This window comes from Melanerpes formicivorus, unplaced genomic scaffold (assembly GCF_026170545.1).
Source record: "Melanerpes formicivorus ecotype bairdi unplaced genomic scaffold, bMelFor1.0.p_v2 SCAF_85, whole genome shotgun sequence".
NCBI lineage: Eukaryota > Metazoa > Chordata > Aves > Piciformes > Picidae > Melanerpes > Melanerpes formicivorus.
The window spans coordinates 2,295,812-2,365,137 of record NW_027142437.1 but is presented as its reverse complement, the minus strand read 5'-3'; the positions used below and the strand labels follow the sequence as shown (position 1 = coordinate 2,365,137).

The 69,326-nt window shown below is 54.1% G+C and overlaps 3 protein-coding genes across 3 annotated transcripts in view; all 3 read right to left on the bottom strand.

Annotated features, from left to right (window-relative positions):
• The window catches only part of COL12A1 (collagen type XII alpha 1 chain), a 152,796-nt gene extending 142,749 nt beyond the window's left edge, over positions 1–10,047 (bottom strand). Inside the window, 2 exon segments of the mRNA XM_068165187.1 lie at positions 6,930–7,037; positions 9,675–10,047. Of these exon segments, the coding sequence (XP_068021288.1) occupies positions 6,930–7,002 (73 nt within the window). The 5' untranslated portion in view covers positions 7,003–7,037; positions 9,675–10,047.
• Positions 10,048–29,189: 19,142 nt separating this feature from the next.
• Positions 29,190–35,752, bottom strand: COX7A2 (cytochrome c oxidase subunit 7A2). Its single transcript, XM_068165150.1, has 4 exons — positions 35,642–35,752; positions 33,215–33,304; positions 32,220–32,304; positions 29,190–29,397 (listed from the first exon to the last, which is right to left on the bottom strand). Exons 1-4 carry the CDS (start codon positions 35,657–35,659, stop codon positions 29,339–29,341), a joined length of 252 nt encoding a protein of 83 aa, XP_068021251.1. The 5' UTR covers positions 35,660–35,752; the 3' UTR covers positions 29,190–29,338.
• Positions 35,753–41,712: 5,960 nt separating this feature from the next.
• TMEM30A (transmembrane protein 30A) lies at positions 41,713–65,035 on the bottom strand. The gene is made up of 7 exons (XM_068165189.1): positions 64,672–65,035; positions 53,148–53,264; positions 51,207–51,314; positions 48,510–48,597; positions 47,186–47,329; positions 44,371–44,577; positions 41,713–43,427 (listed from the first exon to the last, which is right to left on the bottom strand). Exons 1-7 carry the CDS (start codon positions 64,951–64,953, stop codon positions 43,234–43,236), a joined length of 1,140 nt encoding a protein of 379 aa, XP_068021290.1. The 5' UTR covers positions 64,954–65,035; the 3' UTR covers positions 41,713–43,233.
• Between the last annotated feature and the right edge of the window lie 4,291 nt (positions 65,036–69,326).

The window sequence follows — 69,326 nt, the reverse complement described above, 5'->3', positions numbered from 1 at the left end:
GCTCCATGCTGGCTCATGCAGTAATTTGCTGACTCACTGTCAGTGCATGGTAGGTGTATTATATACTACCCTTTAAACAGCTCTACAGAGTAAGATTAGATTCAGCCATACTCATCACAGAATCCACCAGGTTGGAAAAGACCTCAGAGATCACCAAGTCCAACGTATTACCTAATACCTAACACCTCCTGACAACTCAACCATGGCTCCATGGGCCTCATCCAAGCCTTTTCTGAACACTTCCAGGGATGGGGACTCCGCCACCTCCCTGGGCAGCACATCCCAGTGGCCAACTGCTCTTTCTGGGAAGAACTTTTTCCTCACCTCCATCCTAAACTTCCCCTGGCACATCTTGAGACTGTGTCCTCTTGTTCTGGTGCTGGTTGCCTGGGAGAAGAGATCAACACCCACCTGGCTACAACCTCCCTTCAGGGAGTTGTAGACAGCAATAAGGTCTCCCCTGAGCCTCCTCTTCTCCAGGCTAAGCAACCCCAGCTCCCTCAGCCTCTCCTCACAGGGCTGTGCTCCAGACCCCTCCTCAGCTTTGTTGCCCTTCTCTGGACATGTTCAAGCATCTCAATGTCCTCTCCTTGCTATGCACTCTTCTTTAACTACTTGTGAGACCATTTTGCAGGCATTTGAAATAGAGAGGTCTTCCTTGTTTCGTGGAAGATCTCCATCAGAGGTCAGATATTTTATTATTTCATCTTCCCTTCCCACCCATCAACATAATTTGAAGAGTAGATAAAGAAATCAATGCTGGAATGTCAGGGTTGGACCTGATGATCTCTGGAGGTCCCTTCCAACCTCTAATGTGCTGTGATAATGTACATTTAGGTTAAAAAATAAAAGGAAGAAACCACTTGTCCAATTGCAGTAGGTAATATTGAGCTCAGAAACAACAGAAACAAAGCCAAACCTCTCAACCAATTGTGCAGGTTTGGGGTTTTCATTCCTTTGAATTTCCTGTCATTTGCAACCATAGGAAAATATGGCTCTGCAGTACTGATGCCACAGCTAACACTAGCGCTGGAGTGAATGTTATTTCTCCTACTGTCCATACACAGGCAGTGAGATTAGACCATTAACCTGCATGCACAGTTCCATCAACCATTCCATTCAGGAGTATCAAGGTGCCAGAGAGACAGCAGCCCCTTAGTAACCAACCTCATGCAGCAAACACCAGGTGAGGAGTAAACTACCCCGAGGGGGGTCAGAATATCATTATAAAATACTGGTTCGGTAGCAATGGCTCAGGACAAATTTAATGCAAAGGCAGAGACAACTGACCTGAGCATGCTTTCAATTAAAAAATAAATAAATAAATGAAAATTAAGTACATGGAAGGATAAAAAAAAAACAAAAACATAGCTCCACCAACCTTGGAAGTAAATTGGGGCATGTTGCAGCAGAGGCTTTAGGCTTTAGCTGCTGAAGGGCAGCAGCAGCCCAGCTTGTTGGTATCCAAATGATGGGATTCCAGATAAACTGAAAAAAACTGACTGTGAGGAAAAGTCTTGAGCATTTTCAAGGGACTCCAATCATCCACTTCAGCAAAATACAAGCGTGGGTCGTGGCAGGCAACCAGAGCAGCACGTCGATACTCGAGCGACGTCGCCTTGCGTCCAGGGGTTCTCAGCCTTCAAGGGTAAGCGCAGCGCTGCAGGGGACCTCAGAGAGTCCCCTCGGCCATCCCACGGCCAAAACTCGACCAGCCATCCCATGTCATACCTGACATGGTTGCTCAGATCATCCTCAAAGACTTCCACTGCTGGCAAGACAGCCAGCTGCCCACAGAAATTGCTCCAAAGCCTCACTCCCTGTATCATCACAAAGTTAATCCCAACCCTCGCCTTTGCTACTGCACTTTAAATCCATTCATTCACAGCCTGTGGCTGGCTTATCACAGAGTCACAGAACCATTCAGGTGAGAAAGGACCCTCAGCATCACCATCCCAAACATTAACCCTACTCTACAAGGGTCACCCCTAAACCACAGCCCCAAGCATCACAGCCAAACCACCTTCAAACACAGCCAGACTTCGGGACTCCACCACCTCCCTGCCCAGCACATCCCAAGCCCTGACCACTCTTTCCCTGGAAACATTTTTCCTAGTGTCCACTCTAAACCTACCCAGGGGCAGCTTGAGACTGATCCCTCTTGGTCTATCACTAATTCCCTGGGAGAAGAGGCCAACACCAATCTCTCCACAACCTTCTTTCAGGTAGCTGGAGACAGCCAGGAGGTCTCCCTGCAGCCTCCTCTCTTTCCCACTAACCATCCCCAGCTCCTTCAGCCTCTCTCCAGCAGATTGCTTCTCCAGGCCCTTCCCAGCTTCCTTGTCCTCCTTTGCCCTGGGGTTTTTGTCTGTCATCGAAGAGATTTGCAGTGCACTGTAAATCAGCTGTGGACAAGGACACCTTTCACTAGACCAGGTTGCTCAAGTCCTTCCTTGCCCTCTTCTGCCCTGGCTCCAGCACCTCCACAGCCTTTGGCTTTCTTGGCCCCCTGGGCACACTGCTGGCTCCTCTTCAGCTGCTTGTCCATCAGCACCCCCAGGTCCCTTTCTACCAGCAGTTTCCAGCCACACTGCCCCAAGACTGGAGCCTTGCTTGGGGTTGTTGTGCCCCAAGGGCAGGACCTGACACTTGGCCTTGTTGAAGCTCATCCTGGCAATGCTGACCATGGATCCAATCTAAGTCCCTCTGCAGAGCCTCCCTACCCTGGTGCAGATCAACATTGACACCTAACTTGGTGTCACCTATAAACTTATTGCTGACACACTCTGTGTCTTCATCAAGGTCATCAATAAAGATGTGAAACAGAAGCGATCCCAACACTGATCCCTGAGGAGCACCACTTGTGATCTCCCCCTGGCTCTTTGTGATCACAGATGGGGGAAAAAGATACGTGACAGAAAGAGATCTTGGTGTGAGGACACACAGGGAACACACTGGAGTGTGGCAGTGCTGGACTAAAAAGGCAAGAGACAGCCTGAAATGCAGAGCATTAAAGCACAGCATCACACATGAGAAGTCTCAGCTGAGAGAGAGCCACCAGAAGAGCTGCAAACTAAGGCAAGAAGAATTTCACTGTCAAAGAGCAAAAACGCCAAGCACGAGGGCAGATTTGCTTCCTTGTCCAGGGTAAACAAACAACTTCCCCAGTGAAATGCCATGAATGCATTTAGACTGCGTGTTGGTTTTACCCCCTCTGCTGCTGCAGAGAGCTGCCAGCTAGAAGCCCCTGCGCTGCCCAAGGGGAGGAAGCTCAGGCTCTGCAGGAAAGCTCAACCACCGTTACTGCGGCTCACTGCCCTGCCAACAGCAGCAGAGCACAGCTCTCACGGAGGACTCGCAGAGCAGCTGTGATGCTGGTGAAGAACCAGTTTCATCCTGGAAGATTCAAGAATCCATGAACAGCAGTACTGGATAAACAGCAGATCTGCTCCCAGGGGAGGCTGACAGAAATGAAAGCCAAAAGGAAGGCAGAAAAATAGAACTAAGCATTTCCTTCCCTCTGCTTTCACTCCATCTTACAGAAACACTCATTCAGGTTGGAAAAGACCCTCAGCATCACCATCCCAAACATTAACCCTACTCTACAAGGGTCACCCCTAAACCACAGCCCCAAGCATCACAGCCGAACCACCTTCAAACACAGCCAGCCCTGGACACTCCACCACCTCCCTGCCCAGCACATCCCAAGCCCTGAGCACTCTTGTGCCTAAGCTCCACTCTCAACCTCCCCAGGGGCAGCTTGAGGCTCTGCCCTCTTCTTCTCTCACTAATGCCCTGGGAGCAGAGAGCAGCAGCAGCCTCTGCACAGCCTCCTTGCAGGGAGCTGTAGACAGCCAGGAGCTCTCGCCTCAGCCTCCTCTCTTGCCCACTAACCATCCCCAGCTCCTTCAGTCTCTCTTCTTCAGACTTCTTCTCCAGGCCCTTCCCAGCTTCCTTGCCCTCCTCTGCCCTGGCTCCAGCACCTCCACAGCTCTCTGCCATTGAGCTGCCCAAAACTGGACACAGCATTCAAGGTGTGACCTCCCCAGAGCTGAGTGCCAGGGGACAATCACCTCTTCCCACCCTCTATCAACAATCTTTACCACATCAAGCTGCCCTCTCCCTTGCCCTCCTCTCATATTTTCATCCCATCAGGTGTCTACTCACACCTCAGGGAACACAAATTCAACTGCATCTCTTGTGAATCCTACAGGGAGAGCCAAAGGAAGAAACAAGAACCCAAAACCAAACCAAAGCCACAAACAAAATCAACAACAAAAGGGAGAGGACTGACCGGGGGGTGGTGGAGGGAGAGCTTTGCTACAATGTGATATGAAAGATGGGGAAAAACATAGGCTAAAGGACAGGAGAAATTCAGTTCAGCTGATAGGATTTAAGCTGCAGCCCTACCACAGCTAAAGCAAAGAAGATCCAACGTGCAGTTGTACCAGATTGAGTGACAAAATGGACACAGTGCAGAAGGGTGACCTGCAAACAGAGCAAAAACACCCTGCAAAGATAAAGAAACCCTGTGAAAGCAATTCCCACCAGGCACTGCTGGCTTTGGACCTTCCATCTTCAGCACCACTGTTTCTCACTTCTTTTTCAGCACCACTGTTTCTCTCTGCACTTCCTGCTCGAGACACCTCTCTTACTGCAAAACCCTGGAGCCATGAGGCATTTCTCATGGGAACCTGATCACTCCAAACCAGCTATTGAGTTTAATACACATCTCTGAATGTAGAGTAACACAGTTCTTGCCCAGGAGCACTCCTGAGATCAGGCTTTGTCTACTCTTTTGCTCAGGTTTGGTGCATCCTTCAACATGAGATCCAAACAAGCCCAGCCAGTTTGGCTGGCAACATGTCTGTTTTGTTCTAATCGCTGTGTGCTTCTCCCAGCACATCTTTCTAGCTTCCATTAACTCTTCTCAAGCCATGGCTGGTTTAGTCCACTCTACAGCTCAGTAAAACACCTTCACTCCCATTCTGAAAGAATGGAAGGGAATGGAAGGGAATGGAAGGGAATGGAAGGGAATGGAATTAACCAGTTTGGAAAAGACCTCAGAGATCATCCAGTCCAACCTATCACTCAACACCATCTAATCAACTAAACCATGGCACCAAATGCCTCATCCACTCTCCTCCTAAACACCTCCAGGGATGGTGACTCCACCACCTCCCTGAGCAGCACATTCCAATGGCCAATAACTCTTTCTGTGAAGAAGTTCTTCCAACATCCAGCCTAAACCTCCCCTGCTTGAGATCCTCCATGCATGCAGTAGCAGTGCAGGACAACTGCAACATGACTTCAAGTGAGCTCCCTCCCTCCTAAGACGGGGGAGAGCACACAAACAACATCCACTCCCTTCCTCCATCAGAACTTTCTCTGCTTTCTCTGGCATGGAGGTCCTGCATTTCAAATGCAGCTCTGAAACGACTTCAAATGACCTTCTTTGGTTCCTCAGCCAACAACAACGCAAAGCGAGGAGGCAGGAGGCTGATCCTCCCCTAGAGTGACCAGATGTTGCACTCCAGGCAGGAATGTCATCTTTTCCCAGGAAGCCTCTAGCATTTACATCTGTGGGCCCCAAGCAAGCACTGCTGTGGAGGGGGCAAACACACCCCAGAGACGTTTCTGATGCACTGTGCTTTTAGCAGCCGTCAGCCAAGGTGACGAGGTCCAGACACAGGGGCTTGCAGCAGGCCATGGTCAGAGAATTTGATTCAGTTCAATACAGAATGAGAAGGAAGAAGGGCTTTTAAAAAATGGACTACTGACACTGGCTTCTGGTTTCTTTCCAGTGAATCTGGAGGAGTTCACACTCAATGGCATCAGCTCCCAGAGGTCAGATGAAGTCATTTCAGCGCAGTACCTTCAACCAGGATGGTTACTGTGAGCAGAGCCATGCAGCTTGCACAGAAGGGTGACAGGGAAGCTTTGCCCCTAAACCTGCTGTTAATCCAACAGAGAGACAAATGTACCAGGGCCTGGCCATTTGGAGCCACGCTGTGGTGAGGGTGGCAAGCACTATGGGTCTGCCCAGGCTCTTATCCCTGCAGCTAGAGGCAGGGCACTGCCACTGGCTGACAGCGACCTCAGCCTTCAGAGAGACTGCTCCAGGGCCCTGCGAGGGGGAGGAGGAGAGGGGAAAAGAAGCCTCTTTGGGAATGACAGCACCACATGAATGTCAGAGCCTTGAATCCCTACGCACCACAGAAAGTCGCAGAATCCAGCAGCTTGGAAGAGACCTCCCAAGAGCATCTCCCTAGCTATATCCTCTATGTCAGATCCACCACGGCGGCCGAAGAGTTCCCAAGGGAGGGTGCAGCCACCCCAGAGCTCAGCCGGGGGTCGCCCCGCCGAGCAGGGGAGGCTGGAATGCCACAGGCTGGCGGGGCAGAGGCGAGGGGGTCCGGCCGGCACAAAACACACAGGCGCAGGGAGCCAAACTCTGTTGGAGCATTTTATTTCAGACCTGCGGGTTGTCGGTTTGCTTTCTCAACACAGCTAAACGAGACTCCACGGCACGGAGCCAAGCCATTCCTGGTGGGTCAGCGGGGCGGCAGCAGCGCAGGTCCCGGCCGCGCCGGGCTGGCCGCCAGCCGCGGCGGTGGCCGTGGGCTCCTCGGGGCGCTGTGCCCGGGCGGCCACGCCAGGCAGCCTGCATCCTGTCTGTGGGGCGGTGTGGACAGCACACCAGAGAGACAGAGAGAGGGAGCTACGGGCCGGCTGCCTAGCCGGGAGAAACAGAGCACAGAAGGAGCTGGGCAAGGAAGGAGAGGCGTTTCTCTGAAGGAGAGAAAGAGAGAAGGTGAAGTAGTCACACTCAAAAACGGAGAGGGAGAGAGCCAGTAGCTCAAGGCTGGTTGGGAGGTTTGCTGGTGTGTGGGGCGCTGGGAGGAAGGCGGCAGGGAGGGGAAGGTTACCTTCAGCCTCGATGGAAGAGAGGAGGGCGGCTGCACACAGAGCAGCAACTGCCGAGCACAGCGCTGTCTTCATTTCTGCCCTTTCAGATCACAACAACATGAATGAATCTGCAGTGATGGAGAGGGGAGGGGGGAGAAGGGAGACAGGAGAAGGAAACGATACGCGTGGATTAGAGGATTGCGTGGGTGCATTCATGAAACACACACACACACCAAAAAAAAAAGAGGCACCGTGGAATTCACTTTGTTCCCTTATCCCCAGCCCCCACCCGCGGGACCAGGTTGAAATCTCTAGACTTGAAATCCACCCAAGACCCTGACAGATCTGCAATGACTAACTGGAGAGTCTCGTCTCGAAATAATGTGCCTTTTGTTGCTGAACCCTTTCCAAGCACGGTAAGCACACGTGGCTTTAACCTGGCCGGGGTTAATTCGATCGGGGAAGGGGCGGCGAAGGTCCTTGCCTCCTCCGCACAGGCGGGAGCCAGGAGGGAGCTCCATGACTTCATCGCGGAGCGTGGTGATGGCTAATTCAGAGGTCATTCCTGCCTTGGATTAACTAAATGTCTCTTTCAGATGGGGGGGCGGATTTTATTCGGCTCCTTTTTCATAACTGTTGAAGCACTTAGTTAGCTATGTTTTAGTGGTCCCAGGGCAGTTTGGAAACTGTAATAAAACCTTGGGTTTTTTTTTTTTTCCCCCTGCCTACAACTATGCTATTCTTCATTGCTGGAAGTTCTGAAATAGATTCTACAGCAGTGTATGTAAGACACAGCTGAAACCTGACACGTCTGTCTAGCCACGATGTTTCAACATCTGATAATTCATTTACACGTCCTGAGAGAAAATAGATTTAAAGCACACCGTAAAAAGCAGACAGGGCAAGGGGGAAAAAAAAAGGGCTCTCACAATTGCTGCAGGCTGTCTAGCAAAATAGGTGGGATTAGACCAAGTTAGTGGTTCCTAATTGCAGGCAGCTCTGCCTTCATAACTGTGTGCTCTAGGTCACATCAAACCATTCCTCCAGCAAAACTTCCACGTTATGTCCTTGGCCAAGCAAAAGGCTAAATATGAGCAGTGCTCATTGCCCAGGCTCCTAAGAGTTTCCAAAGCCTGAATTTTTCTGTCTTGGGAAGTAGGGGAGGGGTAATTCATTTGAATACAGTCACAAATGCACCATATATCATACTTAGGCTGGAGGGAAGAGAATTCCAAAGAGCAATTAGGCAACAGATTTGAATGGGGAAGATGCCAAGAGCAAACCAAAAGAACAATACATCAATCACCAGCCTGCAGAAACAGCTTGAAGAGGAAAATGATATTCTTTTGCCATCTGGAGAACTAGCCAGCAAGGTACATTTAGTGGGTAGATGCTAGGGAGATCCAGGAATTTCCTAGTTACTGGTACCGAAGGCTTCTCTCTGGGCAGCTGTGTATCCAAGTGCCCCTCACTGCACACAGAATTACCAAGAGCTTGAAGGAAAACTCAGCAACGGTTTCAGTCCCAACAGTTCCTCCAGCACAATGGTATTGACCATAACGACTCCCTGACGCTACCACGAGAAGACCAAGGTTAACATTAAACAGTCCTGAAAGCTCCGAAGCCATACGGCTGCTCTGCGTGGGAAATGGCTCTCCCCAGACACATCTACCACATTCTGCAGGAGTTTAAGGGTCGCCTAAAAATCAGCGCGAATTGACTTTTCTCCTGGAAATGCTGTGTGGGCTTGGAGTGCCATCTTTTGATCCTCTGGAAGAGCAAGATAAACGAATCCCCTCTCAAAGGCATCTCTCGAGTTCACTACTGCTCCAGGTCTACCATTCCTGACACACATTTTTCTTTCACGGAACAAAACGTCTCGGGCAAAGCATTCGTTTGCCCGCCTAGAAACACTTTGCTTCCTTCTTGCAAACGCGGGGGTGTGAAGGAAAACCTGGAAGGTCCTCTGGCTCGCTCAGCAGGGACACAAGCAGGCTTTGTGTCCAGACTAAAGGTTTTCCCATTGATCTTTAGAGACCACACAAAAAAAAACCCAACGCAACCCTGCTCTTACACCAGTGCCGAGCCCACCTCATGCTAATTCAACCTACACGCACCTAGCCAAAGCATTTCCAAGCCACACTCGTGCATGACATTTACCGCTTTCGAGAAGAAACAAGCTAAACGGAAAAGCAAATAAATAAACCACAGGGGAAACCCAGTATCAAAGGCTGGGGGGGAAAAAAAGCAACCCAGAAACAAGAGCAAGCATCACCGGCAGCTGCACGCCCAAGGGAGGGAAGAGAGAACTCCTGCCAAAGCCTCAGCGGTAGCGTGCCCGCAGGCGTCCTGAGCGCTGACAGCGGGATCCTCTGGCCGGGACACCGCCAGCGGGGCCGGGACACCGCCGCCTGCCCCTGCACATCTGCCCAGGCAGTGTCCTCTGGCAGCGCACAAGGCCGGCAGCCCGCCGGGCTCCGCCGTGCCTTCCCCGGGCAGCCGGCAGCCCCTCGGGGCGCGCTGCCCTGCGCCTCTCTCTCCTCCGCCCTTTCGGCCTCACGGCTGCGAGCCGGCTCCGACATGCCCAACGCACCCACTGACACACACAAGCTCCTTCTCCTTCCCCGTGTCAGCCTTCAGCCAAGCGCTGCTAATCTCAGCCTCGAGTGCATCGGAAGGGGCTGCGTGCGCGGTGCCTGCGGACAGGCACCGGGGGGACGTCCGAGGGAAGGGCAGGGGATCCCCGCTCCTGCGCGGACACAGACCTTCAGGGGTGGCTGCAGAGCGCAGGGGTCGGTGACAGAGCAGCTCCTGCGGCAGCTCCTCCAGCTGCAGCCGTCGGACCTGGATAAAGGGAGGAGGAGGAGAAAGGATGAAGCTCCGGGGGCACCTTGTGGAGGGAGCGGCAAGTAGCAGCGCTGGCGAAGGAGCAGCAGAAGCAGCGGCAATAGCTGAGCGCAGAGGAGGCGCTTCGGTTCCTGTAGCTCCCGGTGCGAGGGGTCCGTCTGGGAAGACTTGCCTTCTCCAAGTGGGAAGAGCCTCTTCTCAATCTGCTACTTAATAGAGGGCTGTTCCCAGCTCTCAATTTACCCTCGTAAGCGGTTACGAAACTGCAGGGAAGGTGGACTGCTGCCACCGGGTGATATATGCGCTACTCTGCTCCAGCAAGGAAGGGGATCCACTTCTGGAAACTGGCGCATACCTCCGCGCATTCCTGCTGCATGAGGCGGGCGGCCGCCGCGGCAGCGAGCCCAGGGGCAGGGGCCCGGCCCGCCGCCCCCTCCCTCCCCTCGGCTTCCCAAACCGGGGAGGGGACACGGGAGGGCAGTGGAAAAACTGAATCCCAGGGAACGCCGGCGCGGAGGGTGTCCCCATGCGAGGGTTTCCACTCAGTCACCTTCCCCCTCCCTTCGAGGGCCCTCGACGGGGTCGCGGCTGACCCGCGGGGCAGCCTTGCAGAGAAGCGCTGGCAGCCTCAGTGCGGTGGATGGGAGCCTCGGGGCAAAGAGATTAGAGTCATTTTGACACGGTTCAGGTGTGCCTGGTCTCCACCCAAAGCAGCCTACATACATCAAACCATTCCCCTCCCCGCAGAGGTGTTTTGCTTCGAGCACAAAGCGCCGCCGGTGCCCGCAGCGGGGCTGGCGCAGCTTCCCGGGCAGAGGGGACGGGGCGCACGGCCCCGGCAGCCTTCTCCTTTAACCCTGCAGGCAAGCTCCTTCCCGTGGCCCCTATCTGAAGCCGTGTGCCTTCAAAAGAAGTGCACCTTCCAAAACCGGGTAGCCCACCGGGAGGGAGGCTTCGTGAGGGTCTCTCGTCGCTTGCTTCTGGGAGCTCGCCCCTGGTACCCGGCGTGTCCCGGCCTCTGCAGCGCGCCGTGCCTAGAGACTGACACGGTGGGACAGGGTCCCAGGGGAGGCGGGTGGCCCAGATGTGGCCATGCAGAGTTTACAGGGGTTCCGCTCTTGCCCCAGAGCCGCTGACGGCCCCGCGGTGCAGCGGTGTCTACTCCCGCGACCGTGGGGAGATGCCACCTCCAGTAACGCTCTCGGCACAGTCCTTCAGGCTAACGTACAGGTGTTACCGTCCCCACGGAGCGCGTTGTTTCCCGCCCCCTCGGAACGAGTCCGTAAGCTCGGGCCGGGGAAGAGAGCAAGGCGAGAAGCGGGGGCGGGCAGACAGGGTGGGCGGCAAGCCACGGGTGCCCGACGGCTGCGGTCCCGCTCGTCCCGGCTCAGCAGCGCCACCGCGGCGCCATTCGCGGGACACGAGCGCCCCCAGGTGGCCGAGAGAGGACAGCAGCGGCCGAGCGACCGTCACCCAGCCGAGACTTACCGTGGGAAAGCGACGAGAAGGAAATGTAGGATCACAGAATCAGCCAGGTTGGAAGAGACCTCCAAGATCATCAAGTCCAACTGATCACCTAACCCTAGCTAATCAGCCAGACCATGGCACTGAGTGCCTCATCCAGGCTTTTAAACACCTCCAGGGATGTCGACCCCAGTCCCTCCCTGGGCAGCCCATTCCAAGGGGCAACCTCTCTCTCTCTCTGAAGAATTCTTCCTAACATCCAGCCTGAACCAGCCCTGGCACAACTTGAAACTGAGTCCCTTCATTCTGTTGCTCATTGCCTGTGGAAGAGCCCAACCCCCACCTGGCTACAACCTCCCTTCAGGGAGCTGTAGACAGCAATGAGGTCTCCCCTGAGCCTCCTCTTCTCCAGGCTAAACAACCCCAGCTCCCTTAGCTGCTCCTCATAGGTCAGGTTGGTTTGGGCTCTGACCAAATTGTTCTAGTTGAAGATGCCCCTGCTCATTGCAGGGAGGGCTTGGAAGAAATGACCTTTTAAGGTCCCTCCCAACCCAAACCATTCTATGACTCTGCAACATGGCGATGGAAGGAATTGTCTCTCCTGAACCAAGTGGAGGTTGCCTTTCTTTCTGTACCAGATCAGCTGTCTTCATGAGACCCCAAATGCTGAAAACAAAGTGACAGCCAAAAGACTGTCCCCCTCTACTCCACTCTGGTGTGACCCCCACCTGGAGCACTGTGTCCAGTTCTGGAGCCTCTGTGCCAGGAAGGATCTGGAGGTGCTGGAAGGTGTCCAGAGAAGGGCCAGGAGGAGGAGCAGAGGGCTGGAGCTGCTCTGCTGTGAGGACAGACTGAGGGAGTTGGGGTTGTGCAGGCTGGAGAAGACAAGGCTCCAAGGAGACCTCATTGTGGCCTTCCAGGATCTGAAGGGGACTCCAAGAAAGCTGGGGAGGGACTTGTGAGGGTGTCAGGGAGGGATAGGACTGGGGGGAATGGAACAAAAGTATAAATGGGTAGATTCAGATTGGATGTGAGGAAGTTGTTCCCCATGAGGGTGGTGAGAGCCTGGCACAGGCTGCCCAGGGAGGTGGTGGCAGCCTCCTGCCTGGAGGTGTTTGCAGCCAGGCTGGATGTGGCTGTGAGCAACCTGCTGTGGTGTGAGGTGTCCCTGCCCATGGCAGGGGGCTTGGAACTGGCTGATCAGGTTGGACTCAATGATCTTTGAGGTCTCTTCCAACCTTGGTGATACTGTGATCCTTGAGGTCCCTTACAGCCCTGACAATCCTTTTATTCTAAGACAGGCACTGGCATTTCCAGACCCTGTGGAGGTGAGCCAGCCACTCTTCTGGAGAGGGCACAGCTTCAGCTGTCTGGTACTGATAAAGTGCACTTTCCAAAACCAACATCTCCTCTGCTGCTAAACTTGCAAATGCTCCTGACCTGTTAACCCCTTTGCCCAGCTGTGTGTTGGATTTTTTTTTCCTCTTAAGGCATTTTTTGACAGGAGAAAGTTCATTTCTTCCTGTCCATACCTGACATGTAAAAGGAGTGGTTTTAAAGGTACAAGGCTTCTTTTAAATTCTGAATGTAATTTCCCAGCTAAACTCACCAGGAACTGCAGCCTCAGGAGGCTGGACAGCAGGGATTACAATGGAATGCCCTTCCATAGGCAGGCAGTTGATGCAGGTGAGGTTTTGTTATCCCTTGTGCACTCTGATGGGAGTTTTCCACTCAGCAATTCACTGATGATACCAAACTGGGGGTGGGGGCTGACAGCCCTCAGGCTGTGCTGGCATCCAAGCAGAGCTGGACAGGCTGAGAGCTGCCTGCAGGCAAACATCAGGGAGTTCAACAGGGACAAGAGCAGGGTCCTGCATCTGGGGAGGAACAGCAGCAGGCACCAGGACAGGGTAGAGGCTGCCCTGCTGGAGAGCAGCTCCATGGAGAAAGACCTTGGGGTGCTGGGGGGCAGCAAGTTCTGCAGGGGACAGCAATGTGCCCTGGGGGCCAAGAGAGCCAAGGGGAGCCTGGGGGGCAGCAAGAGAAGTGTGGCCAGCAGGGCTGGGGAGGTTCTGCTGCCCCTCTGCTCTGCTCTGCCCTGCTGAGAGCACAGCTGCAATCCTGGGTCCAGTTTGGGGCTCCCCAGCTGAAGAGAGACAGAGAGCTGCTGGGGAGAGGCCAAGGCAGAGGCAGGAGGATGCTTAGGGGACTTGAGCATCTCCCCTGGGAAGAGAGCCTGAGAGCCCTGGGGCTGTTTAGCCTGGAGAGGAGAAGGCTGAGAGGGATCTGCTCAATGTCTCTCAAGAGCTGAGGGCTGGGGGTCAAGGGGAGGGGGCCAAGCTCTTGTGGGTGCTGCACAGCAAGAAGCCAAGGAGCACTGGAGACAAACTTGAGCAGAGAAGGTTTCAGCTGCCCAGGAGGAGAAAGTTCTTTGTTGTGAGGGTGAGGGAGGCCTGGAGCAGGCTGCCCAGAGAGGTTGTGGAGTCTCCTGCTCTGGAGCCTTTCCAACCCCCCCTGGCTGCATTGCTGTGTGGCCTGCCCTGGGTGCTGCTGCTCTGGCAGGGGGGCTGCACTGGATGACCTCTGGAGGTCCTTTCCATCCTCTAAGGTTCTGTGATACTGTGATTTGTTTCATCACAGGCTGAGATGTTTGTGTTAACAATCAAAAATCACTTAATGCAAATAATGAGGATGGGGGGAGGGAAATCCATATTACTGCATTTGAAGGTTCAATCACTCAGAAGAATGATTTTTAAGTACTTAGATGGTTTGGGGCTCTCTCTATAGCTGTGTTTGCAGGAGTGCAGAGTGAAAGCAGTGGGTGTCTCAGGGGTGCAGGGATCTCCTGGGCTGTCCCTCACAGCCCCAGGTGCTGCTGAGGGGACCCTCAGCTGGCCAGCTTTGCCTCATTTCTTGCTGTGAAACGAGACTCAGAGCTAGCAAGAGCAAACCACTCAGAGGCTCTAAGAGCAGCAGCACTGCATTCTTATCTTTGACTCTGTGCTCTAACCATCCTAACTATGTGCCTCCTGAGATCTCTTGCACGTCCAATACCCCGATGAACCCGGCGTGTAGGCTCCCATACCTCACAGGAATTGGGGTTGTTTTTGATCAGCTCTGTTGCTATGTACAGTCACAGGCTGAGTGCAGAGCAGTGTGATGCAGAAAGCATTTCTGAAATGCATAAACATTTACTAACACTCTCCTGTCTGCTTGTTTCTTAGGCAAGCAGTGAACATGTTAAGCCCATGCAAGCCACTTCTGCAACTGTCTTTGCTACCTGAGCTGGATCCATTGAGGCAGGAACAACTTAAAGATAGCAACAACAGCAGCAGCAAAATTCCAGTCTTCAAATTCACTTTTGTACTTGAAACCATAAGGCCAGTTTCTGGAGTAACACTATGGCCAGTTTCTGTCTGGATGGTCTGCACCAGGGGATTGAGGTCACCATCGGTAAGTTTGCAGATGACACCAAGCTGGGGGCAGGAGTTGAGCTGTTAGAGGGTCAGAGAGCTCTGCAGAGGGACCTTGCCAGGCTGGACAGATGGGCACAGTCCAACAGAGGATGGCATTTAACAAGTCCAAGTGCCAGGTTCTGCATTCTGGCCACACCAACCCCAGGCAGTGCTACAGGCTGGGGACAGAGTGGTTGAGAGCAGCCAGGCAGAGAGGGACCTGGGGGTGCTGGTGGACAGCAGCTGAACATGAGCCAGCAGTGTGCCCAGCTGGCCAAGAAGGCCAATGGCATCCTGGCCTGCATCAAGAAGAGTGTGGCCAGCAGGAGCAGGGAAGTCATTCTGCCCCTGTACTCAGCACTGGTTAGGCCACATCTGGAGTCCTGTGTCCAGTTCTGGGCTCCTCAGGTTAAGAAGGACATTGAGAGACTTGAAGGTGTCCAGAGAAGGGCAACGAGACTGGGGAGAAGAGGCTGAGGGAGCTGGGGTTGCTTAGCCTGGAGAAGAGGAGGCTCAGGGGAGACCTTGCTTCCTACAACTGCCTGAAGAGAGGTTGTAGCCAGCTGGGGGTTGGGCTCTTCTCCCAGGCAACCAGCACCAGAACAAGAGGACACAGTCTCAAGCTGTGCCAGGGGAGGTTTAGGCTGGAGGTGAGGAGAAAGTTCTTCCCAGCCAGAGAGATTGGCCATTGGGATGTGCTGCCCAGGGAGGTGGTGGAGTCCCCATCCCCAGTTTGGTATCATCAGTGAATTGCTGAGGGTACTCTCAGTGCCCTCAGCCAGGCCATTGAAGGTAAGTTGCTGGGCAGCAGCAGTTTCCCCTGCAAAACAACAACAACACTTACTGCTGAGTTTATTTATTGTTTAATGTTCAAAGAGCTGACACTTTGTTTTGATCCTCCCTGTGTGCAAAACATACACTCAGCTACATATAGAATCATAGGATTGTCAGGGCTGGAAGGGACCTCAAGGCTCAGCCAGTCCCAACCCCCTGCCATGGGCAGGGACACCTCATACCACAGCAGCTTGCTCACAGCCACATCCAGCCTGGCATTCACAACCTCCAGGCAGGAGGCTTCCACCACCTATATATAAATAGGAACAAGGCATTTACCACATTCTTGTGTAAGGCACAGGCACCCAACTGCCAGGAAGCCACAGAGGCCAACTCTAGAGTGATAGCCACATGGAAATGATATTCAAGGTTTGCAGTGCTGAAATGCAGAACATCCTGGTTTATTCTGCCCTGGCAATGCAGCCTGAGGAAACAACAGAAAGGTGAAAGGTTACTCTGGACCCAAAAGCAGTTCAGCATTTCTGAGCAATCCCTGGTTGTCTGCAGTATTGCCCTCACATAGTTAGAACCACAGAATCAACCAGGGTGGAAAAAAACCTCAGAGAGCATCAAGTGCAACCTATGACCTAACACCTAACACCTCCTGACAACTAAACCATGGCTCCAAGTGCCACATCCAAGCCTTTCTTGAACCCCCCCCCGGCTGCATTGCTGTGTGGCCTGCCCTGGGGGCTGCTGCTCTGGCAGGGGCTGCACTGGATGCTCTCTGCAGCTCCCTCCCAGCCTCTGATGTTCTGTGCTACTGTGATACCTACACCTAGCTGGGCTGCACTTGGCTGCCCAGTCTGTCCCTGCATTGGTCACTGCAGTGTATCTACATTAAACATTGTCTCAGCACAGTGATTTAGGAGGCTCATTTGTTCCTTACAACACAAAGCACAGCCTTGCCAGTGTGGTGGGGGTTTGTAATTCCCTGTTAAATCACTCTTAAAGCCATGATTGCCCAGTGGTTGTGTCTGCAGCCATAAAACACAGAGGGACAAAACACAGCAAACCTCTTCCCCTGGGCCCTGCCTTCTCTGAGAGGTTTCCAGTCGATGGCATGAGAGGAACTCAGCCTGGTGTTTATTTATATGGCTAATTTCATTTCAGAGCTGGTATTCAGAGAGCTGTGCCACTCATGACCTCTCTTAATGAGGAAAAGTTCCTTATATTGGCAGGGTTTAGAGCAGGTTGGATCTAGCTGAGATCCACTGGAACTAGGGAAGCAGCATCCCTGGGGAGTGGTGCAGCCATGAAACAATTATCTACCTCCCCAGGCCTGTTTTCCTTAGCAGCTATTTGTTGCTTTAATTTCCCTGACTGATTATTTTTTTCCCCCCATCATGTAATGCTCAGAAAAGAAATGACTGTGGCTCCAGATAAGTGGAACTGGGAAAGGAAATAAATTGTCCAAAAAGCAGAGGTATAAATAGAAAGGAGCTGGGGGTTAGTGAGGTCTGGGAGTCTTACTCTTGGTTTGTGGGTAGGGATTTTGGAGAGAGATCAGCATTTTAGCACAAAAATGGGGAGGGGGGGGATGAGATGCTGTGATCTTATAGTGCCTTCCACAAATACACTTTATGAATATGAATACAGAATTAACCAGGTTGGAAAAGCCCTCTGAGATCATCCAGGCCAACCTATCCCCCAGCACCATCTAATCAACCAAACCATGGCACCAAGGGCCTCATCCAGGCTCCTCTTAAACACCTCAGGTGATGGAGACCCCACCACCTCCCTGGGCAGCACATTCCCATGGCCAATCTCTCTGGCTGGGAAGAATTTCTTCCCCACATCCAGCCTAAACCTCCCCTGGTGCAGTTTGAGACTGTGCCCTCTCCTTTTGTCGCTGGGTGCCTGATAGAGACCAAGCCCCACCTGGCTACAACCTCCTTTCAGGTAGTTGTAGAAGGCAATAAGGTCTCCCCTGAGCCTCCTATAGTAAAACCTTCCCAAACTGAGTTGCTTTGTGATCCAGAAGCTGCTTCATTATTGCACAACAGCATCCTGATCTGGTCAGGAAGCATTCCCCAGTGAAGCCAGTACAAACCTTGCCTGATTAAAGAGGGCAAGAAAAGAAATGAAGTGGGGAGAGGGACTCTCTACATTTGTCAGGCATCACTTTATGGCTTAGTGCAACCATTCCTGTCACAGAGACTGGTGGCTACAAGCCTAAGCAGTCCTCTTCTCCATGTGGCTGAGGTGTCCCCAGTGAAGGAGTGATGATCCACAGGGGAAACACAGCACTGTGAAAAACCAAAGCACTTCTAGAAAGCACCAGCTACAGGCTGCTCCTTGCAGAACTTTAGTCTGCAGGGGAGCTGGGGAGGGACATTGTACCAGGGCTGGCAGTGAGAGGATGAGGGGAAATGGATTGAAGCTGGAAGAGGGGAGCCTTAGACTGGAGATTAAGAAGAAATTCTTTCCAGTGAGGGTGGGGAGACACTGGAACAGGTTGAACCTCACCTCTGGCTATACTGGAGCACCTCTCTTGTGAGGACAGGCTGAGGGAGTTGGGGTTGTGCAGTCTGGAGAAGAGAAGGTTCTGAGGAGACCTCATTGTGGCCTTCCAGGATCTGAAGGGGGCTCCAAGAAAGCTGGGGAGGGACTTTTGAGGGTGTCAGGGAGTGATAGGACTGGGGGGGATGGAACAAAACTAGACATGGTTAGATTCAGATTGGATGTCAGGAAATTCTTCCCCATGAGGGTGGTGAGAGCCTGGCACAGGCTGCCCAGGGAGGTGGTGGAAGCCTCCTGCCTGGAGGTGTTTGCAGCCAGGCTGGAGGTGGCTGTGAGCAACCTGCTGTGGTGTGAGGTGTCCCTGCCCATGGCAGGGGGCTTGGAACTGGCTGAGCCTTTGAGGTCCCTTCCAACCTAAGCTATTGTATGCATCTATGCAAAAGAGTCAGGCAAGAGCTTATCTTGCAGGCAGCAGAAGCACTGCCTGGGTAGGACCTGTCAGGTTATTTAGGAACTGCACAGGAGCTAACTTCAAACAAACAAACACACAAGGCAGTTTCTTTTGCACAGCTTGTGCCTAGCTACTGACCCAAGGGCTCATGACAGAGAGAGCAAAACAATGCAGGGCTGAATTGTCATTTCTTAATGCAGCCTTGGGGCTGCTGCTTCCCAGGACATTGAAGGCTGACAGCTCCACATACCACAGCCTGAGATTTATTTGGATTATAAATAGATGTGGCCTTGTGCTTCAGTGCACCAGGAGCACTCTGGTGTGTGAACAGAAAGCCACTGGGGTTCTCTTTCTGCTTTTAAAGGTTACTTGGAAGCTCCTACCCTCTCCTCTTTGCTGGCAGCCTTTTGCACCTGTTGGCAGTGCAGGGTCTCTCTCTCTCTCTTGTGTACCAACACTTCCACAGCCTACAGGGAGGCTCCAGAGGAAGCTGTTAAAATGCCTCCTCCTCACATGCTCTGTTTCTTCTGCTCTCTTGGATGCTTCCCAGCTGGCCTTGCTGCTCTGTTAGCTTTTAGCCACCCCAGTTTGTTGAACATGTCTTGGGTTTGGCATTGTCCTGACTCCTCTTATTCCTCCCTGGAGAAAGCTGTTTGCTACTGGCTCCAGTGAAATTTATTTGTTCTAAAAATAATAATAATAATAACAACTACTATTATTCTTACAAATACATAAAAAACCAACCAAACACAATGCCCTCCAAAAAGCACAAGAGAAAGAAAATACAGAGCAAAATAAATAGTAAAGATGTGGACAGTAGAAAATGGGAGAGAGGGGAGGAGAGGGAGAAGGGGAAGGGGAAGGGGAAGGGGAAGGGGAAGGGGAAGGGGAAGGGGAAGGGGAAGGGGAAGGGGAAGGGGAAGGGGAAGGGGAAGGGGAAGGGGAAGGGGAGTAAAAAGAAAAAGGAAAGATGAAGAAGGAAGAAAGAGGAGAAAGGGGAGAAAGAGGAGAAAGGGAAGAAAGAAGAAATGGAAGAAAGAAGAGAGGGAAGAAAGGGGAGAAGAAAGGGGAGAAGAAAGGGGAGAAGAAAGGGGAGAAGAAAGGGGAGAAGAAAGGGGAGAAGAAAGGGGAGAAGAAAGGGGAGAAGAAAGGGGAGAAGAAAGGGGAGAAGAAAGGGGAGAAGAAAGGGGAGAAGAAAGGGGAGAAGAAAGGAGAAAGGGGAGAAGAAAGAGGAGAAAGGAGAAAGGAGAAAGAGAAGAAAGAAGAAAGAGAAGAAAGAAGATAAGAAAGAGAAGAAAGAGGAGAAAGGAGAAAGAAGAAAGAAGAAAGAGAAGAAAGAAGAGAAGAAAGAAGAAAGAGAAAAAAGAAGAGAAGAAAGAGAAGAAGAAAGAGAAGAAAGAAGAAAGAGAAGAAAGAGAAGAAAGAGAAGAAAGAGAAGAAAGAGAAGAAAGAGAAGAAAGAGAAGAAAGAGAAGAAAGAGAAGAAAGAGAAGAAAGAGAAGAGAAGAAAGAGAAGAAGAAAGATAAGAAAGAGAAGAAGAAAGAAGAAAGAGAAGAAAGAGAAGAATGAGAAGAAAGAGAAAAAAGAAGAAAGAGAAGAAAGAGAAGAAAGAGAAGAAAGAAAAGAAGGAAGAAGGAAAGAAAGAAGAAAGAAGAAAAAAAAAAGAAAAAAATAAAGAAGAACAAAGAATGAAAAAGAAGGAAGAAGAAGAAAGAAGAAAGAAGAGAGAAGAGAGAAGCAAGAAAGAAGGAGGGAAAAACAGAGAAACCAGAAACTAAGAAAAAATAGGGAAAAAAATCTTACAAAATTAATCTTCTTAGGCTTTTGCAACCAGCAGGGAGGTTATGCACATTGCACTCTGAAACACCACTGTGGTTCCTCCCTTCTTTTGCTTATTACATTTTCTAGAGTGCAAATACTGAGCTGGTAACTCCAACCTGTTCCTCCTTTAGCCTCTACCCAGTGTTCTTCGAAATGCACTTAGTTGATGTGCTGCTTAAGGCACATCCCAGTATGGAGCATGATCATGGAATGGTCCAGGATGGAAGAGAGCTCCAAAGGCCACCCAGCCCAAGCCCTCTGCACCCAGCAGGGACAGCCCCAACTCCAGCAGCTTGCCCACAGCCCTCTCCAGCCTCCCCTTCAACAGCTCCAGGCAGGGAGCCTCAACCACCTCCCTGGGCAACCTGGGCCAGGCTTCCACCAGCCTCCTGCTGCACAACTTCTTCCTCACCTCCAAGCTCAAGCTGCTCTGCTCTGCTCTGCAGCCCTTGGCCCTGCTGCTGGCCCTGCAGGCCTTTGCCAACAGTCTCTCTGCAGCCTTCTTGCAGCCCCTTCAGCTCCTGGCAGGCTGCTCTGAGCTCTGCCTGCAGCCTTCTCTTCTCCAGGCTTGTGGTGGGTTGACAGTTCCCCCCTAACATTCAATTTGCCAGAGCAGCTCAGCTGGGAGTAAATGAAAGCTGTGCTTGAAGCAAAACTGCAATCTAAACAGGAATGCAATGGATGTGCACAAAACACACAGGATTCACAAATCTTCACAGGTGTCTACAAACAGCACAAGAGTGCTCAGGGCTTGGGATGTGCTGGGCAGGGAGGTGGTGGAGTGCCCAGGGCTGGCTGTGTTTGAAGGTGGTTTGGCTGTGGGGCTTGGGGCTGTGGTTTAGGGCTGAGCCTTGCAGAGCAGGGTTCATGGTTGGACCTGGTGATCCTGAGGGTCTCTTCCAGCCTGAATGTTGCTGTGGTTCAGAAAGCCTCAGGCAAAGGGAGAGGCCTCAGTGCTCCCAGGGCACTGCTCCACACACAGCAGGTAGTAGGACACTGCACTATATTTAGCAAGCTGTGCCCTGCTGCTCCTAAGAGATGACTGAATAAACCTTGATAATATATTTGGCCCTGGCTCCTCTGGGACTTGGAACTTCCCACTGAGCAATAGAGATCATGCAAAGGGTTTAATGATATCATTCCCTTTTGCATAGTGTTATGAGAGATAAGACTGCACATGTGTGTGTGTGTCAGCCTTTCCATGATGGATTTCAGGTCCCAGAGCATTAGTCATCCAGAGTAAGTGCTCATGGTAAGACAAAACAATGGTGGAACCATTTTGATATCAAATAAACCTGTGTATAACTCAGAATCACAGAATCATCAACCAGCTTGGAGAAGACTTCAGAGATCATCCAGTCCAAACTATCATCCAGCACCATCTAATCAACTAAACCATGGCACCAAGTGCCTCATCCAGGCTCTTCCTAAACATCTCCAGGGATGGGGACTCCACCACCTCCCTGGGCAGCACATCCCAATGGCCAATTACTCTCCCTGGGAAGAACTTTCTCCTCACCTCCAGCCTAAACCTCCCCTGGCACAGCTTGAGACTGTGTCCTCTTGTTCTGGAGCTGGTTGCCTGGGAGCAGAGAGCAACCCCCACCTGGCTCCAACCTCCCTTCAGGGAGTTGGAGAGAGCAAGAAGGTCTCCCCTGAGCCTCCTCTTCTCCAGGCTAAGCAACCCCAGCTCCCTCAGCCTCTCCTCACAGGGCTGTGCTCCATTACTTGACACTGACTCCATCAGTTAGAGAGCACATTGGTAGCTCAAAGGTCCTGATGGAATCACAAACTCCTGCAGGAACAGAAGCTGCTCCCAGTTACTTGGAACAAACTGTCTCTAGCAGCACCAAACCTCTCTCTGTCCCTCTGACTCCCCAAAGCATCTCTGAATATCTATGCATCAAGTTACAGCCACACTGATGAAAATGGTACCAGGAGATTTGCACAGCAGCTCCTAGAGGAATCTCAGCTTAGGAGTAAGAACATTTGAGGCAGAGCAGACACTTCAGGACCTGACACAGCCCAGAGTCCTTAGTTGAAAGGGAAAACCAGGCAGAGTGAAAGCCTGCCATCTACAAGTGTTCCACTGTTTTGCTGCTCTTTCACAGGCTCACAGGGTGCTAAGGGTATCTCAGCTGAGCATAGACTCACAGAATGGTCTGGCCTGGAAGGGAGCTCCAGAGCTCCTCCAGCCCAAGCCCCCTGCCCCAGCAGGGTCACCCACAGCAGCTCACACAGCAACACATCCAGCTGGCCTTGCAAGAGCTCCACACAGGGAGACTCCACAGCCCCCCTGGGCAGCCTCTGCCAGGCTTCTCTCACCCTCACAGCCAACAAATTCTTCCTCCTCTTCCCATGGCACTTCCTCTGCCTCAGCTTCCACCCCTGCCCCTTCTGCTGCCATTGGGCAGCCCCCAGCAGAGCCTGGCTCCAGCTTCTGGGCACTGCCCCTGCACAGCTTTAGCCCCAGCCAGGAGCTCACCTCTCAGGCTCCTCCAAGCCAAGCTCCAGAGCCCTCAGCTCCCTCAGCCTCTGCTCCTAAGGAAGAGCTTCCACTGCCTGCAGCATCTTTGTGCCTCTGCCATGGACTCTCTCCAGCACTTCCCTGAGCTTCTTCTTGCCCAGAACTGGACACAAGATTCGAGATGTGGCCTCAGCAGGGCAGAGCAGAGGGGGAGGAGAACCTCTCTGACCTCCTGACCACAGCCCTGCTGATCCCCCCCAGGCTGCCATTGACCTTCTTGGCCACCAGAGCACACTGCTGGCTCCTGGTCAACCTCCCACCCCCCAGCACCCCCAGGTCCTTTTCCCCTTCCCTGTTCCCCAGCAGCTCAGTCCCCAGCAAAGACCCAACAAGGTAAGGCAGAGGCAGCTTCACCAACAAAAATGCCAAGGCTGGGAACTGCCTGCTGGGAACACTGGGAAGGGAAAGGAAAGAGGATTCCATGCACCACAGAAACCAGGCAGAGGGGAGGCAAGATCCTTACCTTCCACAAAGTTCAGAGTGGTGGATTGGGAACTCAAAGGAAGGAAGATATCAGCCAAGGACAAGTTTATGCCTCTTTGGCAGCTGTCTCTAGGACACAGCAGGCTCTGTGCAATGGGAGGGAATATTTGGTCAGCAGAGTGAACTGTGTACAGACACTGCTAAGTCCCTCAGGAGCTGAACCCAGGACTGCCTGTCTGGGGTTCTCAGTGGGATAAGATCCCTCTCTCTCGAGGCTCTGGGAGGGGATTTGGCTTGCCACAAGGTTTGCAAACAGGACTCCTGGGCAATTAGAGTTTGAGATTAGACTTTTGCATGTGGCTGGGGGAAAGCCCAGGGTCAGCCACCCTGATAGAAACCTGTGGGTAAGAAATGCTGGTACAGGATCAAACCAGCTACCACAGCCTGGCTGTGCTGCCCACCCAGCTGGAGGGTTTGAATAGAATCATGGAATCATAGAGTCATGGAGTCATAGAATCATGGAATCACAGAATCATGGAATCATAGTCATAGAGTCATAGAATCATAGTCATAGAGTCATAGGATCATAGAGCCATAGAGTCATGGAGTCATAGAATCACAGAGTCATAGAATCATAGAATCATAGAATCATAGAGTCACAGAGTCATAGAATCACAGAATCTCAGAATCATGGAATCAGCAAGGCTGGAAAAGGCCTCAGAGATCATCAAGCCCAACCTATACTCACATCCCCCCCCAAAATACAGTATCAGAGATTCATAGAATAGTTTGGGTTGGAAGGGACCTCAAAGATCATCCAGCTCCAACCCCCCTGCCATAGGCAAGGACACTTCACACTACAGCAGGTTGCTCAAGGCTTCATCCAGCTTGGCCTTGAACACCTTCCAGGGAGGGAGCATCCACCACCTCCCTGGGCAGCCTGTGCCAGTCTCTCACCACCCTCACTGGAACGAATTTCTTCCTAATCTCCAGCCTCAATCTGCCCTCCTGAAGCTTCAATCCACTCTCTCTCTTCCTATCACTACTAACCCTTGTGTAAAAGCCCCTTCCTGGCTCTCTTGCAGTCCCCTTTCAGGCACTGGAAGGAATTCTCTGCAGGTGGTGTGTCTGGAGCAGCCAATATTTTTACAACAGACCTGACAGAGCACTGGAACAAAAAATAAGTGGGAAGACTGAGGCAGGTTAGCCTGGGGAAGGTGGTGTTGTTATTGAAAGGAGTCTCTTGAAACACACTCCCACAAGCATGCACATGAAAAGGTAAGTTGGTTCTGACTTAGTCATCACCTAAATACCTTCATCTAGGGTCATGTCAGGTTGATCAGAGTGACTTCTGCCTTTGAAAGTCTGATTCACTCCAGCAGCTATGAAGGTCAGCCTCCAACTCTTTGAAGTCTAACTGAATCAGGAAAGAATGGGGGAGTAGGGAAGGACAGGGTGATGTGAGAGAGGCCAAAACCAATGCACCCTGCTTTCTCACAGCTCACAGCAGTGCTGGCCAAGGTGAGCAGCAATACCTGGGGAGGGACTTGTGAGGGTGTCAGGGAGGAATGGGACTGGGGGGGATGGAGCAGAACTAGAAGTGGGGAGATTGAGATTGGATGTTAGGAAGAAGTTGTTCCCCAGGAGGGTGGTGAGAGCCTGACAGAGGTTGCCCAGGGAGGTGGTGGAAGCCTCCTGCCTGGAGGTGTTTGCAGCCAGGCTGGAGGTGGCTGTGAGCAACCTGCTGTGGTGTGAGGTGTCCCTGCCCATGGCAGGGGGTTGGGACTGGCTGAGCCTTGAGGTCCCTTCCAATTGTGTGATTCTATGATCCTAACAGAAGGCTCCAGATGGGGGATGGGGGGAAGAACAAAGAAGATCATACAGCTAGAGAGCTCTCTGGTGGTTTACTTTACACTGCTGAGAGGTTCTGAACTTTTCCCACAGTGTCTCTTAGGAAGGCAGTGCTGTGATTCTGTGAACTATTGGTCCCCAGGCTTTTGCTGAGGAAATTTTTGTGTGGCAGGCTAATGGGACCTGTACACACAGCAGCCAAGAAAATGTAGCCCAGGGCACAATCCTAAGAGCAGATAGTTCTGAGCTACCTTCCAATGGAGAAAGTAAAACGTGGTGTGTACATCTGAAGTCTCAGGGAGGATCCTGTAACCCCCAGCTGCAGCTGGCTGATGATTTCAATTCCATGTTTGCTAAACATTTCTCTTGCAGCAGCAGGAACAGTTTCTTTTCACAGAGTCACAGGGTGCTAGGAGCTGGAAGGGACTTCCAAAGCTCATCCACTCCAAGCCCCCTGTCTAGCATCACCCAGAGCAGCTCACACAGCAACACAGCCGGCTGGGGGTGGAAGAGCTCCACACAGGGAGACTCCACAGCCCCCCTGGGCAGCCTCTGCCAGGCTTCTCTCACCCTCACAGGGAAAAAGTTCTTCCTCCTCTTCCCATGGCACTTCCTCTGCCTCAGCTTCCACCCCTGCCCCTTGTGCTGGCGTTGGGCATCACCAGGGCTTTCATTCTGCCACAGCTGGCACACTGCTGAGCTTTCTTTGCTAACCTTACAGCCACAGAAATGGAAAAGCTTAAAAGAATAACAAAAAGCAGAGTGGCAAAGGAGGTGCAGTACTCACTGCCCATCTAGCAGAGTATGTCCTCCAGATTGTTAGGGTGACCTTGTAGATCAGCCCAGCTTAGTGGAGGCCAGGGCAGCAGCATTCCCATGTCCTCAGCTCCAGGTGGCTTTCCCATCCTTTAAAGCAAAATATATAGAGAGAGATAGATATAGACAGATATAGACTAGGGGGAATGGAATGAAGCTGGAGGTGGGGAGATTGAGGCTGGAGGGGAGGAGGAAGTTCTTCCCCATGAGAGTGGTGAAGCCCTGGAATGGGTTGTGCAGGGAGGTGGTTGGGGCCCTGTCCCTGGAGGTGTTTAAGCCCAGGCTGGCTGAGGCTCTGGCCAGGCTGATGTAGTGTGGGGTGTCCCTGCCCATGGCAGGGGGGTTGGAACTGGCTGATCCTTGTGGTCCCTTCCAACCCTGACTGATGACTATGATACTGTGATAGATAGGTACAGATATAGATACAGAAGAGAGAGAGATGGGGAGAGACTAACAGAGACAGAGATAGATAGAGATAGAGAGAGGTAGAGGTAGATAGAGATAATAGAGATAGAGATGATAGAGATAGAGATGGATATGATAGAGTTAGAGATAGAGGTAGAAATAGAAATAGAGATAGAGGTGATGATAGAGATAGAGATAGAGACAGAGATCTCTCAATCATATCTACTATTTCTATTAAGAATAACTGGGGGTGTGTGGAATTACACAAACCTGAAACAGAAAATGAGCTTTACATGAAATATGTTTTGGGGAAAGATCACAGAATCATTCAGGCTGGAAGAGAGCCTCAGGGTCCCCAAGGCCAACCATCAGCCCTGCTCTGCAAGGCTCAGCCCTAAACCACAGCCCCAAGCCCCACAGCCAAACCACCTTCAAACACAGCCAGCCCTGGGCACTCCACCACCTCCCTGCCCAGCACATCCCAAGCCCTGAGCACTCTTGTGCCTAAGCTCCACTCTCAACCTCCCCAGGGGCAGCTTGGGTAGGTTAGGCAGCTGGCTTGGGTTAGAATCTTAGTTATGGAGTCAACACCAGACCTTCAGTACAGTAACCCCAAAGTAGCAACTTGACAGGAGGGCACAAGTTGTTAGGCACATAAAACCTAACTAAGCATGCAGTGTGCACAGCAACCACTGCTTCATACATTCACAGAATGGTCCAGGCTGGGAGGGAGCTGCAGAGCTCAGCCCAAGGCCTCTGCACCCAGCAGGGACAGCCCCAAGTCCAGCAGCTTGCCCACAGCCCTCTCCAGCCTCCCCTTCAACAGCTCCAGGCAGGGAGCCTCAACCACCTCCCTGGGCAACCTGGGCCAGGCTTCCACCACCCTCCTGCTGCACAACTTCTTCCTCACCTCCAAGCTCAAGCTGCTCTGCTCTGCTCTGCAGCCCTTGGCCCTGCTGCTGGCCCTGCAGGCCTTTGTCAACAGTCTCTCTGCAGCCTTCTTGCAGCCCCTTCAGCTCCTGGCAGGCTGCTCTGAGGTCTCCCTGGACCACCAAGGCTGGTGCTAAACCAGGAGCCTCAGCACCACAGCTTTTAAACACCTCCAGGGATGGAGATTCAAGCACCTCCCTGGGGAGCCTGTTCCAGGGCTTGGTAACCCTTTCAGTAAAGAAGTTACTACCAATATCTAACCTCAGCCTCCCCTGCTGCAACTTGAGACCATTTCTTCTTGTCCTATCACATGTTGGTAGGGAGAAGAAACTGACACCCACCTCACTACAAGCTCCTTTAGGCTTACAAGTGATTCTCATACCAACCTGAAGACACTTCCAGAGGCAGATCCATACAGCAGGCATTTCACTGGCACTGGCTGCTTCAGAGAGAAGCCTTCCTGCTGGACACATGGCAGCAGCCAAGGTATTGCTTGGTATCTCCCTCCAGTTCAAAACCACAATCAAATCTGTCTCCTCCCAAGATAACAATGGCTCTCCAGTTGCATTTGTGGTTGTCAGTGTCACAGCAAGCTGGGCAGGGACTGGCTTGAGAGCAGCCCTCCAGAAAAGGACCTGGGGGTGCTGGGGGAGGAGAAGCTCAGCAGGAGCCAGCAGTGAGCACTTGCAGCCCAGAGAGCCAAGCAGAGCCTGGGCTGCAGCAAGAGAAGTGTGGCCAGCAGGGCAGGGAGGGGATTCTGCCCCTCTGCTCCACTCTGCTGAGACCACAGCTGGAGCTCTGGGGCCACTTCTGGAGCCTCTGTGCCAGGAAGGATCTGGAGGGGCTGGAAGGTGTCCAGAGAAGGGCCAGGAGGAGGAGCAGAGGGCTGGAGCTGCTCTGCTGTGAGCACAGACTGAGGGAGTTGGGGTTGTGCAGGCTGGAGAAAGCTCTGAGGAGACCTCATTGTGGCCTTCCAGAATCTGCAGGGGGCTGCAAGAAAGCTGGGGAGGGACTTGTGAGGGTGTCAGGGAGGGACAGGACTGGGGGGGATGGAGCAGAACTAGAAGTGGGGAGATTGAGATTGGCTGTGAGAAAGAAGTTGTTGCCCATGAGGGTGGTGAGAGCCTGGCACAGGCTGCCCAGGGAGGTGGTGGAAGCCTCCTGCCTGGAGGTGTTTGCAGCCTTCCAGCACCTGAAGGGAGCCTACAAGGTGGAGAGTTTTGTAAGTCCTGCAGTGATGGGACATGGGGCAATGGCTTGAAACTAGAGTAGATTTAGATTCTCTGACCAGTAAAACCTTTGGCTGGTGATCAGGAACAGAAGTCCTCTGTTTCTAGATGTGTTACAACTTCCAGCAGCTGAGGGCAAAAGATACAGCAAAAAGAAGCCCTCAGCATTCAGTTCCACACAGGCTTAATCTAATCCTCATCATTTATTCTAAGATGAATTGGCTCCACCAAAGCTAGAAGAGGAAGTTCCTGCAATAAGGACAGGATCACTTTGAGCCTGCAGGAGGCCCTGGGGAGAGCTGACAGCAGCCTGCCAGCACCTGAAGGGTGGAGGAAGGAAGGATGGAGAGAGACTGTTTGCCTGCAGGGACAGCAGGGACAATGGCTTCAATCTAGAGCAGGGCAGATTGGGATTGGTTATCAGGAGGAAGTTCTTTACTCTGAGAGTGGTGGAACACTGGCACAGGTTGCCCAGGGAGGTGTGGCTGAGGCTCCTTCCCTGGAGATATTCAAGGTGAGGCTCCACAAGGCCTTGGGCAGCCTGCTCTAGCTGGGGATGTCCCTGCTGACTGCAGGGAGGTCAGACTGGATGAGCTTTGGAGGGCCCTTGTGGCCTGGACCCTTCCATGACTCCCTGAGAGATTCAGGACGTTTAACTTACCTCTGAAGTCCTAACACAAAAGAGGTTCACAACTCTGAGGTCTGTGTACTGACCAACAGCCTACAGGCACAGAACAGCTGACACAGCCCAGGCCACCACAACACAAGGTTAGGAACTGCTTTATTGGTTGCAGTTAAGATGTGACAATTCAGTTATGGTTCCAAGCATGGAGCCAGCTGCTTGCAACAAGCAGAAGGAGCCACTTGGAACTGGACGAAGAGATGTGAGCCGCTGAGGCATCCTCAACTGGAATCAGTTCTGCTTCTTAGGCATGGAGATTTCTGCCAGCTTGTAAAGGACATAGGCTGCTCCTGCAGGGAGAGACAGAAAAGAGGTGTTCAGCAGGGCAAACAGTCAGCTCTCCTCTCCCACTTTGCTCCACAAGAAATACCAACAAGCAGCTGCAATGCAGACACATCCCCACAGCCAGGGCTCACCACCTGGAACACTGCCTCCAGCTCTGGGCTGCCCAGCTCAGGAGGGACAGGGATCTGCTGGAGAGAGGCCAAGGGAGGCTCCAAGGCTGCTGAAGGGACTGCAGCACTGCCTGGGGAGGAGAGGCTGAGAGCCCTGGGGCTGTGCAGTCTGCAGAGGAGAAGGCTGAGAGGGATCTGATCAATGGCTATCAAGAGCTGAGGGCTGGGGGGCAGGAGGCAGGGGACAGGCTCTGCTCAGCTGCACCCTGGGATAGGACAAGGAGCAGTGGATGGAAACTGCAGCCCAGGAGGTTGCAGCTCAGCATGAGGAGGAACTTCTGCCCTGGGAGGCTCCCAGAGCCCTGGAGCAGGCTGCCCAGAGAGGTTGTGGAGTCTCCTGCTCTGGAGCCTTCCCAGCCCTGCCTGGATGTGCTCCTGTGTGCCCTGTGCTGGATTCTCTGCTCCTGCTCTGGCAGGGGGCTTGGACTCCCAGATCTCCTAACATCCTGTGAACTGTCATTATTTTGGCAATTCTTATTTTAGAGAGGGGGAAAAAAATCCTTAAATAGGTCTCAACAGACTGCATAAAAATAAACAAATTGGGGGAGGGGAGGAGGGAAGAGGGAGAGATGTTTGTGGAACCTACACAGCTGATCATGAAGTAATGGCTGCTCATTCTTGCAGTAACTGAACTGCAAGTTCATTCTATCAACATACTTCAGCTAGAGGCTGTCACAAAACCATGGCACAAGCAATGCAAAGGTTCAATGTAAGCAGCAGCACAAAGTCTGGATGCAATCCCTGCAGGCTTTCACCTGTGAAACCTCAGCACATCAAGTGTCACCCAGCACTAAACAGAGCCAGGCTAGTGAGGAGACTGGTGTGCTGTAGCTAGAGCTATGTTTCACTGCTTTGCAGAGTAAGCTTTCATCCTGGTGTGAGTCAGAACAGGCTGAGGGAGCTGGGGGTGTGCAGCCTGGAGAAGAGAAGGCTCCAGGGAGACCTCAGAGCAGCCTGCCAGTGCCTCACTATCAACACAGACTGAGGGAGGAGGGATAGAAACAGCCCTGAGGAAAAGGACTTGGGGGTGCTGGGGGGGGAGAAGCTGGGCAGGAGCAGGCAGTGTGAGCCTGCAGCACAGAAGGCAAATCACATCCTGGGCTGCATCAAAAGATGGGTGGCCAGCAGAGCCAGAGAGGGGATTCTGCCCCTTGGCTCTGCTGAGACCTCCCCTGCAGGGCTGGGTGCAGCTCTGCAGCCCTCAGCACAGCAAGGACCTGGAGCTGATGGAGAGGCTCCAGAGGAGGCCAGGAGAATGCTCAGGGGATTAGAGCAGCTTTACTATGATGGCAGGCTGAGGGAGTTGGGGGTGTGCAGCCTGGAGAAGAGTGGGCTCCAGGAGACCTCAGAGCAGCCTGCCAGGAGCTGAAGGGAGCTACAAGAAGGATGGAGTGAGACTGTTCACTAAGGCCTGCAGGGCCAGCAGCAGGGCCAATGGCTTCAAAGCAAAGCAGAGCAGCTTGAGCTTGGATGTTTGGAACAGGTTCTGTACTATGAGGGTGGTGGAACACGGGCACAGGTTGCCCAGGGAGGTGGGTGAGGCCTCATCCCTGAAGGTATTCAAGGTGAGGCTGCAGAGGGCTGTGGGCAAGCTGCTCTAGCTGGGGCTGTCCCTGCTGCCTGCGGGGAGGTCAGACTGGAGACCTTTGGAGGTCCCTTCCGGCCTGGACCATTGGTCCTATGATCTGTCAGGCTGTACCAGAGAGGAAGTATTGTAACATCAGCAGCTTGGACACTGCCCCAGAGCACAGCAGAAGCCCTTGAGCAGCAGCCTGGACACTGCCCCAGAGCACAGCAGAAGCCCTTGAGCAGCAGCCTGGACACTGCCCCAGAGCACAGCAGAAGCCTTTGAGCAGCAGCCTGGACACTGCCCCAGAGCACAGCAGAAGCCCTTGAGCAGCAGCCTGGACACTGCCCCAGAGCACAGCAGAAGCCCTTGAGCAGCAGCCTGGACACTGCCCCAGAGCACAGCAGAAGCCCTTGAGCAGCAGCCTGGACACTGCCCCAGAGCACAGCAGAAGCCTTTGAGCAGCAGCCTGGACACTGCCCCAGAGCACAGCAGAAGCCCTTGAGCAGCAGCCTGGACACTGCCCCAGAGCACAGCAGAAGCCCTTGAGCAGCAGCCTGGACACTGCCCCAGAGCACAGCAGAAGCCCTTGAGCAGCAGCCTGGACACTGCCCCAGAGCACAGCAGAAGCCTTTGAGCAGCAGCCTGGACACTGCCCCAGAGCACAGCAGAAGCCCTTGAGCAGCAGCCTGGACACTGCCCCAGAGCACAGCAGAAGCCCTTGAGCAGCAGCCTGGACACTGCCCCAGAGCACAGCAGAAGCCCTTGAGCAGCAGCCTGGACACTGCCCCAGAGCACAGCAGAAGCCCTTGAGCAGCAGCTTGGACACTGCCCCAGAGCACAGCAGAAGCCCTTGAGCAGCAGCCTGGACACTGCCCCAGAGCACAGCAGAAGCCCTTGAGCAGCAGCCTGGACACTGCCCCAGAGCACAGCAGAAGCCCTTGAGCAGCAGCTTGGACACTGCCCCAGAGCACAGCAGAAGCCCTTGAGCAGCAGCCTGGACACTGCCCCAGAGCACAGCAGAAGCCCTGGAGCAGCAGCCTGGACACTGCCCCAGAGCACAGCAGAAGCCCTGGAGCAGCAGCCTTACCGAAGAGCGAGATGCCGGCGGTGAGCCGGTACAGGACGCCGTCCATCGGCCCGCCTTTGAGGTGCACAGGGATACCATTGTCCTCCTGAGGGGAACAAGGCACAGATGAACCCTCCCAAAGACAGGGCCTGCAAACATTCTCTCCATGCCACTAGAATTTACCCAGAGTGAGAATTGCTTCCCCCAGTTACCTCCCTGACTCTCAAAAGACAACTGGACCTCATGAGGGTTGTGCTTGCTCTCCAGCCTCCACCCTGGTCACCCGGTGATGCCACTCATTAGGGAGGTGCAGCAATTGATGCAGGGCCTGGCAGCTGCTTGAACACTGCTGACCTCAGTTTCCAGCTCCCTTGGGTGCACAAATGTCATTACCTTCCCTACAAATCCCCATCCACCTCCAGCACAGCCAATCCCTGCTGCAGAGAAGCACCACGGGAGAAGCCTCTGCCATCACCCAGCTTCATACAGGGAAGTGTCCTGCTGCCCCTTGAGTCACAGAATCAGCCGGGGGGGAAAGATCTCAGAGATCAGCAAGTCCAAAATATTACCTAACACCTCCTGACAACTAAACCATGGCTCCAGGTGCCACATCCAAGCCTTTCTTGAACACCTCCAGGCATGGGGACTCCACCACCTCCCTGGGCAGCACATCCCAGTGGCCAATCTCTCTTGCTGGGAAGAACTTTCTCCTCACCTCCAGCCTAAACTTCCCCTGGCACAGCTTGAGACTGTGTCCTCTTGTTCTGGTGCTGCTTGCCTGGGAGAAGAGCCCAACCCCCACCTAGCTACAACCTCCTTTCAGGTAGTTGCAGAGAGCAAGAAGGTCTCCCCTGAGCCTCCTCTTCTCCAGGCTAAGCAACCCCAGCTCCCTCAGCCTCTCCTCACAGGGCTGTGCTCCAGACCCCTCCCCAGCTTTGCTGCCCTTCTCTGGACACACTCTCAAGGTCCTGCTTGAACTGAGGAGGCCAGAAGTGGACACAGAGCTCCCCCAATACCTGAAAAAGCTTCTGCTTCTCAGCGACTCTGTTCTCGATCTGCCTGCGGGAGGCAGTGCTGAAGGTCCTCTGGGACAGCTGGCGAAGGCTCTGGAACGAGAGACAACAGAGTGCTGAAAGGACAGTGACAGCCTCCAGCCCTGTCCACACTGGGCAGCAACAGTCTCTGTGAACAGCAAGGCTGAGGTGGAAGGGCCATGGGTTAGTTGATTAGGTGGTGTTGGGTGATAGGTTGGACACCATGATCTTGAAGGTCTCTTCCAACCTGGTTGATTCTATTCTATTCTATTCTAAAAGCAAGGCTGCAGAAGAAGCAAAGCCAAGCGGGTTTGAATTGAGGCAGCCTTTCAGCAGACAGTGGGCAGGGACTGGCTGGAAAGCAGCCCTGAGGAGAGAGCCTTGGGGGTGCTGGGGGAGGAGAAGCTCAGCAGGAGCTCTCAGTGTGCACTTGCAGCCCACAAAGCCAACCAGATCCTGGGCTGCATCAGGAGAAGTGTGGCCAGCAGGGCAAGGGAGGTGATCCTCCCCCTCTGCTCAGCTCTGGGGAGACCCCACCTGGAGTACTGCCTCCAGTTCTGGAGCCCCTATTACAAGAGGGATCTGGAGGTGCTGGAAGGTGTCCAGAGAAGGGCCAGGAGGATGAGCAGAGGGCTGGAGCTGCTCTGCTGTGAGGACAGACTGAAGGAGTTGGGGCTGTTCAGTCTGGAGAAGAGAAGGCTCCCAGGTGACCTCATTGTGGCCTTCCAGGATCTGAAGGGGGCTACAGGAAGGCTGGGGAGGGACTGCTCAGGATCTCAGGCAGTGATAGGACTAGGGGGAATGGAATGAAGCTGGAGGTGGGGAGATTCAGGCTGGAGGGGAGGAGGAAGTTCTTCCCCATGAGAGTGGTGAAGCCCTGGAATGGGTTGTGCAGGGAGGTGGTTGGGGCCCTGTCCCTGGAGGTGTTTAAGGCCAGGCTGGCTGAGGCTCTGGCCAGGCTGATCTAGTGTGGGGTGTCCCTGCCCATGGCAGGGGGGCTGGAACTGGATGATCCTTGTGGTCCCTTCCCACCCTGACTGATACTGTGATACAGACTCCATAAAGGACTTGAGTTGCCTAAAGGCAAACCCCCAGGAATTCTCAAACTGCTTTCAGTAAGATGCAGCAGCCTGGGAGAAGTGCAGCACAGCTCTCATGATCCAGCATCTTTGTGGTGGAAATCTCACCCCCTGCCCCTCGAATCTCAGGTTGATGCACCATTAGTCACAGAATGGTTTGGGCTGGAAGGGACCTTAAAGATCATCCAGTTCCAACCCCCCTGCCGTGGGCAGGCAGACTTTCCCCCAGCCCACATCCTGTCTGTGCCTGACTGCAGCAACAGGGACAATCACACATCAAACAAACATGGGTGTGCAGGCAAGGTTCTTCTGTAACAGCTGCAGCTCCCAGCCAGCCACCAGCATGGGAGAGAACCTTCAGAGAGCTGAGGAAGGCACTTCCCACACAGACAGAGTTCAAGGACATCTCACTGTGCTCTAAGCTACAATCTGTTGCTGTACTCAGACCACACAGCCTGATGCTCATCAGCAGGTGCAAAGCCACCAAAAGCAATGATCTGACATTCTTCTGATGGCTCAGAGTCTGCCTTAGAGTTGTAGACTCACAGAGCTGCCAGGGCTGGAAGGGAGCTCAAGGCTCAGCCAGCCCCAACCCCCTGCCATGGGCAGGGACACCTCACACCACAGCAGGTTGCTCACAGCCACCTCCAGCCTGGCTGCAAACACCTCCAGGCAGGAGGCTTCCACCACCTCCCTGGGCAGCCTGTGCCAGGCTCTCACCACCCTCCTGGGGAACAACTTTTTCCTGACACAGTGATGAACGAAAGCTCTCTTAGAGCCGCTGAACCTCCATCTCTTCACCGAATCACGGGGCGGCAGTCGTTGGAAGAGACCTCTGGAGATCACCGAGTCCAAGCCCCTGCTACAGCAAGGTCACCTGGAGCAGCTCGCACAGGAACGTGCCCAGGTGGGCTTGAAGGTCTCCAGAGCAGACTCCACAGCCTCTCTGGGCAGCCTGCTGCAGCAGCCTCTCAGGGAGGAGCTTCCTCCTCACGCTTAAAGCGAACACCCCTGTGCTCTGCTTGGCGCCCGCGGCCCTTGTCCTGTCCCTGGGCACCACTGAAACGAGAAGCTGAAGCGGGCCACGACCTGCAAGGCAATGCTTCCCTCCACCCCAGCAGCTCCCTCAGCAGCAGGCGGCTTCAGCGCTGCCGGCAGCGAGGTCACCGAGCGGCCGAGCCCCGCGGCCCGGGGGAGCGCCGCGGCCGCCGACGGAGCTCCCGCCCCCTCCCGCCCGGCTGCGCCAGCCCCAGCTGCCCGCAGCGGCCCCGCGGCGGCAGCAGCAAGCAGCTCTCCCCAGCTCAACCCGGCCCGGCCCGAGCGGCCTCACCAGCAGGTTCCGCCACATCGCGGCGCTTGGTCCTGTCCCCTCCGGCCGGCAACAAGGACAGAGGAAGCGGAAGCGGAACCAGCTCCCCGCCGCCAGCACCGGAAGTACCACAGAGACGGCCGGCGCCGCGCCCAGAGCGGTGAGCCTGCGCCTAGAGCGGCACCGCAGGGCCAGGGGCGGCGCCATAGAGCCCGGAGCGGCACCGCAGAGCCCAGAGCGGCACCGCAGGGCCAGGGGCGGCGCCATAGAGCCAGGAGCGGCACCGCAGGGCCCAGAGCGGCACCACAGGGCCAGGGGCGGCGCCATAGAGCCAGGAGCGGCACCGCAGGGCCCAGAGCGGCACCACAGCGCCCAGAGGGTACTACAGAGCCCAGAGCGGCGCCATAGAGCCCAGAGCGCTGCCGCTCCAGCGGCTCCAGGCCTCCCGCCGGGGCTGAGGGGAGCGCCGGGAAAAGATGGCGGCGGGGTCTGGGCAGCAGCGGAGCGGCAGCGAGCCGCTGGTGTTTGCGAGCCGCTGGTGTTAGGAGCTGCCCCAGCGAGGCTGTTATCCTGGAATCACAGAGCTGTCAGGGCTGGAAGGGAGCTCAAGGCTCAGCCAGCTCCAACCCCCTGCCATGGGCAGGGACACCTCACACCACAGCAGGTTGCTCACAGCCACCTCCAGCCTGGCTGCAAACACCTCCAGGCAGGAGGCTTCCACCACCTCCCTGCGCAACCTGTGCCAGGCTCTCACCACCCTCATGGGGAACAACTTCTTCCTCACAGCCAATCTCAATCTCCCCACTTCTAGTTCTGCTCCATCCCCCCCAGTCCTATCCCTCCCTGACACCCTCACAAGTCCCTCCCCAGCTTTCTTGCAGCCCCCTGCAGCTCCTGGAAGGCCACAATGAGGTCTCCTGGGAGCCTTCTCCTCTCCAGCCTGCACAACCCCAACTCCCTCAGTCTGTCCTCACAGCAGAGCAGCTCCAGCCCTCTGCTCCTCCTCCTGGCCCTGCTCTGGACACCTTCCAGCACCTCCAGATGGTGAAGAGCTTCCTGACATCCAATCTGAGTCTCCCCATTCCTATATTCTTCCATCCCCTAGTTCTCCCCCACCCTACCACGTCCCTCCCCACGCTCTCCCCACAGCCTGTCCCCAGCACACCAGGGGCGCGGGGCGGTGCCGAAGGGTCCCGCCCCGGAGGGGGAAGGCAGCAGGAGGGGCCGGGGGCAGGAGCAGCCCAGGCGCATCCCCTGCTAGGGCAGGCACGAATCTCGCCAGGAGGCTGTGGCCGGTGGGAAGCCTGAGCAGCTTCTGGGGCCGGGAGCCGCAGCTCACAGCATGACAGCAGAGTGGGGCAGGGAAGGGATGGCTGAAGATCACCCGGGAGGGAATCACCCAGCAACACATCCAGGGGGACGCTGGCAGTCTGCAGAGAAGGAGACTCCACAGCCTCTCTGGGCAGCCTGCTCCAGCGCTCTGCCACCCTCCAAGTCAAGTTCTTTTCTTTACATTTATGTGGAAGCTTCTCTGTTCAGTGAGAGCCTGGCACAGGCTGCCCAGGGAGGTGGTGGAAGCCTCCTGCCTGGAGGTGTTTGCAGCCAGGCTGGAGGTGGCTGTGAGCAACCTGCTGTGGTGTGAGGTGTCCCTGCCCATGGCAGGGGGCTTGGAACTGGCTGAGCCTTGAGTCCCTTCCAACCCTAACAATGAGTCTATGCTTGCCCCTTGTCACTGGGCAGCACTGAGGAGTCTGGCTGTGCCCTTCTGACACTCCAGCTGTTAAGCATCCATGAGCTGCCCACTCAGTCCCCTCCAGCCTAAACAGCCCCAGCTCTCTCAGCCTTGCCTAGTAAGGATTGATGTTCCAGCTCCCTCAGCATCTTAGTGGCTCCCTGCTGGACTCTTTCCAGCAGTTCCTTTTCCTTGGACTGGGGTGTCCAGAACTGATGCAGCACTCCCTATGAGACCTCTCCAGGGCAGAGCAGAGGGGAAGGAGAACCTCCTCCACCCTGGTGGCTACACTGTTCTTAATGAACCTCACAACACAGGGAGAGGGACAGGCAAGGTGGGGGAAGAGCAGCAGTGCCTCCAGGAATGAGTACAGGGCACTAAACTGAGGCACAGAGGAGGAGGTCCAAACCAGGAGGTATTTCTCCACACCACGGAGCACAAACTGGGGAACTTTGTTGCTGCAGGGTCCTGTGGCTGCCTGCTGCTTCCCTGCCTTCAAGGGGCAGCTCTGCAAATCCATGGAAGAAACAGCTCTCATAGTGTCACAGTATCAGTCAGGGTTGGAAGGGACCACAAGGATCAGCCAGTTCCAACCCCCCTGCCATGGGCAGGGACACCCCACACTACATCAGCCTGGCCAGAGCCTCAGCCAGCCTGGCCTTAAACACCTCCAGGGACAGGGCCCCAACCACCTCCCTGGACAACCCATTCCAGGGCTTCACCACTCTCATGGGGAAGAACTTCCTCCTCCCCTCCAGCCTGAATCTCCCCACCTCCAGCTTCATTCCATTCCCCCTAGTCCTATCACTCCCTGAGATCCTGAGCAGTCCCTCCCCAGCCTTCCTGTAGCCCCCTTCAGATCCTGGAAGGCCACAAAGAGGTCACCTGGGAGCCTTCTCTTCTCCAGCCTGAACAGCCCCAGCTCCTTCAGCCTGTCCTCAGAGCTGCTGCATGCAGGCTTTCAAACTGCCTTTCATTGAAAAGGTGTAAAACCTGCAGAGGGCTGCAATACAGCAGAGCACCCCCATGGGCTGCTTCTCTTCAGATGGACTTCCCTGGGTATCCTCTTTAGCCACCACTGGAGACAGGACACTGAGGTGGGTCAGACCCAGCTGAGTGCATCTTACACCCATGGGACAGATCACACAATCAACCAGGTTGAAGAAGACCTCAGAGGTCATCAAGTCCAACCTCTTACCTAGCACCTCCTGACAGCTATGTGGCATACCTCGCTGAACAATGGCTCAGGAAAAGCAAACCCAGAGCCTGCCCTCTGCCTCAAACTCCTTCGGCAGCAGCAGGGATACAGAGTGTCAAAAAGAATAACCCCCAACAGCAGGCGGGATGGGACCTTAAGGATCATCCTGTTCCACGGGCAGGGACACCTTCCACCAGCCCAGGCTGCTCGAGGCCTCATCCAGCCTGGCCTTGAACACCTCCAGGGAGGCAACATCCACAACCTCCCTGGAGACCACACTACACAATTACACATCCTGTACTCCACAGTGCAGCACTACAGAGAGTGAAACGAGGGCAGCGTGTATGAAATAAAAGCCTGGTTGGAAGAGTCCCTTTGCCCTTCAAGAAAGGGTAAACAGAGCCCCTGTGGTTTTCCTGCATTGCAGATCTGGCCCCGGAATTGCCACCCCCTCCCGCTTCAACCTTGCAGTGAAATACAATCCCACCGGGACCGCTGGTTCCTGGCTCCGCTGCGCTCGCAGGGCACTCAGGTTTTGGCACTGCACTGCCTTTGCCCCGGGGCCAGAGCTGGCGGTGGGGAATGTGTGTCAAGCACAGCACATCGGTGCTCAGCCGAGCAGGAGGTAACAAAGGATGGCATTTCAAAGCGCAGCACGCCTCCGTCGGATGAGCTGCCTCGGAACGAAACTAAACCCGCCACGGTGAGGAAGCACTGATAGCTATCTGGCCACGGAGAGGCAGGAGGCGTTGTAACAAAGCAGGCAAATGGATGCATTGTTCAGCGGATGGCTTTCACACCCTCCAGCAGTGCTGCTGCAGAGGAAGACTCAGAACACAGCGCTGCTACTGTTAGATTTCAGAGAATCACAGCATCAACCAGACTGGAAAACACCTCACAGATCAAGTCCAACCTATTGCCTGACACCTAACACCTCCTGACAACCAAACCATGGCACCAAGTGCCTCATCCAAGCCCCTCTTGAACACCTCCAGGGATGGGGACTCCACCACCTCCCTGGGCAGCACATTCCAATGGCCAATCTCTCTTGCTGGGAAGAACTTTCTCCTCACCTCCAGCCTAAACCTCCCCTGGTGCAGCCTGAGACTGTGTCCTCTTGTTCTGGTGCTGGGTGCCTAGGAGAAGTGACCAGCCCCCACCTGGCTACAACCTCCCTTCAGGGAGTTGCAGAGAGCAAGAAGGTCTCCCCTGAGCCTCCTCTTCTCCAGGCTAAGCAACCCCAGCTCCCTCAGCCTCTCCTCACAGGGCTGTGCTCAAGGCCTCTCCCCAGCTTTGTTGCCCTTCTCTGGACACCTTCAAGTCTCTCAATGTCCTTCTTAACCTGAGGAGCCCAGAACTGGACACAGGACTCCAGGTGTGGCCTAACCAGTGCTGAGTACAGGGGAAGGATGACCTCCCTGCTCCTGCTCCTGCTGGCCACACTGTTCCTGATGCAGGCCAGGATGCCATTGGCCCTCCTGGCTGCCTGGGCACACTGCAGGCTCATGTTCAGCCTACCATCAACCAGTACCCCCAGGTCCCTCTCTGCCTGGCTGCTCTCAGACACTCTGACCCCAGCCTGTAGCTCTGCCTGGGGTTGCTGTGGCCAAAGCGTAGAACCTGGCACTTGGATGTGTTCAATCTGACCCACTGGCCTCTGCCCATCCAGCCAGCCTGTCAAAGCTGCTCTGCAGAGCTCTCCTACCCTCCAACAGATCAATTCCTGCTCCTAACTTGGTGTCATCTGCAAACTTACTGCTGATGGACTCAATCCCCTCATCCAGGTCATCAATAAAGATGATCACACAGGAAGGTAGCTTCTCATTTGAGACTCAGGTCATACAAGGACCTGCTAATTCTTCTCAGGTCACTCTGTAATGGACTTCAGCCTTAATTGGAACTGTCAAATAAGATTAGGCTTTACATTTAGGCACAGAAGGAAACAGTGATCAGAACAGATTCCATGAGCTAGGTTATAGAGCACAGGAAAATGGAGTCCCTCAAGGATCAGTCCTGGGACCAGGCTTGTTCAACATCTTTGTGGGTGCCATGGACAGAGGCACTGAATGCAGCCTCAGGAGGTTTGCTGAGGACACCAAGCTGTGTGGTGCAGCAGACAGCTGGAGGGAAGGGATCCATCCAGAGGGACCTGGACAGGCTGCAAAGGTGACCACATGACAACCTCATGAGGTTCAACAAGACCAAGGGCAAGGTTCTGCGGCTGGGTTGGGGCAAACCGAGGCACTGATACAGGCTGGGCAGGGACTGGCTGGAGAGCAGCCTTGAAGTAAAGGACCTGGGGGTGCTGGGGGAGGAGAAGCTCAACAGGAGCCAGCAGTGAGCACTTGCAGCCCAGAGAGCCAAGCAGAGCCTGGGCTGCAGCAAGAGAAGCAGAGCCAGCAGGGCCAGGGAGGGGATTCTGCCCCTCTGCTCCACTCTGCTGAGACCACAGCTGGAGCTCTGTGTCCAGTTCTGGAGCCTCTGTGCCAGGAAGGATCTGCAGGGGCTGGAAGGTGTCCAGAGAAGGGCCACAAGGAAGAGCAGAGGGCTGGAGCTGCTCTGCTGTGAGGACAGACTGAGGGAGTTGGGGTTGTGCAGGCTGGAGAGGAGAAGGCTCCCAGGAGACCTCATTGTGGCCTTCCATAATCTGAAGGGGGCTACAAGAAAGCTGGGGAGGGACTTTTGAGGATGTCAGGGAGGGATAGGAGTGGGGGGGATGGAGCAGAACTAGAAGTGGGGAGATTCAGATTGGATGTGAGGAAGAATTTGTTGCCCATGAGGGTGGTGAGAGCCTGGCACAGGCTGCCCAGGGAGGTGGTGGAAGCCTCCTGCCTGGAGGTGTTTGCAGCCAGGCTGGATGTGGCTGTGAGCAACCTGCTGTGGTGTGAGGTGTCCCTGCCCAGGAGGATAGAAGAGAACACTGCCTGTGCTTCCACTCCCTTGACCAGTTGACCCAAGGCCCTGAAGTCTCTTTTGATAGCCCTCAGCTTTCTTTTTTCAAGGTCATCATTACTTATTGTTACCTATTATTGCATCCAGCTCTGGGCTGGCCCATGAATGAACAAACAGAACTCACCTCAGCTGCCTGCACACTTAGTGGGACTAGGCCTTTTCACCCAGCAGGAAGCACATCTATGTTCAAGAACAGAATTCATTCTCCTGTTAAATGGTTTGCAGAATTTATTAGGTGTTTTTTTTCTTTTTACTATAGTCAAGACTTTTATCAAGCTAGTTGCATATAAAGTGATCTCCACCATAGACAATTACAATTTCTGGGCATCATCTACAAAAAAAAAAAATAAGGAAACAAAAGACAAAACACAAAAGAAAAGAAAGAAGGTCACCAAAAAGTAATATTACAGGTTACAGTAAACTTGTAATTAACCTGACAAAAGCTGAACCCTTCTGTAATTTAAGACTAACCTGCACATGGCCTCTAACTGCAATACTTCCATCAGGTCTCACAGCAAGCTCAACCTGCATTTCAGTGGGGGGTGAAGAAAAAACCCAACCAAAGAGGTTCCTTTCATCTCAGCTGGGGAATCTCTTAGAGTTTAGTAGCTTAATACCCCCAACATTTCATGGGGTGTTCACTTCAGAGCTCCTTTCCACTCCAAAAACCCCCTGTACACCAAAGCCTGCTCAGAATGGCTACACCCCGAGAAAAAGGAAGAAACTCCTCTCAATAAAAATGAATTCACCCAAATGTGTGAGTGAAAAACCAACCAAACACACAAAAAAGGACGTTTTTAGGTTCTTCTCAATGCTTGGAGCTGCTCACAGACAGCCAAACCAGCAAGCATTGGAGCTGCTCACAGACAGCCAAACCAGCAAGCAGAATGGGTGAATTCGTACTGGATGTGGCTTAAAAGAACAAAGATAGGAAGAGAGGGGGGAAATAAAGGGCAGGTTCTGCCTGCAACAAAACATTTCCCCACTTGCAGCAATCCTTAGAAGGGACTCAGGCAGGTAACTGACAAATGAGTGTTGTGGTTGTCTCCATAGGATGCTCATTTACTGGCCAGGCACATACATTGTAAATACACAGAAGACTCCAGGAGTGCTGACACTCACTCAGCGCTTCGAGGATTCGACATGACAGAGCTGGGTAGGACACAGGGAGAATGGGGAGGGGGGCAAGGGAGGGCCAAGAAAAAATATTTAACACCTTCTATAAATATATTAAAACTTCAGCAACAGATGTGGCAAGCTCATGCACACGAGACAGGGAACTGAGAAACCAAACCACTTCAGACCTGACCTCTCCTCTTCCACCTTGAACTGTGGGAAGCGAAGGCTTCACAGCCACCTCCTAACAGCCTTCCTCCACTAAACCTCTAGGCACTGCACTCACACCGAGGTTACACAACACATGAACAAGCAGCAGGTGCATGGAGGGAACAACAGGAGCTAGGGGCATGGTGTGGCCTGCCCAGCTGAGAGGCAAAGAAACCAGCAGGAGAGCCTTGATCTGAGGTGGGCAGAGATACAATCAACGCAGCTAACTGGAGGCCCGTCGGCAGGAGGAGCTGACCCACAGCATGGGAAAGGGGAGCTTCAGAGGAACATGAGGTACCCAGCCTCAGAAGTGAGAGGAGCAGAGGTTTGCCTTTCAAAAACTGGGTCTGTTCTGGACTGGCCTTGATGCACATGCAGCAGATTTGCTTTGGGGGGGCAGGAGGGCTAGTTGGGAATGTCCGCGCTGGTGTTCCGGTTGCCGTATTTGTGGTGGATGATCAGCAACACAACCCCTAAGAAGAAGCAGATGGACCCAACAGTGATGTAAGCAATGCCCAGGAAGGGGTTTTTGCCTCCCATCCAGGAGATGGTGCTTAGGATCATTCTTTTCCGGCCATCAAAGCTGTGTACAGGATAATCTGGGGGGGGAGAACACGTTAAGGAAAACAAGAAGCAGGTCTGCAGGTCTTGCTCTAGGGGAGCACAGGAAAGCTTTGGCTCATTCCACTCAGATCCCAAACACAAGCTGCTGCCTTTCAACACTGACAGAAACAATATGAAGCTAATAGGAATCACAGAATTGTTAGGCTTGGAAGGGACCTCAAGGATCCAACCCCCCTGCCATGGGCAGGGACACCTCACACCACAGCAGGCTGCTCACAGCCACATCCAGCCTGGCTGCAAACACCTCCAGGCAGGAGGCTTCCACCACCTCCCTGGGCAACCTCTGTCAGGCTCTCACCACCCTCATGGGGAACAACTTCTTCCTAACATCCAATCTCCATCTCCCCACTTCCTAGTTTTGCTCCATCCCCCCCAGTCCTATCCCTCCCTGCCACCCTCAAAAGTCCCTCCCCAGCTTTCTTGCAGCTCCCTTCAGATACAGGAAGGCCCAGGGGGGTCAGGGAGTCTCCCTCTCTGGAGATATTTCAACTGCACCTGGCTGTGTTGCTGTGTGAGCTGCTGTAGGTGCTCCTGCTCTGGCAGGGGGTTGGACTGGATGAGCTTTGGAGGTGCCTGCCAGCCCAGCCCATTCTGTGATTCTATGACCAGGGAGGTGGTTGGGGACCCCGATCCTGCTCTGGCAGTGAGGGTGAGAGAAGCCTGGAAGAAGTTGCCCAGGGGGGTTGTGGAGTGCCCCTCTCTGGAGGTACTTCAACTCCAGCTGGCTGTGTTGCTGTGTGAGCTGCTCTGGGTGACCCTGCTGGGGCAGGGGGATGGGCTGGATGAGCTCTGGAGCTCCCTGCCAGCCCCTAACACTCTGTGAGAAAAGGCGAGCTGTGAGTTTGAGGGTGCACAAATCTCTGTCCATGCAATCCAGCTAAGGCCCTTAGCCCCTTGCAAAGGCTTTCCAAAGGATACTGTATGTGATAACCAAAGAGTAGTTTCCAGCCTGCAAGGTGGGCTGCAGGTTGTCCTTCCTCTCGATGAGGCGGTAGAGCTTGCGGAAGGTGGGCAGGGCAGCCGTGCGCATCCAGACGATGAAGTCCTCGTTGATGAAGCCGTTGTTGTCAGGCTCAGAGTCCAGCATGTACACTGGCTTGGGCCAGTTCACAGGCTTTGTTGTGCCTAGGATTGGACAAAAACACAGCAAGAGGCAAGTTATTTCTGATGCAGGACTGAAGTCACGAGCTGGCTGGTCAAAACTCACTCTAACGGCACAGAAACCACAGTCGCCTCTCATCGCTGTGAACTCAGCGGCGCTCATCCTGGAACCCACTGCCATGGAAGGGACCTGTAAAGGCCAGCAGGTCAAACCCCCTCTGCAGCAAGCAGGGACACCTCCAACTCCATTAAGCTGTTCAGAGCCACATCAAGACTGATCTGGGATGTCTCCAGGGATGGGGCTTCACTGTCTCCAAAGCAGACTCCACAACCTCTCTGGGCAGCCTGCTCCAGGCCTCCCTCACCCTCACAACAAAGAAGTTTCTCCTCCTGGGCAGCTGAAACCTTCTCTGCTCAAGTTTGTCTCCAGTGCTCCTTGGCTTCTTGCTATGCAGCACCCACAAGAGCTTGGCCCCCTCCCCTTGACCCCCAGCCCTCAGCTCTTGAGAGACATTGAGCAGATCCCTCTCAGCCTTCTCCTCTCCAGACTAAACAGCCCCAGGGCTCTCAGTCTCTCTTCCCAGGGGAGATGCTCAAGTCCCCTAAGCATCCTCCTGCCTCTGCCTTGGCCTCTCTCCAGCAGCTCTCTGTCTCTCTTCAGCTGGGGAGCCCCAAACTAGACCCAGGATTGCAGCTGTGCTCTCAGCAGGGCAGAGCAGAGTAGAGGGGGAGCAGAACCTCCCCAGCCCTGCTGGCCACACTTTTACTCAGTGACACAGCTCCCCATTATCATGAAACCAACCCTGTTCACTCATTACAGAGTTTTGACTACCACTTCTGGACCAGGAGCAAATAAAACTCTGTGCAGTCACAGAGTCACATAGCTGAGCTGATTCCACACCGATGCTTTTGCTCTATTGGGAAAGCAAGACTACAATGTGTTAAGGGTAAGGTATCTCAACATGTAATTTGGCTGTGAGTAAGCAAGAAACCCACATCAGGTTAAACCTGACATTATTAGAGGCCTTGCATAAGCACACACACCCCCCTCCCTCTGAGCCCTGAGGAGGATGATATTCAGGCAGCAGTAGTCAAAGAAAACTGTGGTTTGGCAGGCTGCATTTAACCTAACAAATGAGAGAGAGGAGTCACTCCTCCTCACAAAAGAAGAATCAGGTTTTGGTGTTTATTGGATGAGCACTGCCTAGCAGTGGAACATTTACATGGAAGCTCCCTATGAAAGCTGCAGGGCTTCTTTCCAAGTTAAACCATGGCATTATAGCAGCTGCAGTGGGTTTGGCTAGGACAGAGTTAAGTTTCCTCACTGGAGCTCGTCCCCTGCTGTGTTTGGATCCTGTGATGAAAGCCACGCCGGTAACACACCCATGCTTACACAGCAGCAAGGCCTTTCCTGCTTCTCTCATCACTGAGTAGGCTGGGGGTGCACAACAGGCAGGGAAAGGGACACAACCAGGACAGCTGACCCTGACTGACCACAGAAAGGGACACTGCATTCCATATCAGCTCACACTCAGCAATACAGCTGGGCAGGCAGAGGGAGGCAGGGGCTGGCACTGCCTGAGGGCTTGCTTGGTGGTGTGCAACTCAGCCTAGGAAAAAAGAAGGCCCTGAGGAGACCTTCTAGCAGCCTTCCAGTACCTGAAGGGGGCCTACAACAAAGCTGGGGAAGGACTTTTTATGAGGGCTTGTAGTGACAGGATGCAGGGAATGGCTTTAAGCTGGAAGAAGGTGGATTTAGACTGGAGATGAGGAAGAAATGCTTTACACTGATTTAGACTGGAGATGAGGAAGAAATGCTTTACACTGATTTAGACTGGAGATGAGGAAGAAATGCTTTACACTGAGGGTGGTGAGACACTGGCACAGGTTGCCCAGGAGACTGTGGCTGTCCCCTCCCTGGAGATGTTGAAGGCCAGGCTGGATGGAGCCTTGAGCAACCTAGGCTTAGTGGAAGGTGGGTGGGGGGGTGGAATTAGATGACCTCTGAGGTCCCCCCCAATCCCAACCATTCTATCCATCTGTGAATTGTTTTCTTTTGCATCACTCCTTTTACTTGGGGTTTGTTTTCCTCCTTTTGTTGTTTGCTTTGGGTTTTTCCTTACCTTTCTGTTTTAACTATTATTAAACTGTCTATCTTTTACCCTTCTGGTTCTCCCTCTCCCCACCTCACAGCTGGGTGGTGCTTAGCTGCCAGCTGGGGTTCATCTATGAGAGCAGTGCACATACTGAGCTCTTCTCAAGGCTCAAGGTGACAAAACAAATAAGCAGGAATAAAAACATCAGATTAATTCTTACAGCAAAGGTAAAAAAAACTGAATCACTTCCCCATGGGATTTGCAGCTCTCATTACTTAAACACAACCTGTTGAGGCAGCAGAGCTGTCCTTAGCTTGGAGTTCTTCAGGGAACTACCATGTTTGATTGCTGTCTTCAGTAACATGTCAGTGAGGTAAAATTAAGAGCAATTAAAAGTGTGTTTGAAGAGTTCCCTCATTCCTGAGCTTTCCCTCTGTTGGTGTTTGCTTGGTTGGGGGTTTTGGGGTGGTTTTTTGATTGGGGTTGCTTTGGTGGGTGTGGGTGGGTTGGTTTGTTGATTGGTTAGGTTTATTTACCTTGGAAAAGTGCAGTTAAGTTATTTCCATCTCCTGTAGGATTCCTGAACTTCACATTTTTATCTGTCCACCAGGCAATGCCCTTTTTGATCAGAGTGATAGGCACTGTGGTCTCATTCTCGATGAGGTACAAGGCCAGAGTATCTGAAGAGAAAGACAACCCCATCAGGAAAGCAGCTGCAGACACTGGCGTGAGGCAGATGATCCTGATAAGCAATAAACCAAACCACCCCCAGGAGAAATGAAACACAACCACCAGACAAGGCATTTGGCCACAACCACCCCAGGCAGTGCTGCAGGCTGGGGGCAGTGTGGCTGAGAGCAGCCAGGCAGAAAGGGACCTGGGGGCACTGGTTGATAGTAGGCTGAACATGAGCCAGCAGTATGCCCAGGGGGCTAAGAAGGCCAAGGGCATCCTGGCCTGCATCAGGAATAATGTGGCCAGCAGGAGCAGGGAGGTCATTGTGCCCTGTGCTCAGCACTGGTTAGGCCACACCTTGAGTCCTGTGTCCAGTTCTGGGCTCCTCAGGTTAAGAAGGACATTGAGAGACTTGAGTGTGTCCAGAGAAGGGCAACAAAGCTGGGGAGGGGTCTGGAGCACAGCCCTGTGAGGAGAGGCTGAGGGAGCTGGGGTTGCTTAGCCTGGAGGAGACTCAGGGGTGACCTTCTTGCTCTCTACAACTACCTGAAGGGAGGTTGTAGCCAGGTGGGGGTTGGTCTCTTCTCCCAGGCAAGCAGCACCAGAACAAGAGGACACAGTCTCAAGCTGTGCCAGGGGAGGTTTAGGCTGGAGGTGAGGAGAAAGTTCTTCCCAGCAAGGGAGATTGGCCATTGGGATGTGCTGCCTGGGGAGGTGGTGGAGTCCCCACCCCTGGAAATGTTTAAGAAGAGCCTGGATGTGGCACTTGGAGCCATGGCTTAGCTGTCAGGAGGTGTTAGGTTGGACTTGATGATCTCAGAGATCTTTTCCAACCTGGCTGACTCTGTGATTATCTGCCTGCCACATCACAAGCTGTTCTGCAAGAATCAGTCTGTATTAGACAGGAGTGCATCATCCATCTCTGACACTGAGGTTTCTACTCCACAGCAGTACCAGCTCCTCACAACAAGCACTCCCCACAGGTACTTTTGCATGCCATCAGATGAATTCCTTACAGCAACTCTGAAGGAAGGCAACAGCAGCACAGGGGAATTACTTTACTCTCAGCAATGAAAACATGCCAATTCCAAACAGCTCAGAGTGCCTTTACTTGGCACCACCTACAACACAAAGCCAATGAGAGCCCAGAAACAGCTCAGGGATGAGTTCCAAGTGTCACCATACCATTGAACATGCTGTTGGCAATGGCCCCGCAGGGAGCAATGGGCTTGTCCTCGTTGGTGCGGTAAGGCTCACACTCCTTACTTGGGTTCTGACAGCCAGAAAGGAGAAACAAAAGGGCAAATGAGTCTCTGAGTCTCTGACAGTTGACACAACCTGGGTTTACTGCAGCACTGCAATGAGCACATCTTAAACATACCATAAAAGAATCTTTTCACAAGGCAGGTTACTCACAAATGCTTCCCCACTCAGCATTACCTAGCGTGGCTGGGGGCTCTGTAATGAGCAGGAGGGAAAGCTAAACAGACTCAGAGAACTGTCAGGGCTGGAAGGGAGCTCAAGGCTCAGCCAGCTCCAACCCCCTGCCATGGGCAGGGACACCTCACACCACAGCAGGTTGCTCACAGCCACCTCCAGCCTGGCTGCAAACACCTCCAGGCAGGAGGCTTCCACCACCTCCCTGGGCAACCTGTGCCAGGCTCTCACCACCCTCATGGGGAACAACTTCTTCCTCACAGCCAATCTCCATCTCCCCACTTCTAGTTTTGCTCCATCCCCCCCAGTCCTATCACTCCCTGACACCCTCACAAGTCCCTCCCCAGCTTTCTTGCAGCCCCCTGCAGATCCTGGAAGGCCACAATGAGGTCTCCTGGGAGCCTTCTCCTCTCCAGCCTGCACAACCCCAACTCCCTCAGTCTGTCCTCACAGCAGAGCAGCTCCAGCCCTCTGCTCCTCCTCCTGGCCCTGCTCTGGACACCTTCCAGCACCTCCAGATCCTTCCTGGCACAGAGGCTCCAGAACTGATGCAGCCCAGAACACGAACTGGGGTCAGTTTTGGGCCCCTCAACATAAGAAGGACATTGAGGGGCTGGAGGGGCTGCAGAGAAGAGCAACTGAGCTGGTGAGGGGCCTGGAGAATGAGTCTGATGGAGAGCAGCTGAGGGAACTGGGACTGTTTAGTGTGAGGAAGAGGTGGCTGAGGGGAGACCTTATCTACAGCTACCTGAAAGGACAACAGAGGAAGGCTGGTGCTGCTCTCTTCTCACAGGTAATTACTGACAGAAGAAGGAATGACCTCAAGCTGAACCAGGGGAGGTTTAAACTGGATGCTAGGGGTCAGGCATTAGCACAGGCTGCCCAGGGAGATGGTGGATTCACCATCCCTGGAAGTGTTTAAAGGTCATTCAGATGTGGTGCTTAGCAATGTGGTTTAGTGGTGACCTTGGCAGAGCAGGGCTCATGGCTGGACCTGATGATCCCAAGGGTCTTTTCCAACCTCAGTCCTTCTCTGATTCTAAAGACAGAATCCCATCATGGTCACACTGACAGTAAGGCTTCTCTTGGAAGCTGTTGGAACTTTCTCTCTCCACAGAAACAGTTTTCCCTCATGAGGTTTTGAAGGCCAGGCTGGAGGTGGCTGTGAGCAACCTGCTGTGGTGTGAGGTGTCCCTGCCCATGGCAGGGGGTTGGGACTGGCTGAGCCTTGAGGTCCCTTCCAACCCTGACAATTCTGTGATTCCATGATAACTACTGAAGTCTTCTTTTATTCAAGGGTCTTTTTTGAGTATGCCTCCATGTGACACAGTAAGGTTGGAATAAGAAATCAAATGCAAGATAAAATGCATAAAGCTGCAAGCTCCAACAGCATGCAAAAAAAATTCGAGCAGCAGAAGCCACCCCCTGCCCAAACCCTGTGTGCAGTCTCCTGATGAAGCCTCCTGAAGCTCTCCCTTCTCTTCAAGTTTACAGGTCAAAAGAAATAACCATTCTTGCTGGAGCCAGAAGCTAACTGCATTTCCACTCCTCAAAGGCCAGGAGAAAAACCAAGCAGAGAGGTCTGGCCCTAAGCATCAGCCCCTGAGCAGAACACGCAGGACTGATGCTCTCCAACAGGGCTGCTGTCCAATGCTGAACCAGAGGCTCCAGGAAGGGATGGATGCAGTCAGCTGCAATCTCCAAACCAAGAACTATTTTATGCTGAAAACAAAAGCTTCAGCCAGAATGGATATAGACAGAACCTACTGACTGAAGCCAAGACAGTTTAAAGCTACTCAGACTGGAGAAGTGTCTGAAGCACTGCATGGGCTTGGAGCAGCTCTGCTATGAGGACAGGCTGAGGGAGCTGGGGGTGTCCAGCCTGGAGAAGAGAAGGCTCCAGGGAGACCTAAGAGCAGCCTGCCAGGACCTGAAGGGGGCTGCAGGAAGGATGGGGAGAGACTGTTTGCAAAGGCCTGCAGGGACAGGACAAGGGGCAGTGGCTTCAAACTAGAGCAGAGCAGATTGAGATTGGATGTGAGGAACAAGTTCTTTACTCTGAGGGTGGTGGAACACTGGAACAGGATGCCCAGGGAGGTGGCTGAGGCTCCTTCCCTGAAGATATTCAAGGTGAGGCTCCACAAGGCCCTGGGCAGCCTGCTCTAGTTGGGGATGTTGCTGCTGACTGTGGGGAGGTCAGACTGGATGAGCTCTGGAGGCCCCTTCTGGCCTGGAGCTCTCTGTGATTGCTGACAGCTTAACGAAACGACGGCCGGGAGGTTTTACCGCGCTGTGTGAACAGCAGAGCAAGTCCTTGAGGCTGCCTTCTGTTGTGCAAAAGCTCCAGCACCTCAGGATTCTTATCAAACAAACCACTCAGCTAGGGGGTGGTTTCTGCAGCAGCCAGAAGCTAGCTGCTCTCCCCACCCAAGCAGCAATACCCACCAGCAGGGAGCTGTTGTCTCCGTTGAGCTGGCTGTCGTCTCGGGACTTGACGTAACGGCGGTGGTTCTGGTAGAAGTTGGACAGTCCATAATACATGAACACATTGCTCTGCCAAAAGCAAAGGGGAGCAAGAAGGGGTTTCATCCACACAAAGCTTCACTTGGAACCTCTGCAACTCCATGCTTACACTCCTGAAGTAAAAGTTTCAAGCCTTGCCTCACGCTGAGCACAGGAGAGTACTGCACTGACCCAACTCAAACAGTACAAACACGCCACCAACTACCACCATGGTATCACAGGACCAGTCAGGGCTGGAAGGGACCACAAGGATCAGCCAGCTCCAACCCCCTGCCATGGGCAGGGACACCCCACACTACATCAGCCTGGCCAGAGCCTCAGCCAGCCTGGGCTTAAACACCTCCAGGGACAGGGCCCCAACCACCTCCCTGGACAACCCATTCCAGGGCTTCACCACTCTCATGGGGAAGAACTTCCTCCTCCCCTCCAGCCTGAATCTCCCCACCTCCAGCTTCATTCCATTCCCCCTAGTCCTATCACTGCCTGAGATCCTGAGCAGTCCCTCCCCAGCCTTCCTGGAGCCCCCTTCAGATCCTAGAAGGCCACAATGAAGTCACCTGGGAGCCTTCTCTTCTGCAGACTGAACAGCACCAACTCCTTCAGTCTGTCCTCACAGCAGAGCAGCTCCAGCCCTCTGCTCATCCTCCTGGCCCTGCTCTGGACACCTTCCAGTACCTCCAGATCCCTCTTGCAATAGGGGCTCCAGAACTGGAGGCAGTACTCCAGGTGGGGTCTCCCCAGAGCTGAGCAGAGGGGGAGAATCACCTCCCTTGCCCTGGTGGCCACACTTCTCCTGATGCAGCCCAGGATCTGGTCACCAGCACCAACCCAAACACCTGAGCACATCACCTGACTGTTTGCCTCCAGTCTGTGAGAAAACATTTATCCTCTCAGTGTTTCCAAGGTCATGCTGAATTATGTTTTGGGGCCCTCCCTACAGGAGAGTCACTGAGCTGCTGGAGCATGTCCAGAGGAGAGCAACAAAGCTGGGGAAGGGTCTGGAGAAAAAGTCTCATGAGGAGCAGCTGAGGGAACTGGGTGGCTCAGTCTGGAGAAAAGAAGGCTGAAGGGAGACCAAGATGCTCTCTACAACCCCCTGAAAGGAGGCTGCAGTGAGGTGGGGGTCAGTCTCTTCTCTCTAATAGCAGGTGATAGGAGGAGAGGAAATGGCCTGAAACTGTGCCAGAGGAGGTTTAGATTGGATATCAGGAAGGACAGCCAATCCCTTCCTGAAGGAGTGGTCAGGCACTGGGATGTGCTGCCCAGGGAGGTGGTGGAGTCCCCACCCCTGGAGGTGTTCAAGAGGGGATTGGATGTGGCACTTGGTGCCATGGTCTGGTCATGAGGTCTGTGGTGACAGGTTGGACTTGATGATCCTTGAGGTCTCTTCCAACCTTGGTGATGCTGTGAGACTGTGATACCTCCCCTGGAGGTGCTCAAGCAACCTGTGGCCATGGCACTCCAGCCCTGGTTTAATGGCTGTGGTGGTGTCAGGTCTATGGTTGGACTCCATGACCTTAGAGGTCTCTTACAAGCAAAAATAACTCCATGGCTCTAGGATTCCCTAAGTCTGTGTGAATCCTGCAGGGACAGCTCATCTACTTCCCAGCTGTATGGCACAGAGGGCAAACCTCAGTGTGTCAAACACAGCATTCCCTTCCATGCTGGACATCTCCAGAGGCAGCAGAAACCATCTGGTCCCTACTGAACAGGCACACTAGAAGCAGATCCAAGTCCACAGGGCAACTAGCAACAATCCTTGGAGACAGAGAGAAAATCCCCTGAGTGGCAGAGCTGTCCCTGCTGGTTGTCAAATCAAGCAAGCAAGCTGCTCCATCTCCCTCTGCATGCAGGGGAGCATACCTCAAATGAGTGCTCCAGGGTGAAGTTGATGGTGCAGGTACAAGGTGCTGAGCTGTCCCAGGACACATTTAGACACTTGTTGCAGGGGCTGGAAGGCTCTGTGCCTGTGTAGTCAATCTGAAACAAGAAAAACAACAGCAAAAAGGTATTTACAAGGACTTTATAAATGGATTGCTGAGCCAAAGAGCTGACAAGGCACTTGCTTGGCAGCCCTGGGACACCTCAGCTCCAAGAGCCCATTCAAGCTTGGTCCATCGTCTCCAGAGGTCCCTTCCAACCTAAGGGCCATCCCCAGAGGTCCCTTCCAGGCTAAGGGCCATCCCCAGAGGTCCCTTCCCTTCCAGGCTAAGGGCCATCCTCAGAGGTCCCTTCCCTTCCAGGCTAAGGGCCATCCTCAGAGGTCCCTTCCCTTCCAGGCTAAGGGCCATCCTCAGAGGTCCCTTCCCTTCCAACCCAAAGGCCACCTCCAGAGGTCCCTTCCCTTCCAACCCAAAGGCCACCTCCAGAGGTCCCTTCCAACCCAAAGGCCACCTCCAGAGGTCCCTTCCCTTCCAACCCAAAGGCCACCTCCAGAGGTCCCTTCCAACCCAAAGGCCACCTCCAGAGGTCCCTTCCAACCCAAAGGCCACCTCCAGAGGTCCCTTCCCTTCCAGCTTAAAGGCCACCTCCAGAGGTCCCTTCCCTTCCAGCTTAAAGGCCACCTCCAGAGGTCCCTTCCCTTCCAGCTTAAAGGCCACCTCCAGAGGTCCCTTCCCTTCCAACCCAAAGGCCACCTCCAGAGGTCCCTTCCCTTCCAGCTTAAAGGCCACCTCCAGAGGACCCTTCCCTTCCAGCTTAAAGGCCACCTCCAGAGGTCCCTTCCAGCTTAAAGGCCACCTCCAGAGGTCCCTTCCCTTCCAGCTTAAAGGCCACCTCCAGAGGTCCCTTCCCTTCCAGCTTAAACGCCACCTCCAGAGGTCCCTTCCAGCCTAAAGATGATCTGGTGATTCTGTCCCTAGTGATTCTGTCTCTATGCTCCACTTCAGTCTCAAACAAGTAACACTGACCTGAGCCCTTACTGCTGGAGGAAACCAAACCAAACCACAAGGCAAAGCAAAGCCCCACACCCCCAAACACAAAGAGCAGATACTTCCACTCCCTGGTGTTCCCAGACACAGGCACCAGATGATCAGCAGACCTGAGCTCCTGGAGGCTTGCCAGAGGGTAGCTATCTAAGCCCAAACGACTGGAGATGAGGAAGAAATTCTTTACAGTAAGAGTGGTGAGACACTGGCACAGGCTGCCCAGGGAGGTGGTGGATGTCCCCTCCCTGGAGGTGATCAAAGCCAGGCTGGATGAGGACTTGAGCAACCTGGGCTGGTGGAAGCCCATGGCAGGGGCTTGGAAGCAGATGATCTTTAAGGTCCCTTCCAAGCCAACCCACTCTGTGACTATGAATCCAAGTTCAGTTACAAGAGCTACTGAATGCTGGCATTACAAACTTCCTTTGCTGACCATTTGGATCCATCCCATTAGGCAGAAGATTTTTCTCTTCTTTAAGCATTTGAGAAGCAAAATAAAGTCACTAAGTGCCCAAGAACTGCTCCAAAATAGGCAGAGGGAGATGCTGGCACTGGCTTGCCAGGAGTGGACAGGGAGGAGGCTCAGTATTGAGCTGCCTTTAACAGGGTAGGTGAAAAAAAGCCAGCCCTTGCAGTCTGGCCAGAGAGGCTACCTGGGCAGCATGCAGAACACATCCTCAGCAGCCATAAGCTCAGCCTGTGGCCTCTTTGACCACACCAGCTCCACCTCTAGCCCCAGGCACAGGAATGACAGGAAGCCATTAACCCGGGCTGCAGGTGTGGGAGAGGCAGCTGCCCTCTGCCCACAAACCACTTGTTCCTACCCTTACTGTGAACTTCCTGCTCAGAGTTTGGACTCAGAGTGGCTCAACAGACACCAGCTTAAGGCAAGGAGCTGTTTTAACAGCAGAATCACTTACACTACACCTCCAGTACTTGATGAAAGGCTGCTGCAAATGGTTTGCCCTGATTCATGCTGGCAGGGAAATGCACTACCAAGGATGGAGAGGGATTTGTGATCTGCTCCACTACCTGTATTAAGGCTAGCTAAAACAAACATGCAGTTTCAAGGGTCAGGGGACAACTGAAGCCTGTTTTCCCCTGGATCTTGTTCAAGGTCTCCCTGCCCTGCCACTTCTTCTGTAGCTATTAAGCTGCAACCCTTCCCTCAGCATTTTTCTTAGCATCTACTCAGCTGCCAGATTTCTGCATGCCCTAATGAGCCTAAGCTGAAAGAAATCAGCTTCAGAAGCTCTTAGCTGGCAGAGAGAGAGAGAGAGAGGATCACAGAGTCTTGGCTTCCTTCACTGAACAAGGTATTGGGTTGATGCTGAGCTAGAAATAGCACTCCTGCAGCAGTCCTGGGCAGCTCTGTTCAGCTACAGCAGGTGGAGAGATCACCACCACTGCTCTCTCTCAGCAAACAAGGTCTTGTCTATTCCATTCTATTCTGTTCCTGGGGGGCAGCAAGAGAAGTGTGGCCAGCAGGGCTGGGGAGGTTCTGCTCCCCCTCTGCTCTGCTGAGAGCACAGCTACAATCCTGGGTCCAGTTTGGGGCTCCCCAGCTGAAGAGAGACAGAGAGCTGCTGGGGAGAGTCAGGAGGCAGGCAGAGGCAGGAGGATGCTTAGGGGACTTGAGCATCTCCCCTGGGAAGAGAGCCTGAGAGCCCTGGGGCTGTTTAGCCTGGAGAGGAGAAGGCTGAGAGGGATCTGCTCAATGTCTCTCAAGAGCTGAGGGCTGGGGGTCAAGGGGAGGGGGCCAAGCTCTTGTGGGTGCTGCACAGCAAGAAGCCAAGGAGCACTGGAGACAAACTTGAGCAGAGAAAGTTTCAGCTGCCCAGGAGGAGAAAGTTCTTTGGGGTGAGGGTGAGGGAGGCCTGGAGCAGGCTGCCCAGAGAGGTTGTGGAGTCTCCTGCTCTGGAGCCTTTCCAACCCCCCCTGGCTGCATTGCTGTGTGGCCTGCCCTGGGTGCTGCTGCTCTGGCAGGGGCTGCACTGGATGCTCTCTGGAGCTCCCTCCCAGCCTCTGATGCTCTGTGGTGCTGTGATTTGTTGAAGGCTAGCTCAGTGGGATTGCTTTCCTGCTCAAGTGAGCCTAAGCAAGCATTTCCTTCAGAAAGAATTTAAACCTCCACCCCCAGGCCTACTTCTCCAGTGTGCAGATTTGTTTTAAACCAAGAACAAACTCAAACAATCCAAGGTCACACAAGACCTGAAGACTTCACTTGGGGAAAAAAACATAATTAACTACATTTGGTGGAGCAATATCTAGAAGGGGCTACAAGAGAGCTGGGGAGGGACTTCTGAGGGTGTCAGGGAGTGGTAAGACTGGGGGTAATGGATCCAGGCTAGAGGAGGGGAGATTCAGATTGGATGTTAGGAAGAAGTTTTTCACCCTGAGGGTAGTGAGACACTGGAACAAGTTGCCCAGGGAGGTGGTGGAAGCTTCAATCCAGTAGCTTTTAAAGGCTAGGCTGGATGTGGCTGTGAGCAACCTGATCTAGTGTGAGGCTGCCCAGGGAGATGGTGGAGTCAGCATCCCTGGATGTGTTTAAAGGTCATTCAGATGAGGTGCTTAGCTATGTGGTTTAGTGGTGACCTTGGCAGAGCAGGGCTCATGGCTGGACCTGATGATCCCAAGGGTCTTTTCCAACCTCAGTCCTTCTCTGAGTCTAAAGACAGAATCCCATCATGGTCACACTGACAGTAAGGCTTCTCTTGGAAGCTGTTGGAACTTTCTCTCTCCACAGAAACAGTTTTCCCTCACGAGGTTTTGAAGGCCAGGCTGGATGTGGCTGTGAGCAACCTGCTGTGGTGTGAGGTGTCCCTGCCCATGGCAGGGGGTTGGGAGCTGGCTGAGCCTTGAGGTCCCTTCCAGCCCTGCTGATTCTGTGACTCTATGATCTCTAGAGGTCCCATGAGAAATCAGTGTTTATATCCTTTGAAACAGTTAGAAAAATACTAGGGGGGGAAAAACACCAAAACAAACCCAACCCCAACAAACCCCAACCCAAACACAACAAAACCAAACCCCAAACCCAAATCAAACCCCAAACCAAACCCCAAACCAAACCCCAAACCAAACCCAAACCAAACCCAACACCCCAACCCAAACACAACCCCAAACCAAACACAACCCCAAACCAAAACCCAGACTCAAACCCAAACCCAACCCCAACCCCAGACCCAAACCCAACCCCAACCCCAGACCCAAACCCAACCCCAACCCCAGACCCAAACCCAACCCCAACCCCAGACCCAAACCCAACCCCAACCCCAGACCCAAACCCAAACCCAGACCCAACCCCAACCCCAACCCCAGACCCAAACCCAGACCCAAACCCAACCCCAACCCCAGACCCAAACCCAACCCCAACCCCAGACCCAAACCCAACCCCAACCCCAACCCCAGACCCAACCCCAAACCCAGACCCAAACCCAACCCCAACCCCAGACCCAAACCCAACCCCAGACCCAAACCCAACCCCAACCCCAGACCCAACCCCAGACCCAACCCCAACCCCAGACCCAAACCCAACCCCAACCCCAGACCCAACCCCAACCCCAGACCCAACCCCAACCCCAGACCCAACCCCAACCCCAGACCCAACCCCAACCCCAGACCCAACCCCAACCCCAGACCCAAACCCAACCCCAACCCCAACCCCAGACCCAACCCCAAACCCAGACCCAAACCCAACCCCAACCCCAGACCCAACCCCAACCCCAGACCCAACCCCAACCCCAGACCCAAACCCAACCCCAACCCCAGACCCAAACCCAACCCCAACCCCAGACCCAAACCCAACCCCAACCCCAGACCCAACCCCAAACCCAGACCCAAACCCAACCCCAACCCCAGACCCAAACCCAACCCCAGACCCAGACCCAACCCCAACCCCAGACCCAACCCCAACCCCAGACCCAACCCCAACCCCAGACCCAACCCCAACCCCAGACCCAACCCCAACCCCAGACCCAACCCCAACCCCAGACCCAACCCCAACCCCAACCCCAGACCCAAACCCAACCCCAGACCCAAACCCAACCCCAGACCCAGACCCAAACCCAACCCCAGACCCAGACCCAAACCCAACCCCAACCCCAGACCCAAACCCAACCCCAACCCCAGACCCAACCCCAACCCCAGACCCAACCCCAACCCCAGACCCAAACCCAACCCCAGACCCAAACCCAACCCCAACCCCAGACCCAAACCCAACCCCAGACCCAAACCCAACCCCAGACCCAAACCCAACCCCAGACCCAAACCCAACCCCAACCCCAGACCCAAACCCAACCCCAACCCCAGACCCAACCCCAACCCCAACCCCAGACCCAACCCCAACCCCAGACCCAAACCCAACCCCAACCCCAGACCCAACCCCAACCCCAACCCCAGACCCAAACCCAACCCCAACCCCAGACCCAAACCCAACCCCAACCCCAGACCCAAACCCAACCCCAACCCCAGACCCAAACCCAACCCCAGACCCAAACCCAACCCCAACCCCAGACCCAAACCCAACCCCAACCCCAGACCCAAACCCAACCCCAACCCCAGACCCAAACCCAACCCCAGACCCAAACCCAACCCCAACCCCAGACCCAAACCCAACCCCAACCCCAGACCCAAACCCAAACCCAACCCCAGACCCAAACCCAAACCCAACCCCAACCCCAGACCCAAACCCAACCCCAACCCCAGACCCAAACCCAAACCCAACCCCAACCCCAGACCCAAACCCAAACCCAACCCCAGACCCAAACCAAAACCCAACCCCAGACCCAAACCCAATCCCAACCCCAGACCCAAACCAAAACCCAATCCCAACCCCAGACCCAAACCAAAACCCAATCCCAACCCCAAGATCCCCAGGCACACCACAACCCCCCTCCAATGTAGCACACTTAAGCTGTTGGGAACTGTCCACATTGGGACTCAAGAGCTTAAAGCAGGAAACCAATGGCCAAGCTGCAGTCTGGGGCTCAGCCCTTGCAGCTGCAGGAGGAGCACAGCTCAGAGGCACTGAGGCTGCAGCATCTCGTTCCAGGAAAGGGTGGGTTTGAACTGCACAGCAATTTGTATCTCAGGGGCATAAATTATGCATCCTGTTCAATCCCAATATGCTAAGTGTGCAGTTAGAGATGGAGAGAGAGAGAGAGATGCAAGCACAGACACTTGCAGGCATGCCATTGTCTGGGAGGTAGGTGTAAATAACCACCTCTGCCTCCTCCCCCAGTTACTCTTGGGAAAGACCTTAGTCACTGCACCTAGCTTCCAGAGGTCTTGTCTCCCAGAGCCCAGTTCACAGCTACTTGTGAAGAACATTTGGAGGTCACTAACAAGAGACAGGCTATTAAGCTGGGACAAGAAAGGTCTCAAGAAGAGATCTTCCAAGGAGTGGCTGAAGGAACTGGGGGTGTTTAGGCTCAGGGGAGACCTCCTCACTCTCTACAGCTACCTGAAAGGAGGCTGGAGTGAGGTGGCTGTCCATCTGTTGACAGGATGAGAGGAAACAGCCTCAAGCTGCACCAGGGAGGGTCTGGAAGGGGCTCCTTCACTGAAAGGGCTCTAAAACACTGGACAATGAGGTGGCTGAATCCTACCCCTGCAGGTGTTCAGAAGCCACAGAGATGTGGTGCTGAGGAACTTGTTTAGCACCAGACTTCACAGAGGTCAGTAGTAGTTAGACTTGACCTCAAAGGTCTTTCCCAACCAAAAGGACTCTATGATTCTGTGTCTCAGCTAAAAATACAGCTGATAGCAGTGGCACTGGGCTGTCAAATGCTTTGTCTGGGTTTTGTTGCTACAACTGCAAAGCCTTTCCTGAATTAAACTCACACCACAGCAGGCTGCTCACAGCCACCTCCAGCCTGGCTGCAAACACCTCCAGGCAGGAGGCTTCCACCACCTCCCTGGGCAGCCTGTGCCAGGCTCTCACCACCCTCATGGGGAACAACTTCTTCCTCACAGCCAATCTCACTCATTTCTAGTTTTGTTCCATCCCCCCCAGTCCTATCCCTCCCTGACACCCTCACAAGTCCCTCCCCAGCTTCCTTGCAGCCCCCTGCAGACACTGAAGGCCACAATTAGCTGACAGCAGTGTCACTAACAGACAAACACTGCTCTGTCAAATGCTTTGCCTGTGTTTTGCTGCTACAGCTGCAAAGCCTCTTCTGAATCAAACTCTTACCCCCTAAACCCTGCTGCCTCTAGAGTGATCTCACTCAGAGTTTGAGAGTTACAGCACTTGACAAAACAGGCATGAGGATCAGAGAACAGCACTCAAGCTTCCCCATCCTCACCTGCTTACACCCACAGCCTGCTCATACTCTCAGAACTGATGACCTCTGCCCTAATGATCTAACCTGGGATTGCTTCACCTGAGGTGGATGACACAAGAGTGAACTTGCACAGGAAAACACATGAACAAACACAAGAACAAAACACTGAAACCCTTTCCAGTCCTGACTGGCTTTACATTAGAGAGGGGAGAAGGCCTGCAACTGCCAACTGGCCCCCAAATCCAAATGACCACTAGAGCTTTGCATCTGCAGCCTGGTTGCACAGGAGGGACTCTGTCATGCTCCCAGCTCACCTATGGGTTTTCACCCTGCCTCTTAGATGGGGACATCCAAACTTTGGCTCCTAGTAGAACATATGGGGACTACACAACAGAGCTGCTAAACAAGAGCAGCATATAAACCAAGATGGATGTGCACACAGCAGCAACAGAGGGATGAGAAGTCACATTTATGTCTCAAGAAACTCTGCTGCATTTCACAGAGCTGTCAGGGCTGGAAGGGAGCTCAAGGCTCAGCCAGCTCCAAGCCCCCTGCCATGGGCAGAGACACCTCACACCACAGCAGGTTGCTCACAGCCACCTCCAGCCTGGCTGCAAACACCTCCAGGCAGGAGGCTTCCACCACCTCCCTGGGCAGCCTGTGCCAGGCTCTCACCACCCTCATGGGCAACAACTTCTTCTCACATCCAATCTCAATCTCCCCACTTCTACTTCTGCTCCATCCCCCCCAGTCCTATCCCTCCCTGACACCCTCAAAAGTCCCTCCCCAGCTTTCTTGGAGCCCCCTTCAGATACTGGAAGGCCACAATGAGGTCTCCTGGGAGCCTTCTCCTCTCCAGCCTGCACAACCCCAACTCCCTCAGTCTGTCCTCACAGCAGAGCAGCTCCAGCCCTCTGCTCCTCCTTGTGGCCCTTCTCTGGACACCTTCCAGCCCCTCCAGATCCTTCCTGGCACAGAGGAAATGTGGAAGTTCCCTCTCCCTATAGACCAACTCATATCCAGTCACAATGCAAAAACTCCTGAGGTATCTTTATCTCATGATATTTATCTCAAGACTGTCACTCTGCTGCAGAATTTGCAGCACAACTGCCAAAACAAGAGAGCAGGGATGTTTCTGTGTGTGGTTTGTGTTCACCCCTCTCCATTGAGCATTGCTGAAAGCATGTGACTGCTCTTATCTTAACTACAATATGACAATTCACAAGTGCACAATGCCTGGGATAACCCTGGCAGTGTCCTCTGAAGCACCTGGGGGACATTTCAGGTGCTCTGTACCCCCTCAGTCCTCGACACAAGAAGCAATTGCTGCTCAGAAGCAGGCTCACAGACCTGTGGACACTGCAAAATATGCCTCAGCCTTCTGGGGTTTCACTTCTGCCTTTCTCCTTGACTACAGTTTTAGTGCTCAACATAAAAGGAAAGTGAACATTGATTTTATCACAGGCTCACAGGATGTCAGGGGTTGGAAGGGACCCAAAGAGATCATCCAGTCCAACCCCCTGCCAGAGCAGGGCCATACAATCTAGCACAGTCCACACAGGAACACATCCAGATGGGGCTTGAAAGGCTCCAGGGAAGGAGGCTCCACAACCTCTCTGGGCAGCCTGCTCCAGGGCTCTGGGAGCCTCACAGGTAAGAATTTTCCCCTTGTGTTGAGGTGGAACCTCCTGTGCTGCAGCTCACATCCACTGCTCCTTGTGCTATCCCAGGGTGCAGCTGAGCAGAGCCTGTCCCCTCCCTCCTGACCCCCAGCCCTCAGACATTGATGGACATGTATTAAACCTCCTCTCAGTCTTCTCTTGTCCAGACTAAACAGCCCCAGCTCCCCCAGGCAGTGCTGCAGTCCCCTAACCATTCATTGTTTGCATTTCAACAGAGCTATGGAAATACAAAACCATTCATGGGCTGCCTCAGGATTTCTTCACTGGGCTTCATTGCCCCACTGCTGCCACCAGCCAAGCCACTGCCTTGACCACCACCTCCCTGCTGGTGACAGCTTCCCCTGATGGCCAGGATTATTCCACCCACAAGAAAATATACTCTCCACTACAGCAATCCAACCCCAAAACTACACTTCCCCCCCCCCAAAAAAAAAATCAGTCTTGGTCTCATCAGCTCACTGACACTCATCAGAGCTCTCAATCTGCTCCCCAAGGCTGTCCCTCAGCCCTTTGGTTTTGTCTCCTCACAGCACAAAATGATCCTCTTGTCAAAGGGACGGAGCTGTGGCACACAGGTGAGTCCTCAGCTCGTGCCCAGCAGCCTCCCTCAGCGGTGTGGTTAACTACCCCATGCAAACAGCTCAGTTTTTGTTAAGTATAATTAGGCCAAGCCACTCTTCAAGCTTTGGTTCTAGGTTTGCTCTCTCACAGAGCACCTAAAAGACAAAATCCCCCTTGGTGCATGCCAGGGATTACAGAGTTTTGTCCTGAAACTACAATTACTTTGGCACACTTAATGATACACCTTCCACAGCCACAGGCTGCCTCACACTTTCTGTGCTGCTGGGCACAGAGCTTCCCCTGGGATGTGTTGATCGAACAGCAGCATTAACTTCCCTGGAAGCTGACCCAGGAGAGCCACACGATCACAGAGTGATAGCTGATCTCCAGAGGTCCCTTCCAACCCCTAATTCAAGCCCCCTGCTAGAGGATCACCTAGGGGCAGGTTGGAGAGGACATGTCCTGGCAGGTTGTGAATTATCCCAGAGATGGAGACTCCATCACAGAATCAGTCAGGGCTGGAAGGGACCACAAGAATCATCTAGTTCCAACCCCCCTGCCATGGGCAGGGACACCCCACACTACATCATCTCTCTGCACAGCCTGCTCCAGTGCTCCAAGACCCTCAAAGGAAGTGAGTTCCTCCTGGTGTTTAGCTGGAGCTCCCTATGTTCAGGTTTGTGCTCATTACCTCTTGTCCTGTCACTGGGCACCCCTGAGAACACAACTGGCTCCGTCCTCCTGCTGCCCACACTCTAAGCATTGATAAGAATCACAGAAACATTCAGGTTGGGAAAGACCCTCAAGGTCACCAGGTCCAACCATGAACCCTGCTCTACAAGGGGCACCCCTAAACCACAGCCCCAAGCCCCACAGCCAAACCACCTTCAAACACAGCCAGCCCTGGGCACTCCACCACCTCCCTGCCCAGCACATTCCAAGCCCTGAGCACTCTTGCCATGAAAAAATGTTTCCTAATGTCCAGCCTAAACCTCCCCAGGGGCAGCTTGAGGCCATTCCCTCGTGCTCTGTCACTAACTCCCTGTGAGAAGAGAGCAGCAGCAGCCTCTCCACAAGCTCTTTGCAGGGAGGTGTAGACAGCCAGGAGCTCTCCCCTCAGCCTCCTCTCTTTCACACTAAGATTCCTCCTCAGACTGCAGGTTCAACTTTTCACTCTACTGTCCTCTCACTCGCTGACTTTCTCTGTTCCCAGGACCCATCTCCTTTCAGAGTACTTCACCTGTATATTGGTGGAGTACCTGCTGCCCATAAGGCAGTCAGACACAACTCAGCTCAGAGGGTAAAACAGCAACCCTGAGGAGTCATCAAGCCCAGGGTGCAGGTATGGAAGCTCTTCAGCTCCGCAGGGCTAGCAGTACTCCACTAACAGCGCTCAGGCAACGAGCGCGGCTGGGATCTCCCTTCAGCCTCCCTCAGGCTAAAAGGCCCCAAGTCGCTCAGCCTCTCCTGGCAGGAGAGACGACCCCTCGCCACCTCCAGAAGCCTTTGCTCTGCTCTCCGCAGGTACCGCCTGCTCTGCGGGGGTGCTCTGCGGGGGTGCGCTGCTCAGCTCCGCGCTGGCGGAGGGACGCCAGGCAGCTCGTTGGGGAGCACGAAGCGGAGCAGCCGCCGGGGTCGGGGGTGTGCGCTCCTCACCGAGCCCACCTGTACCTGCGGCAGGCAGGCAGGGACGGCGCCAGGTGCGCGGGGAGGCACAGCCCCCGGCCCCGCCCGGGCCGGCGCACCCCGGGAGGGCACTGCCAAGCCTCCGTCCCGCCCGGGCACCCGCACAGCCCCGCGCCGCCGCCGCGCACAGCCCCGCACGGCCCCGCGCCGCCGCGCACAGCCCCGCGCCGCCGCCGCGCACAGCCCCGCACGGCCCCGCGCCGCCGCCGCGCACAGCCCCGCACAGCCCCGCGCCGCCGCCGCGCACCTCGAACTCGCGGATGTTGTTGGAGGTGACGTAGATGCCGATGCCGATGGGGATGAAGATGAGGCCGATGATGAAGAAGGCCGGCAGCACCGTGCCCGCCGTCAGGATGGGCTGCCAGGCCGGCAGCCGCTGCTGCTTGAACGCCGTGTTATCAGGCTTGCGGGTCTTCACCGCCCCGCCGCCGCCTCCGCCGCCGCCGCCCACCGCCCCGCCGCCGGGCACCCCGACGCCGCCCGAGGGGTGCCCGTCCGCCTCCTCCTTCGCGCTGTAGTTCACCGCCATGGCGCCCGCCGGAACGCGCCGCCGCCGGCGGCACCAACCCACACCCCGGCGGCACCGGCCCCCACGCCTCACCGGCCCCCGCGCGTCACCGCCTGCCCCCTCCCGCGCCCCACCGGAACGTCAGCGGAGCCCGCTGCGCCTGCGCGCTCGGCCGCGGCGGAAGGGAGGCGGCGGGCGCGCGGCTGATGACGCGCCCCCCCCAGCGCTCCCAGCGGCGGCAGGAAGCGCAGCCGCGCGGCGCAGGCGCAGGAACGCCAGCCGGGGTGGGAACGAGGGGAGGGGCGAGCCGCGCCTGGGCGCTTCGCCGCTGAAAGAAAGAGCGCGCCCTAGCGGAGAGAGCGCGCAGGTGCTGGGGCGCAATGCTGGGCACTAATAAGCGTCACTGTGTGGTGGGGCTGGAAATGGACCCCTGGAGGTGATCGAGTCCAACCCTCCTGCCAAAGCAAGGGCACACAGGAACGTATCCAGACGAGTCTCGAAAGTCTCCCGACAAGGAGATTGCACAATCTCTCTGGGCAGCCTGCTCCAGGCCTCCCTCACCCTCACTGTAGAGAAGTCTCTCCTCATGCTGAGCTTCTCTGCTCAAGTTTGTCTCCAGTGCTCCTTGGCTTCTTGCTGGGCAGCACCCACAAGAGCTTGGCCCCCTCCCCTTGACCCCCAGCCCTCAGCTCTTGAGAGACATTGAGCAGATCCCTCTCAGTCTTCTCCTCTCCAGGCTAAACAGCCCCAGGGCTCTCAGTCTCTCTTCCCAGGGGAGATGCTCAAGTCCCCTAAGCATCCTCCTGCCTCTGCCTTGGACTCTCCCCAGCAGCTCTCTGTCTCTCTTCACCTGGGAAGCCCCAAACTGGACCCAGGATTGCAGCTGTGCTCTCAGCAGGACAGAGCAGAGCAGAGGGGGAGCAGAACCTCCCCAGCCCTGCTGGCCACACTTCTCTTGCTGCCCCCCAGGAATAGAATAGATCAGGTTGGAAGAGACCTTGTTGGAAGAGACCTTGTTTGCTGAGAGCAGTGGTGGTGATCTCTCCACCTGCTGCACACTTCTTCTGCACACTAAACAGCCCCAGGGCTCTCAGCCTTTCTTCCCAGGGGAGATGCTCAAGCATCCTCCTGGATCTCCCTCAGGCTTTCTCCAGCAGATCTGAGTCTCTCTTCAACTGGGGAGCCCCAAGCTGTATTCATTAAACAGTCACCTTGTGGGAAGCAGTGTGGGTGTATGTGTCTGTACCCCAGCAATGCTCTACCAGGCATTGCTCAAGCCAGCCCAGCACTGGACGTCCAGGTTTCCTCCTTTGTGGGTGCTGTGACACTGAATCATTTTGTGAGGACTGTGTAGCCTACACTGTACCAACTCACAGAATCACGTTGGTTGATTCTAACCCTTACCTAACTCCACCAAGGCTGGTGCTAAACCATGTCCCTCAGCACTGCATCTCTGTGTCTTTTAAACCCCTCCAGGGATGGAGATTCAGTCCTCTCCTTGGGCAGTGTTTGAGAGCCCTTTCAGTCAAGAAGTTTCTTCTAATATCCAACTTAAACCTCCCCTGGTGCAACTTGGGGCAGTTTCCTCTCATTCTCTTACTTGTTGTTAGGGAGAAGAGGCTGAACCCCACCGGACTATAACCTCCTTTCAGGTGGTTGGAACGAGTGAGAAGGTCTCCCCTCAGCCTCCTTTTCTCCAGACTGAACGACCCTGCTTCCCTCAGCCACCCCTCCCAGGACCCTGTTCTGCAGACCCTTCACCAGCTTGCAGAGGGAGCGTGGCCAAAAGCCTCTTTCAGGAAGTATTTACTTTGTTTTAGTGGGAGAAAAAAAAACAACTGAAACTATTTATTTGGACAACTTCAGAAGCACGTAATGCAGTCCCGAGGGCTCTTCAGCTGCCTGGGGAGCTGATTTCCTGCTGAAGAACCGACCAAAGGCCACTGGAGGGAGCAAATGACTTGGGGAAACGCTGTGTCTGGGGGGGCTCAGGGACCTCCCTTCACAGAAGAGGAAGGAATTAGGACACTGAATCTGAAATGCAGACATGCATTTGGTGCCTAAATGCTTACAGAGAGTTCAAACAAATTATCCTATTCCTTGTGGCAGCTGTGCTTAAGCTACACCTCACTGCTAATTTATCCTTTCCAGGACCTTTGGGGCCCTGCCTTTTGCTGTCACTCCCTCTAGCTAAGCTCCTTGTCCCTATTGTCAACCTTTTCTTTGTTGCCTTTCGTTTTCATTTACCACTTTCAGCTGCAGCAGCTTTTAAACACCCAGGAAATCCAGTGATGTGCAACCTGGGATCCCAAGGGACCTGCTTGTAACCCCACACTGTGAAACAGCAAGGAATTTATCTGGGAGAAGGCTACCAAAGGGGCTGCTTAGGAAGCTGTGAACCTGATGCTGTGAGGTATGAGAGGACTGGCAAGAAAAGCCACGTTAAATCTGGGGGTGAGTCTGCTCTGCAGTGGTTAAACTGGGCACAGGCTCTCTCAGCAGTTTGGGAGTAGCCACAGTAGTGGTGAGGCAGTATGGGTCAGGTGATGGAGGCTCTGATGTGGTTACTATCAACACAAGGACAAAGGGGACCTGATGGAGAGGGTCCAGAGGAGGGCCATGGAAATGAGCAGGGGGTTGGAGCAGCTCTGCTACAAGGACAGGTTGCTCACAGCCACATCCAGCTTGGCTGCAAACACCTCCAGGCAGGAGGCTTCCACCACCTCCCTGGGCAACCTGTGCCAGGCTCTCACCACCCTCATGGGGAACAACTTCTTCCTCACAGCCAATCTCAATCTCCCCACTTCTAGTTTTGCTCCATCCCCCCCAGTCCTATCTCTCCCTGACACCCTCACAAGTCCCTCCCCAGCTGTCCTGTAGGTGCCCTTCAGACACTGGAAGGCCACAAGAAGGTCTCCAGCCTGCACAACCCCAACTCCCTCAGTCTGTGCTCACAGCAGAGCAGCTCCAGCCCTCTGCTCCTCCTCCTGGCCCTTCTCTGGACACCTTCCAGCACCTCCAGAGCCTTCCTGGCACAGAGGCTCCAGAGCTGGCCCCAGAGCTCCAGCTGTGGTCTCAGCAGAGTGGAGCAGAGGGGCAGAATCCCCTCCCTGCCCTGCTGGCCACACTTCTCTTGCTGCAGCCCAGGCTCTGCTTGGCTCTCTGGGCTGCAAGTGCTCACTGCTGGCTCCTGCTGAGCTTCTCCTCCCCCAGCACCCCCAGGTCCTTTTCTTCAGGGCTGCTCTCCAGCCAGTTGCTGAAGATGAAATACACCTGGTCAAAGCAGCCTTCACACACCTGAGTGTTGCCCTGCAAGCATCTCTGTGACACGTCAGCTGCTTGCCATGTGTCAGATCAGGATTTAGCCTTCTCCCTGCACAAACCATTCTTAGCCATGAGGCAGTGTCTATCCTCACAGGGCTCCTCTGAGCAGTGTCACCACTCTCCAGCTCTGAAGTGCTGCAGTTCATCACCACCCTTTTAAAACCTGCAGACCAGGACTGTGCTTACGCTTGACAACAAAGCTTTGCTTTGGAACCTTAGAAACTTCCTGTACCTGTAAAAGATGAACAGAAAGGGGACCACTTACATGTATGCTCCTCCTGAAGCAGCTTCAGATTCAAAGCTGGCCAAGGGAAAATGTTTTCCTTTCCTTTGGACCTTTTCAATCTAGGTTCCACTTCAGAATCCCATTTGACTTGTGTCTGACTCCAGTTTAAAAGCTGCAGGTTATTTCAGGCACCTCACTGCCACTTTCTAGCAGCTGCCCATTTCATTCCAGGTGAGCTCAGTGCAGCTCTTAACGTGGATAAGTTTTGGTTCCCAAGCAATGCTCTGAAAACAGGCAGCCTGGGTCATTAGCATTTTCAGGTTGGATTCAGGTTGGATGTTAGGAAGAAGTTCTATACAGAGAGAGTGATTGCGCTATGGAATGGGCTGCCCGGGGAGGTGGTGGAGTCGCCGTCATTGAGGGTGTTCAGAAGGAGACTTGCTGGGGTGCTTGGTGCCATGGGTTAGCTGTTTGGGTGGGTTGGATTGGTTGATGGGTTGGACACGATGATCTTGAAGGTCTCTTCCAACCTGGTTTGGTTTATTCTAATAAAGGTTTATTCATTCTGCCCTGCAGCAAACTGAAGTGTGGCACATGTTAAACTTTATCCACCTCAGCTCTGTTGCTCTCTGACAGGTGAAACTCTTCTCAGCTCACTCTGCTGACACAGCTATGATCTAGTGTGGGGTGTCCCTGCCCATGGCAGGGGGGTTGGAACTGGATGATCCTTGTGGGCCCTTCCAACCCTGAATGAAACTATGAAACTATGAAACTATGTTCCTGGCATGTGTTGGCTGCCCTAAGGAAAATGCCCAAATACTCCTTAAAAGTCTTGGTGCAGCAG

What these genes read in the sequence shown, in the direction of transcription:
- COX7A2 (XM_068165150.1), bottom strand. An exon ending in AGAAGCAGAAGCTTTTTCAG is followed by an intron (nt 32,305 to 33,214) that starts GTATTGGGGGAG and finishes TGTTCCCCTCAG; the next exon opens with GAGGACAATGGTATCCCTGT. An exon ending in CGCCGGCATCTCGCTCTTCG is followed by an intron (nt 29,398 to 32,219) that starts GTAAGGCTGCTG and finishes CTCTCCCTGCAG; the next exon opens with GAGCAGCCTATGTCCTTTAC.
- TMEM30A (XM_068165189.1), bottom strand. Translation starts at nt 64,953, where the DNA reads ATGGCGGTGAACTACAGCGCGAAGGAGGAGGCGGACGGGCACCCCTCG. An exon ending in ACAACATCCGCGAGTTCGAG is followed by an intron (nt 53,265 to 64,671) that starts GTGCGCGGCGGC and finishes TTCTTGTTTCAG; the next exon opens with ATTGACTACACAGGCACAGA. An exon ending in CTTAACTGCACTTTTCCAAG is followed by an intron (nt 44,578 to 47,185) that starts GTAAATAAACCT and finishes GTCCAATCCTAG; the next exon opens with GCACAACAAAGCCTGTGAAC.